The sequence below is a fragment of the Mustela putorius genome, unplaced genomic scaffold (assembly GCF_011764305.1).
Source record: "Mustela putorius furo isolate JIRA1106 unplaced genomic scaffold, ASM1176430v1.1 tig00000992_pilon_pilon_pilon, whole genome shotgun sequence".
NCBI classification, from domain to species: Eukaryota; Metazoa; Chordata; class Mammalia; order Carnivora; family Mustelidae; genus Mustela; species Mustela putorius.
The window spans coordinates 518,209-590,297 of record NW_025421526.1 but is presented as its reverse complement, the minus strand read 5'-3'; the positions used below and the strand labels follow the sequence as shown (position 1 = coordinate 590,297).

Below are 72,089 nucleotides of genomic sequence, written 5' to 3'. Positions count from 1 at the left end.
AAGACAGCTATATTTATTAAAATGATATTTAATTTATGCATAAACTTAAGGCGAATTCACATGAAACATTGCCAGTAATATCTGAGAATCCATTTGCAGCTTCACATAATTCTTCAAATAACTCAATTCAGCAGTGTGGACAGTGGTATGAACCATTTTGGTTGTTTCCAGCTCTTCCTCTATTTCATGATTTCATGGAACTCTTGTGGCTTTCCTGAGCTTTGCATTTATAGTCCTCCAATAGTTTTATTAGCTTCTAATTTCCTATTTCTAATTTCCTTCTAATAGTTTTATTAGCTTCTAATTTCCCTTCCTGTTTGAAACACTTGGAGAGGTTTTCATTTTTCTTATCAAATCATAATGACTACAGACTACAATATATTTATTGACAAAACCTCCAGATAGTATTTTAGTAAAAGTATTTATTTTTGTTCATCTTAAAATTCTTCATCTACAGATGAAGTTTCTGATGTTAAATGTATAAACTGTAATACTATATGATCATATTCCATATGTTCAGAAAATATTTGAATGAGAATAAGAATTACTGCAATTTAAACGTTGCTCACTACGATTCTAGTTGCTTACTGTTTCTAGTTACTAGTTGCTTAGTATGATTCTAGAAAGCACAAACCTGCCCAGAATTGAGACTATCCATTAGTACACATTTTGTATACATAATAAAGTAATTGATTTTGAGTTTCAGGTATAAATGATTCAGAAACAAGGTTTTAAATCCACAAAATAATAGTACTGTGCCAACAAAAATACATTTATTTGAGTACTTAAAAAAAAACAACAACTATGGTTTACTGGAATGCTTCCATCCAGGAGTAATGTGGTCACTTGTTTCATGAAGGTGGAATATGTATTTTTTTTAATCCTCCTGAATGTTTATTAACTAAGAAGAGGTTAGAGAAATAATATCTTTTGTTTGTTCATTATCCGTCTTTGTTCCTCAAATCCTCATCTCTCACGCCCAGGTCACCAGTCGTTTTTAATAAGATTAAATCAGTCTGCCAAAGGGGCACATGCACACGAATGTTTATAGCAGCAATGTCCACAATAGCCAGACTGTGGAGAAAACCTAGATGTCCATCAACAGATGGATGGATAAGTAAGAAGTGGTACACACACACACACACACACACACGTGCACACACACACACACACACACGGAATACTATGCAGCCTTCAAAAAGGGAAATCTTGCCATTTGCAGTGACATGGGTGGAGCTAGAGGGCATTATGCTGAGCGAAATAGGTCAGTCAGAGAAAGACAATTATCATATGATTTCCCTGATCTGAGGAATCTGAGAAGTGGGGCAGGGTTCATGGAGGGAAGGGAGTGAAAAATGAAACAAGATGGGACAGGGGAGGGAGACAAACTATGAGACTCTTAACCGTAGGAAACAAACTGAGGGCTGCGTTGGGGGAGGAATAGGGCATCTGGGTGATGGACATTGGGGAGCCTATGTGCTATGGTGAGTGCTGTGAATTGTGTGAGACTGACAGACCTGTACCCCTGAAACAAATAATACATTATATGTTAATTTTAAAAAGACTAATTAAGAAAAAAAGACTAAATCAGTTTGGGTGATAATTATGGTTTGTTTGGTTTTTTCCTCCAGCTAAATTTTAAGAACTATGACCCCTTTACTATTAAGTAGAAAATTACTGAAAGAACAGTTTTAAGGTGTTTATCATATCATTTTTAAAAATTCTATTTAAAACTATTTGGGCTCTTAATTCATAAATTTGTGTAAGAAATAAAACTGTAAGAAAATGATAACTTGAAAACAGTATCTTAAGGGAATTTAGTAGAAAATGTTGCTTCACTAAAGAAATTGTTAAACAGATTATACAGGGAAATTTTCCTCTATAGTTTTTCACAAAATAATAGAGATATTTATCAAGTGGTTCTGATAAATGAATATTATTTGAGGCACTGTATTATATTTTGTTAGTTTAGGAAAAAGGTATACATTGTGGGAGATATGCTTTGTAATAATACATGGTTCACTATAAAAAATGAATCATGAATCTCTTCGGTAGGCATTACTCAATGATGGTTTCTTTTTGAATCGTAGGCATACGGTATTTGCAACATTTTCAACCTTTTTCCTTTACATATATGCCTATATAATTTTGTTTTCTGTAGTTAAATTTCTGCTGGAAAGCCACATAATCACACGGTCCCTCACATCACATTTAACTTCCATTTGAAAACTTAGGCAATTCTGCTCCTGTGAATCAACACACACATAACAGTTTTGTCAAAAAAGATTTAAAATTATGAGTGGAGAGCTGATAAGGCTTTTTCTTTAGGCTAACTTGGTGCATAGTATATCCAGGGTTAGAAAAATGACCTTAATGAAAACTGACATAATGGGAGAAGGATCTCAATTCCCCACTCTACACAACTCAGCTGAGGGTGCTCCCAGTCAATCCAGTACTAGAGTTGGGTTGTTTTAACACTGGACAAAGGATAGGTTCATGGGAACAACCACCGCAGAGTTTCTTCTCTTTCACCTTACCCAGAAATCCTGCAAATTTTGACACAGACACTGATCTACAATGTAGCGAAACAGCACTGAGATGAAGAATGAGCATTGAGTATTTGGGGCTGGGAGTTGGAGAACCTGGAAGCCAGGAAGCCACTGGCTTGTGCCGTGAATGAAATGAGGAAAGAGAAGAGAGAAGAAAATCCCAAATGGGAAAGGAAAACCGCAAAGGGACAAAAGACACAGTTCCTATGGCCATATGGAAAGGGATTCATCTCAAATATAATTTAGAATAGGCTCTGTACTTCCTGTTCTTGTAAAATTGGAATATACTGTAGTCATTAGGCTGTGCGTAAGCTATAATGGTGTTAGGAAAATTTAATGCAATACATGCGCTCAATTGAAAACAGAAGTGTCATTTTGACTTTAATTGACGAATAGTAAGATATATTCATCTGCAGTGGAAGATTAGGGTAGACTTAGTTTTTAAGTTGATGTACAAATTCAACCTCTGTCAAATTGGCCAGCGTACCCAACTCTCTTCTGAAGAATTTAATACCACGGTTTCTGAAGTGGTTGAAAGAAAGTCAGCGGTGATGTTTTTCACTTCTGGACCTGAGAGAGTTTATTTCGATCCTACATTTTATTTACTGAAATATCTACTCTCTTTAATATTGATTTCTTTGAAAATGTATTTCCACGGTCTTTGCTCAACTACAAAGTCCTTTAACATAAGAGCCAAATAGCAAGGTGGTACTTTTCTGTTTATACCTTGTTCAACACACATTTATTGGGTATTTTTTATTAAGAATGTATTGGGGTTCTAGAGATGCAAAGAAAAATAATGTACAGTCACAAGTACAGGTGGTTGGATGGCTGGAGGGGAGCGGGCTGATTAGAGGGAACAACTCTTTCGAGCTACCCGGTAAGCACAACGGTAAAAGGAGTGACTGGTCTCTACAAGCACAGCTGAGCAGCACCTAACTGGTTTTGTGGAGTGCGGGAGGAGAGTCAGGAGAGTTTCCTAAGTGCAGTTTGATTCTTAAGAAAGGAATGAATAAGCCAAGTTAAAAGGGGTATTCTAGGCAAAGGAAGAACTGGAGTAAAGTGAAGGCATTGGAAAACACCACAGTGTGTCTGTGAGGGAACTGTAAGCTGTGCAGCGCCATTCGTAGACAAGTACTAAGAGGGAGAAAATGGAGATAAAGTAGGTCCTAGAGCTAGGTGGGGGCTCTACCTTGCAGAACTTCACACACAAGGTTAGAGATACTGATCTTTATTCTGTAACCGGATAATGTTTTAAGCAGGGTCATGACATGCTCAGATTTGTGCGTGAGGCAGGTCATTCTAAGAACTGTGTGGAGGACGGAACTTGCCGGAAACTTTCCAGCAGGAGAGGTCAGCAGGGGGGCTGCAGAGCCATCCACGAGAGAGAGAATTCAATCCCCGACTCAGAAATGCTAGAGACGGAGAATCGCAGGTGAGTCAGGAGTCCCGCGGCTCCGGATGACGGAGAACCCAACCCAGAAGGTCCCAAGCCAAAGTGGAGTGAGAAGTCCGGTGTAGAGCAGACTGATCAGGGACACGCGTGACATCACCGTCCTGCATCGTCCTGGCTGCGTATCCCCGCCGTGCTCCCCCAGCTTGGCCCTCTTCTCGGGCACTTGGTTTCGCTCACACAGTGACAAAGCAGCGATGACCACGTAGTGACAAAGCAGCGATGACCACGTAGTGACAAAGCAGCGGTGACCACGTAGTGACAAAGCAGCGATGACCACGTAGTGACAAAGCAGCGGTGACCACGTAGTGACAAAGCAGCGGTGACCACGTAGTGACAAAGCAGCGGTGACCACGTAGTGACAAAGCAGCGGTGACCACGTAGTGACAAAGCAGCGGTGACCACACAGTGACAAAGCAGCGGTGACCACACAGTGACAAAGCAGCGGTGACCACGTAGTGACAAAGCAGCGGTGACCACGTAGTGACAAAGCAGCGGTGACCACGTAGTGACAACGCAGCGGTGACCACGTAGTGACAAAGCAGCGGTGACCACGTAGTGACAAAGCAGCGGTGACCACACAGTGACAAAGCAGCGGTGACCACGTAGTGACAAAGCAGCGGTGACCACACAGTGACAAAGCAGCGGTGACCACACAGTGACAAAGCAGCGGTGACCACGTAGTGACAAAGCAGCGATGACCACGTAGTGACAACGCAGCGGTGACCACGTAGTGACAAAGCAGCGGTGACCACGTAGTGACAACGCAGCGGTGACCACGTAGTGACAAAGCAGCGGTGACCACGTAGTGACAACGCAGCGGTGACCACGTAGTGACAACGCAGCGGTGACCACGTAGTGACAACGCAGCGGTGACCACGTAGTGACAACGCAGCGGTGACCACACAGTGACAAAGCAGCGGTGACCACGTAGTGACAACGCAGCAGTGACCACACAGTGACAACGCAGCAGTGACCACGTAGTGACAACGCAGCGGTGACCACGTAGTGACAACGCAGCGGTGACCACACAGTGACAAAGCAGCGGTGACCACACAGTGACAACGCAGCGGTGACCACGTAGTGACAACGCAGCGGTGACCACGTAGTGACAACGCAGCGGTGACCACACAGTGACAACGCAGCGGTGACCACACAGTGACAACGCAGCGGTGACCACACAGTGACAAAGCAGCGGTGACCACTGCATTCTCATGGCCTCGTCATTTCAAGCCTCGATGAAACAAGACCTTCCTTTGAACATCTAAATTTCACAAGATCTTGAGATTTTCTTTGGTTATATCAGCAAAAATCACACCTGCGACCCCAGCAACTCACAGCAGCTGTTGATGGACAGCGGACGCGGGAGAGGACAGCAGGACCCACGTTTTCGGGCCCAGGAGGAGGACTTGTGCAGGACGCGGTTACGGGGGCCTGAAGCGCTCGGTCCTGTCCCCCTCCGGTAAGGCATCTCGGAGAAGAGCCTACGAACTTGGGTGGCCCGGGGTCCGGTCTTCTCGACAGACAGAAGCGTTCTCGGTACGATCGATCGTTTTTCTTGGTGAAACGTGTGTCCATCAATGAAAAGTCAAGGTCGAAAATGCAAGTCTGAACCGTGGAGACCCGACTGCAGCTCGGGTCCGGAAGTCGACAAGGTACAGGCGATGACCGGAGTCGCCCTAGTCGCCCGCGAAGAGCGCGTCGGGCCGGGCGCGGTGCGGAAGACGGAGCACCGGACACAGTGGCTCCTCCGGCCTCTCCGCGCTTCCTCTCGTTTCTCTCCGCATCCACCGCAAACAGCCCACCGATTCGCTGCGGAACACTGAGAATATCGCGTAAGTTCAGACGATTTTTCAATCCAACGTCCAGAATCCGAGTCCCAGCTACCCCGAGCTCTCCGCGTCCCTTCCGCCCACTGCCTGCAGGACTTGTCAGGTCCCTTGGTCAACAGACGACGCGGCCGACGCGGCGCTGTGCTCGCCGACCAGGAGGACACCGGCCCCGGCGCTGAGCGCTGCGACCGCTGCCCTGGCCTCGCCGACTTTCGCTCCCGTCAGCGGCGGTACGCGGCCGGCCTGCGGGTCTCTGACGTGGCCCCACGCGGTCTTCTGCTCGCGCGGGTCGCGCTCACGGGGCGCGGACGCGCGTCATCACGTCGCTGCGGACGGCACAAGTCGGGAGACCCGGGTCGCGGACCCCGCCCGCGGCTCGCACAGTGTCTGATCGCGGGACTCCGTGTTTCCTCCGTAAAACGACCGCGCGTCGGGGACGTCGCGTGTCTGCGGGCGGACGGGCCGCCGCGGGGTCGGGACTCAACGACGTCCTCGCAGACGTCCCACGTCAGCGCCGGACGTCCCACGTCAGCGCCCGACGTCCTACGTCAGCGCCCGACGTCCCACGTCAGCGCCCGTCGTCCTACGTCAGCGCCCGACGTCCTACGTCCTCGCCCGACGTCCCACGTCAGCGCCCGACGTCCGACGTCTTCGGCCGACGTCATGGTCGGTGGAGCTCGACCGACGCCGACAGGGGCGGAACCCGGGACTGCCGAGAACCGCCGACGCCTCCGACTTTCCTACGTCATCGCAGTCGCGTGTTCGGACGTTCGCGGATTCTCGGTTCCCGGTTCGGAGACGGACTCGCAGCTCCGGCGCGGGTCGGATTGATGGATCGGACGCAGCGGGGGCGGGCGCGGGCGCGGGCGCGGGCGGGACCCGGAGATCCTGACCTGAGCCCGGCAGACGCGGAGCCCCGGAGCCCCGCGCCCGGCGGTCGCTCGTGGGACGCGCCCCGCGGCCGCGCTGTCCTCGTCGCAGGCCGGGCGGCTCCGGGCGGTCCGCGCTCCCGGCTCCGAGGCGACCGCGGCGGCTCCGAGGCGACGGCGGCTCCGCGCGGCGTCCGTCCCGTCGGGGCTCCGCCCGCGCCCGCGCCCCGCCCCCCGCGGCCGTCCCGGGGCCGGAGGCTGCAGCGGCCCGAGCCCGAGCCCGGCTCCCCGATGCGTCTCCGCGCGGCCGCCCCCGGTCAGGACACGCGTCCCTCGCGGTTCCGGCCGTCGCGTGGGCGCGTCGGGGCCGCTGAGCTCGGAGCCGCGACAGCGACCCGCGACCCACCGACACGGGGAACGAAACAACAGAATCATCTTCCCTCCGTGATTTCAGGAGATTTTCGCAGCGTTTGAACGTGTCCAGCGCGGAGCGCGGCGCGTCCGGAGGAGCCCAGACGGCGCGGGGCGCGGGGAGCTCCCTTCCCGGACCGCCGGGGCCGGAGCCGGGGCCGGGCGGCATCTCTGCGGGCTCCTCGGCAGCGCGGCGACCCGCTGCACCTCCTTCCCGCTGACAAGTGACCGCGGACCCGCAGACGGTGCCTCCGGAGCTTCCCCCGCAGTCGCACCCGACGGCTCTTTCCCACCGACGAAGATCTGAGCTGCTGCGCGACCGGCTCGTGTGCTCGCTCGGGTTCGCTGTCTCTTCGCCAAATAAATAAATAAAATCCTAAAAACATACATCATTAATCCACACTCTGCCCACCTATTCACTCTAATTTCAGGACAGTTGGTTTTGTTTTCCCCTAAATGCCAGTCACACGAGTAATTTTTCAGTCCGAGAACCATGTTCCTTTCCTCGGTCCCTCATGGAGCACTGCACCTCTCGTCGACCCACTGCTCGGGCCTGTTGATCGCAGGGGACACTCGAAAATTAGGTCCAGCACAACGCGTACTTGACCCCTCAGGGCATTCTAGTCCCTCTTTTATATAATGCACACAGTTTCCTCATCTCCCATAGCATTTATTTATTGATTGATTGATTGATTATTTATTTATTTATTTATTTTTAGGATTTTATTTATTTATTTGACAGACAGAGATCACAAGCAGGCAGAGAGAGGGGGAAGCAAGTGCCCCGCTGAGCAGAGAGCCGGATGCGGGGCTCTATCCCAGGACCCCGAGATCATGACCAGAGCCGAAGGCAGAGGCTTAAACCACTGAGCCACCCTGCGCCCCCCCATAGCATTTAATAGAATCATTTACACATTTTTTAAAGGTACTATCTGTAATGGAACTAGAGCGTATCATGCTTAGCGAAATAAGTCAAGCAGAGAAAGACAACTATCCTATGATCTCCCTGATATGAGGAAGTGGTGATGCAACATGGGGGCTTGAGTGGGTAGAAGAAGAATAAATGAAACAAGATGGGATTGGGAGGGAGACAAACCATAAGTGACTCTTAATCTCACAAAACAAACTGAGGGTTGCTGGGGGAGGGGGAGGGAGAGGGTGGTGGGGTCATGGACATCAGGATGTGCTGTGCTGAGTGCTGTGAAGTGTGGAAACCTGGCGATTCACAGACCTGTACCCCCGGGCTAATAACACATTATAGGTCAATCAAACATGAAAACTTCAGGAAAGGTCCGATCTGCGAGCCTTCTTCGCTGTTCCTGCTGCGCGAAGCATGTTTTCTAGCTCCATGTGTGAGTCTCCGCGTCTCTGCGGCGTGTCAAGGCCTCCATTCTTCAACGTCTCTTCAATTGCCAGAATAATCTTGCTAATAAGCAAATATTGAAGCTTTTCTCATTCTACAAGCCATTTAAAATCTCCCTGAGGCCCAGATCTTGTACGAAGGAAGTATGACGACCGGTGTAAAATGAGATTGTTCTGGGCCAACCCTGCTGTGAATAATTACAGCGAAGTTTACAACTTTATCCCATGTAAGATGTACTATCGTTTTGGGGAATTAAACACATTCTCATTTATTGTGAACACCAATTTATTTACATTAATTCTATCATCTTATTAGATATTTAGTGTATAAAAGGTTTTTTGTGTAGTTTCTTTCGCTCTAGTCAATTGGAAGTATTTTTGCTTTTCTACTTGAATAGTTCAGGAAAATTGCACTTCAAGTTCTCCTGGTGGCTACGTTCACTTACTCTTAATCACACCCACTTAATCTTATGTTTTCTATCAAGATCTACCATTAATTCGTCTCCAATTTCTCATTAAATAAGACAAGTGTCTTCTTGGGTCTTTAAATCCCCCTTCCACTCACACCCACACACACTCAATCGTGTATATCACTCCCATGTGGAAACTTCTAGGATTTTAGGTTTTTTTCTTGCTTTGCTTTGATATTCTGCATCAGTGGTAAGTGAGACTTAGGGACAGATTTTATAGTTTATTGTGTTGTTGCTGTTGTTTACCTGTATTCCAAGAATACTCAGTCTTTAATTCATTTTTCATTTTATTGGGGTGTACACTGATATAACTATGTCAAATAATACCTAAGAATGAGTAAACTTTGGAAATATATCTATTTTCACTTTCACCTGAATGCTAATGTTTTCCTCAGTACATGAAAGTTGGTCCAACACAGTATACCCCTTAGTATTGAGGATACTGTTTCATGGTCTTCTAACAACCAATCTTACTGATAAGACAGCATTTGCCAGCCTGATTTTTCAGTTTTTGCAGGTAACCTGATTTTCCTTTCTGAGAACTATAGGAATTTCTCTTTTTACTCAGTGTGGCCTTTTAATTCACCCACTGGCTCAAGACTCTGCTCAATACCCTTTTCCCAGGACTAATGCCTCTTAATTTGTCCTTAGTTCTGGGAAATTTTTTGTTTGTTTGTGTTTTGTTTTTTATGTTTGTTTCCTCTCTACTATTTTTTTTTCTGTTCTTCCCTTTGAAAGTCCTAATAGACACATGTTGAAACTTCTAAAGATTTCTTCCACTTGACGTTTATGCCACACTGACAACTTTGTTTTTTTTTTCAACTTTTTCTAGGAGACGCCTACAGTTCAGTTTTTCAGTGAACGATTCTCTCAACAGCTGTAGCAATTATTTTTAATCCCTACTTGAACCCTCATATTAATGATTTTTTTTCTTTCTAAGACCTCCACATGATTCTCTATTCTTATTTTATAGATGTGTTATTTAGTTTAATATCATTTTATGTTCCTGCTATTAAATGAGTTGTCTTGGGAATTAGTCCCTGGGTGCTCTCTGCCACTACATTCTTCAAACATTTGGTGCAAATGACTTGTTCAACATTATTTTAAGACTGTGTTCCCCTCCCTGTGAATACTGGTTTTGTTTACAAGAACATGCTCCTAGCGAAATGTTGATGACAAGTTAGATATTCTGTTAGAAAACCGAGACAATAGTATATGTTCTGGTTTGGGAAATCTCTTTTCCGTCTGGACACTAATAATCTGGAACACTCCAACCCAAATCTCCAACTCCCAGCCGTAGCCTATGAGTAATCAACTCAACATAAGGGTTGGGGACTGGGTGTGGGGAAGGGGGATCCAACCTGGGCTCTCCGTATAAATGTGTGTGGCTCAATGTCCTTGTGCTAGGACCATCCTCGTTCTTCTACCATTATTGTTCCTTATACATGTCTGAACTGCTCTTAGGTCACAGAAATCCTCCTAAGTAGACATCAAGTTTATTAATTTAAGGCTACAATTTCCGTCATCAATCCATATCTGTCTTCAAACGGCATCAACATTTGTGGTCCAGAGTACTTCCAACGTCATCAGAGATTTATTCTTCAGGAAATACATATCTTTTTCTTTTTAAATCAAGCGATTTGGGATAGGCAGAAAGGTCCACAATCTCATTTAGTTTTGTGCTGTTATTAGCCATCTCTTTGAAATGGAGAAAACTGATCCACATAATAAAGTTTTTTACTCAAGGTCACATAGTAAAACAGTTGCCTAGACAGAATAGAATATGAGCCGTCTGGCTCTAGTCCACCTTCTGTCCCTTAATATATGACTGCTTTTGGATAGATTTTTCACTCCACTCTTTCCCTGAAGGATTAATAGCCAAGTCTTTGGTTAAATGTCAAGTGAGTAGATACAGAAATAACCAATTTTGTGCTTTATTAGAACTTCCTTTATAATAAAAAGTTATTGAAAGAAAAAGTTACCATCAAATGTTTCTAGAGTCCTAGGACATTTTGACAAAACTTCAGTGCTACATAATAAAATCACTAAGATTCAAGGTGAATCCGTTCTTGTCAGTAAATATCTTTAACAATATCCACTTGTTAATTTTAATGGAAGAGCAGAAACTCATTATGTTATCAGTTGGACATTTTAATTATAGTCTGCAAGATGCTTCATAAGGGGCTTAACATGATATTCACTCTTTTCAACAAACTGACAGTCTTCATCCTCAGAATTCCTTAGCAAGAATAGCCATTGTTAAATGCCAAACACAAAATTACCCTAAATCACACATTCTTATTCATTTTAACTTTGCCATTGTGATTTTCCCTTCAGAAGTGGAATAAACAGAATTAAATCATTAATAACGAGAGTAAACCACCAAAGAACCTACACATAAGAAATATAATTTTGTTACCAAGTACTTAGTTTAATGAGATTTCATTAAAAAGGTGTTATAAAATATCCATTTATTCAAAAATACCTTTCTTAGTGCTGAATCCAACAATTTAGTCTGTTATCTCCTAGTGCATGTTCTTTAGGGACTTAGTCCATAAACTTTATTCTACTGTGGAACGCATGTTACATGTGTGGTATCTCTTTCCTTTTTATCGTGTTATGTCAGTCACCATACAGTACCTCATGAGCTTTTGATATAGTGTTTTGTGATTCATTGTTTGTGTCTAACACCCAGTGCTCCATGCAATACGTCATACATGCTCAATATAATGAGAATAATGATAGCAATAGTAGCTAACATTTACTGAAATTCTGCTAAGTGCCAGGCATTGCAGTAGGGGTTTTCTTATGTATTATTTCAATTAATCATCATGACAAGGGGAAGGTCATTTGTTTTCCATATTTTTAGATGTAGAAACTACAATTTCAGGTGTTAGATAACTTTCCCAAAGTCAAAGAATCTGGAAGTAGGAGAACTGAGATTTGAGTAGCTACTGGCTTATGAATAAAATTTTCCAGTTTTTCAACTTACTGCTAAACTAAGATTGCTTTATTTATTTTTCTTCACCAAAGGAAGCAACTAAGTAACAGTAATCATCCTAGTGTTCACATAGTAAATTAATGCATCGCACCACCTGTTGGGCACCTGAAAAAAACAAACATGTCCCCAGTGCTGACCTATTAGAAATTATGAAACTAGACCAGGTATGGTTTGTCGGGACTTTTATAGCACTGATTCATTCAAGAGTTAAGTATGAGAACAAAACAGACGTAGCTCTGTAAAAATTGTTTCTAATATACTGAGTCAAGTTTTCAAGGCCTGTACTAATTAATTTTATTTGTCAACTTAGCCAAGGGCCAAGCTGTGCTCAGATATTTGGTCAAACATAATTCTGGGTGTGTCTGTGTATTTTCAAATGAAACAAACATTTGAGTCAGCAGACTGACCCACTAGCCAATTGTCCTCCCTAATGTGGTTGTCCTGTCCAATCAGCTGAAGGCCTGAATAGAATGAAATGTGTGACCTTCCTCTTGATAAGAGGAAATTCCTCCTACCTGACTGCCTGGAACTGGGACATGGGGTTCCCTGGTCTTTAACTCATACTGAAAGATCACTTCTTCTTGGAGCCTCAAGCCTATTGACTTTTACATTTTAACTACACTCCCACAGTCCTGGGTCTCAGTTTGCCAGTTTCACACCTGAGCCACTTCTTAATAATGAATCTCTGTATGCATGTGTGTATGTGTATGGTGTGTGTGTGTGTGTGAGCAAGTGTGTGCGGGCATGTGTGTACCCTATGGGTTCTGTTTCCTTGCGGACCTCTACCTAATACAAAGCCACTTTCATTTATAACTCCACATTTCTCCAAAACAGGAATATATCTTAACTAAGGTTAAAAAGCAAGGTTCTGGAATATCTTTTTTAAAAAATAGCCATGATTAATCTTCTGTAATGACTGAGCTAGACAACGAGGGTGGGTATATCTTTCAGAATTGCCTTGGCAGCATAAACAGAGCAAAGACCCAGGAACAAGCAGCACAGGTTGTCGCCCCCCACATGCTATGTAATTAAGACACAAGTTCCTTCCAGTGTGACTTTATTTTTGAAGTAAATTAACTCAGTGTAATGCCCTCCAAGACTACCTCATCCCTAAAGGTCTATGCATGATCAGCCATGTGTTTAAACTCAACCTGCCTACTTCGGCCCTCCCTGAACAATCTCCCAGTCACTTCTCGACACCCTCCCCAGCCCACACCACCCTTGTCCTCTCGGGAGACTACAGCAAAGTTCTAAACCCTTGACCCTTGGAGCTGGTCTGTGGATACAGCATCAGCATCACATAGGAAGGCTTAAAACAACCTTTTAGGCTTCAGATGGCGCGATTCCTGTCCTGGGTCCAGGTCCGCAAACTGAAACTTAAAAAACTTTTGTGTAATGTAAATGCACCATGTGACCTGAAATCCAGAGTACCCAGTCAGCCAACCCCCAGTGCTAAGCCCGCTCCAGATTCTATACTTGATTCCTTTTTCGTTCTCACCCCAGACAAGGTTGCCTATGTGGCCCGCACCAATCAGCTATTTTCTATTTTTCTCTTCCTTGTTTTTATTTTTTATCCTATACAATCTTTCTGTCTTTCCCTGCATTTTGCACTATTAAATAATGTTTGTATCAATTAAGTTGTCTTATTTAATCATTTTTTAAGAGAACGGATCAGAAATGCAGAATCTTGGGCCCCACTCCAGATCTATTGAACAGAACCTGGATTATAACAAAATCTGTAAATATTTGCATAGACATGAATATTTGAAAAGAATTGTTCTAGTTCTACTCAAAGCTACTACGCTTGAACGGACGGAGTAAAAAGATTTATTTACCTTAACCAATATTTGTATTTTTATATTTTATGAAGAACTTTTAGACCATGTACTCTAACAACAACTCCAGTTTTGTATCCTGGCCTTGCCACGTTTAGCTGCAGGACTTTGGTGGTTGTCCGTTACCTTTCTGAGACTTTGGTTCCTCATCTGTTAAGCAGGAATAATAATAGGACCTCGATGATAGAATTGATTTACTTTAAAGTGGTTAATATGTGTTAACGTTAGAAGAGTGTCTAATTGATGGGAGTGTTAGGTATCAGCTATTATTTCACAGACATTCTTCATCTCACAGAACTGCACTCCTTTGGTATCAAACTTGTAAGAAGATATCTCCAAATAATTAACATTCCAATAATTTTCAGTGTCTCTCTTTTTTTGGACTTTGCTTCTCTGCCTTGTTTTTTGTTTTGTTTTGTTTTGTTTCCTCTTTTTGTCCTTTTCTTACTCCTAACTCCGTCTCCGCGTCTCTTCATTCTGCAAAGCTGAGTGTGTCTTTGGACCTTCTTACCTTTTGCCCACAAACACCCATCATGGTGCAAGCCTCCGAGATACGTCGTAAGAGCGATAGAAACAGTTGGCTCTGATCCGCAGTCCTGCTGTAAACCAAAGCAAGAAGTATGAGGGCTGTGGCATCCCAAAAGAAAAAAGAAAAACAAAACAAAACGACAACAACAACAAAAACTTGTGAATTAAAATTATTATTCTTTTTAGAATACACCCTCTTCACTGAAGAGCCTTTGAGGAGAGAGCAGAGCAAAACCAGTGATGACCCAGGCTTTGGAGCTGGAAATTAGTTGTGCAAAGTCTGTCTTTACAAACCGTTACTAACCGGGCGGCCAAGAACAAGCCGTCTAATCTCTTTTGAGTATTAGTTTCCACATCTGTAGCTTTTACAAGGTTATTGTAACGATTCCAGAGGAGGCTGCGTTTAAAGTGCTCAGCACAATTTCTGAAACAGAAAATTCTTTGACATATTAGCTCTCCTGGTCACCATCTTTATTAGAATAGTATTAATCAACGAGGCAGCTAGAGATAACTCTCAGAAGTACAAAACCCAATAAACAACATTAACTCATCTTAAAACTACTTGGATTTCTTCTTGTCTTTTCCTCCTAAATTCTGGTCCTCTCCTGAATCTTTAGGCGTAAGATGGAATTGGAACACATGAGAGTTTTTCACATTTTTTTTTCTTTTTTGTTTCTCTCTCCTGTTATGTGTAACTTTCTCCTCCACTGCAACAATTCTTTCTTTTGCTTTAATTTGCTTTTCCTTCTTCCCACCGCATCAGTGCTTTTAGGGTTTTTGTTGTTGTTGTTGTTGTTGTTGTTTTTGTATTTCTAGAAAACTTGAGTGAAATTTTTCACACATTTTTTCTCTAGGAAAAAAAGCTAAAATAATTTTAAAGGGGCTCTGGGTTATGTAATAATTTTTTGAGTTCCCCTTTGTACGTGGTATCGTTGCAAAGTGGAAATGTTGATATTTTAGTAATCTTTTAAATATTTACCAGATAACTCATCTCCAGTTAAATGTGTCATTTATCACACCAATAGCTGAGAAGTTTCCACTGGCTCTTGAATCATGTTAGAATCAATTCTCTATTTTAATGCTTTTGTGATTTAAATTTTGTTTTACACTTTCTGTCTGATGACATAATGTAGGAAAGGTGAAAAAACAAGTTTTTGAGCACATTCAGTAGTCTCTCCAAAAAATAACTTTATTCTGTAGTCATACATTTTGTTTTTTTTAAAGTACTCATATTCTGCTATAATTATTCTCAGTTGTGTTTAAGAAAATCCGGTTTTATTCCTATGTAGATCTAATTACGTTTTTTCAAAGCCTAGGATGAACTTTTGATCTAGAGTTTAAATAAATAATGGGTAGGAAGCATCTATTTTAATACACAATTATCTCCTTTTAGCCTTTCTGTTTGCATTTGGATAACTACAGTGAATATAAAACAGTGATATTTCTTGTTACTATAAAAATAAATTAGAATATGAGTTAAATTTTTATTTAAAATGTTATTCCAATTCCATTCATCCTTTATGAGAAAAAGAGTGCTATTTCCCCAATTTATTTTTTGTTGCTAAAGTTCTTCCTTAAGTAATGAAATGATTCTATGTATTTTTAGAATAATTAGAAAAGAATTCAATGGGGGAGAAATTTAATTTTGCTGTTTGTCAGTTTGCTTTTCAGTGACCTCTTCTGGCATTTCTCAACCGAAATCGAGTGGCTGGTGGACTGAATGAGCCAGTGCCTTGTTCATAAAGCCATAATTTCATATTTAATATATTATATGATAATTTATTTAACATGTTATTAATAATAGCATTTAAAATAAAATCAGAATTTTTCTGTTTAAAAATTTGTTAATCACAATTACCTGATAGCTTCTCTGTTTCCACTACTCCCCCTAGGATACAACACTTTTCAGGTAACCCTGTTTCATAATCAAGCAGAAACCTTCTGCCAAAAGTCTTGGTTATTTTTCTTTCTCCTATCTTTCTGAAGCAAAATGTCATGGTAAGTTTCGAGGACCCAACTTAGCAACACTTCCCGTAAATAAAGGAAATGGTGTCTCATCCCAAGTGCATCAGACTCCTCTGAAGGCAGTGGAAAATCTGCAGAGGAAATCTTTTGAAACATGCTCGTCAGCAGCCTCGGGTGGAGCCCTGGAAAAGGCCTTACCTTTCTGTATCGATTTCTCAGTTGAGGAACTTAAGATCGAAGGTCAGCTGGAATATTATAAAACGTTGCCCATAGAAACACACTTAGGTCTTGTGTTTATCACTACTTTTATGCCAGCCTTATGTGCCCATGCACTACTCACACAAAGGGGCAGCAACAGATAAAACTTACATTAAAAACAAAGCGTATCTTAGCAGTGAGGTTACATGGATTATTCTTGTGTAAACTATTTAAGTGACTCATTGCTTTATTTAGAGCCAAATCTTCCAAAGAAGTAATTATCTATTTTTTCTATTATTAATGTGATTGAATCAACATAGTCTTGACTAACTAAAGATCTGAGATGAAATAGGCCTTTTGGTTGTCTATTGCTTTGTTATGATTTCAAATCTACTTGCTCACAGCTTAAGAGAAGTTGCTTTGATCTAAGAGTGTGTTCACTCACATTGCAGAGGTCACGTCAGAATAATGTCATCTTAGTTACTATGCTACTGAGTGCTTCTCCATACGAACATATGGAGAAGTGAAGTAATGGGTACTTTAGACACCAAGGATCTGTGAGGACTTAACCGAGGGTGTTCTTTCTGGACTAGGTTACTTATCTAAATCACTCCCCAAAGGCCTTGGGACATCAGCTCCTGCCCTGGAAAGGCTGTTCCTTGCTGGTAGCAGTGAAAACCATGCAGCAACCCCATGAAGGACATCACCCTGCCCACCAGCACCAGCACCTCTGTTCCAGTAGCATCGTTCTCTAGCACCAGTGTCAGCTCTTGGTTGGCTCAGCTACTCTTCTGAGAACCAGGTTGTACAAAGGTACACCTCAACTAAATTTGGACTTTGTTTTACCTCTTTTTTGCCCCAAAAAATAAGTGTAATTGATCTATCATTGGTTTAGGGTATGTTATTTCTTTGTTGGCTCATTAGGAGATATTACTCTGTATGCTTTTGGCCTGTGATTATAAGTTATAATTTTAATTATACAATTTAAATTATAATTCCACAGTGAACTTGTGTTAAATAGATTATTGGCAAAGACAATCTCAGCCTCTGAGCATAATTTATGTGAACAAAACACCTTCAAAATTTGATTCTATTTATGACACTTGCCTATGGAATACTGCACATAAATATGGACTACCAGGAACCTGAAGTTCGCAGAGGATTTAGCTAAAAAAGAGAAATTTCTGGGGCACCTGGGTAGTTCAGTCAGTTAAAGTTCTGACTCTTGATTTTGGCTCAGGTCAGGATCTCAGGGTCCTCGGACCAGGCTCTGGGCTCAGTGGTGAGTCTGCTTGAGATTCCCTCTCCCTCTCCCTCTGCCTTTCCTCCATGCTTTCTCTCTCTCTCTCTCTCTCGAATAAATAAATCTTACAAAACAAAGAAAAATTTATTCCATCAAATTGGAAAAAGGGAATTGTCTAACCTCCAAGCAAATACATGTTTTTCTTTTATCTATAAATAAAAAAAATATGTTTCTTCTTTGTCTCACAGCAATCTATAACCTAGCAGATAAAAACAATGTTAATGTAGCTTTCTTTTTTTTAATTTATTTTTTATTTTCAGCATAGCAGTATTCATTATTTTTTCACCACACCCAGTGCTCCATGCAATCCGTGCCCTCTCTAATACCCACCACCTGGTACCCCGACCTCCCACCCCCTGCCCCTTCAAACCCCTCAGATTAATTTTCAGAGTCCATAGTCTCTCATGGTTCACCTCCCCTTCAATTTCCCCCAACTCCCTTCTCCTCTCTAACTCCCCATGTCCTCCATGCTATTTGTTATGCTCCACAAATAAGTGAAACCATTTGACTCTCTCTGCTTGACTGATTTCACTCAGCATCATCTTTTCCAGTCCTGTCCATGTTGCTACAAAAGTTGGGTATTCATCCTTTCTGATGGAGGCATCATACTCCATAGTGTATATGGACCACATCTTCCTTATCCATTCGTCTGTTGAAGGGCATCTTGGTTCTTTCCACAGTTTGGAGACCATGACCATTGCTGCTATAAACATTGGGGTACAGATGGCCCTTCTTTTCACTAATCTGTATCTTTGGGGTAAATACCCAGGAGTGCAATTGCAGGGTCATAGGGAAGCTCGATTTTTAATTTCTTGAGGAATCTCCACACTGTTCTCCAAAGAGGTTGAACCAACTTGCATTCCCACCAACAGTGTTAATGTAGCTTTCATAGGTTGTTCTTTGAAAATCTCTACTATAATAGCTCAAGTCAACACAGTCTACATATTGTTTATAACAACACCTGAAGAGGTTCATTTACTCAGAATATGTAAAAACAACAGGATTTGTTGAGATCATAGTCCAGCCAATGGGAAAAGATTTGTCCACAAATATGTGTAGTTTAAAAGCTACAATAATGTCCTAAAGTATATAATGATAACTCACGACTTAACATTCGATTCTCCCTCCTCACCCTACCTCCCCTAGCACAGCATTTGGTACAACATCACCCCTTCCTTTACTTGGATTCTCCTGCTCAGTGTTTCCTTGATTTTCCTCCTCCTCAATCTCTTTCACTGATTTTTCTTCCTCTCTCTAACCTGTAAGCAGAGAAGGGCTTTAGTAAGTAAGTAAGGTACTTATCCTCTAACCTCTTCTATTTACACTAACTTCCTGGGCAATCTTTTTCATTCATTTGGATTTAAATACCATCTATGCTCTGGTGATTCTCATGTGTGTCTCTATGGTCCAGATCTTGCCTCTGAACTTGACTTCTGTATTCAGACGTCCACTTCACATTTTCACTTGGCTATTTAGTGAGCATAACAAACTCAACTAGTCCAAAATTAAAATCCTGAGCTGTCCTTACAAATTTCTCTTCTACCATCTTTTCCATTTGAAATACGGCACCTCCATCTTCCAGTGGCTTACGGCAAAGGTATTGAGAGTAATTTTTGACTTCTCCCTTTCCCTTATACTTACATTCAGTCCATCAGCACATCCTGTCTGTTTTAGCTTCAGAATAGATCTAGAATCCAAATACTTTTCACCACATCTCTGACCTGGATCATTTTAATAGTTTTATAATAGTCTTCATAAATTAAATTTTGCTCTTTACTGCTAACCCAGTTCAAACATACCAGATAATGTTACTTCCTACTCAAATCCTCTAGTGGTTTCTAAACTTTTTTCTAAACTTTTCCGTCTGACTTACCCTAAATTTTATTTCCCAGGGTCATTATCATAGGGCCACATCTTTCAAATGTTTCCATGCTTTAAATGGTGCTCATGATATCTAGGAGTTTTCTTTTATGAAATGAATCATTAGACTTTGCCTAAGACTAGAGGTTGATACCAGGTCTCTTCTGATAAACTAAGTTCCTTCTACTATTTTGTATAAATATTATTTGTGATGGTGTGGGATTTGAGGTAGGACATGTTTTTGAATCCTTACATGGCCAAGGTGTAATGAATTCCTAAATTTGTTGTGAAATCCTGTAGCCTGTTGAGTATGGAAAAGTAGGGATAAGAGGAGGCAAATGAAGAATCCATAGACAAACATATACTGAAACCACTAAATATTTAGTAGACCAGAGGATTTGTATCTGAGACATCTTTTGTCTAGTAAGAAACAGCTATGTTTACTAGACAAGATGGAGAAGGACATCGTCTCTGTGCTCTGAAGGTACACTTCTCAGTGTTGGACCAGAAATCAAATTGGTGTTGGTGCTCATGACCAGCAAAATCAGTGGTTATTTGTGAAGCAAAACTGAGAAGAGACGTCAAAGTATGATCTAGATTTACTGGCAATTCTCAATCCAGAGGTGGAAAATTTTGCCATATAGCCAAGGTATCATACAAATTGGAGGACATTACAGAATGTTCAAATTAGCTCAAGAATATCTGAATGTCTACCTCCATCCATTGCAGTTCATGAGGCTACAGGCTCTAGAGTTCTAAGGGTGCCGTCATTTGTACCACCATATTAGAAGGAGAAAGAATTAAGAAATGTCATGTTCACTCTGAATTAAGTTTGAAGTGGGAGAAGATGAAGTTCAGCAGGAGAAGGTGAGAAGTTAATAAAGAAATGCTCAGTGCAATTTGATACCAACACATTATTTAGCCTTTGGCTCTGAGGGCAAGCAGATACCCGTAGTAAGAATGCAGGGCATAACGGAAAGTTACTGTGTAGACAATTACTTTTGTTTCTGATACTACCAAGCCTTCCATAGCCAGTATAAACATTTTAGATTCTAGGTATCTAGGTACTTTGTGGATTTGAGTAGCTTTCCCATTTGGTTGTAAGATAGTACTTGCCACAGAAAGTAGAGGTGGAGTTTAACACATCAATTTAAATTTGGATATGTGGATTTCACTGGGTTTTTTGGTTTTTTTTTTCCCCTGAAACCAGGACTAATAGGATATACAAATACTGTGTGATGGACCATAACAACTACTTGAAGTATATGCCCCATATTTATTTCTGGGAATTATTTTGTGAGTTGTAAGACACATCAAGCTTAAAGTGTTCCTAATCAGCCTCAACTGGTCTATTTGATCGTAGACACTCAAAAATATCTTCAGGATGCAAGAATAACTAGGTGGATGTTTGAATTCAAGTCTATGAGGAGGATAATCTAGGAGGAAGACGGAGGTAGTCAATAAAACAAATGAGTTAAGTGGTGTGCTGGAGGTAATTCCAAAGTAGCACAGTGTCACCAACGATGGAGCCTTATTCTTTGTGAGAAAGTTTTCATGGGAGTAGAGAAGAATGGTGATGCTTAAATTATTAGTCAACCCTGGTCACAAATGTCTTAGCTTTATTTGCCATTACCCTTAAAAATCATTACTTCATTTTGTTTCATGTGAGCATGCCTAAGACCTTTGCTGTTTTTTTCACTTATTGCTTCATATTTTAAAACATCAAACATTCCTGATTATAACTGCTTTTCTGATTCACTGAAAGTTGTTCTTGACTACCATTAAAATCCATAATACTCAAAATTATTTTTTTTGAGAGATTAAGTTGCCTTAATATAATGGATTTATTTCCACATTTACATTTCTAATAATGTTTCTAACTTCTATGACTGACTTCTAAGTTTAAGATGTAAGTTAGCAGATGATAGAAGTTGGGAGACTGCTGCAGAGTAGGAGGACCTGAGACTCACCTTGCCCATGATTACAACTAGATAACTATCAAATCATCCTAAATGCCCCAGGCACTGACGTGAAGACTGTCAGAACAAACTCCGCAAGTAAAGGTGGAGAAGAGCTACATCGAAAAAGAAAGTGCAGAGATGTAGTTTGAGAAAGAAACAGATCATGGCTGCTTGAGCAGAGGGGAGCTGTGGAAAAGAGTGAGAGACAGACAGGCACACAGGGGATTGCACAGGGAAAGCAAATCCCCATAACAATTGGCTCAGAAAGTGAGAGGGGCCAAATTTCACGAGTTCTTGCAACTCGGGAGGGCTTAAACTATAGAGTTTTAAAGGTCAGTGGGTTTGGCTCTGGGAGAGCTTTAGAGGACATCAGCGCTGCTCTTGGGGAGAAGGCAGACAGACAACCCGTGCACATACATTGTGAAAACAGAGATCTGAAGAGAGCCTGGGGAACGGGGAACACAGTGGAGAGGTTATTCACTCATCCTGGAGTATGTCCCAGATATTCCCAGAGAGCACAAGCACAGGACCACACATGGGAATCAGTGCAGGACCATATTCACTACCCAACTTGCTTACTCTACGACTTGCCCCCCACCAACCCAGTGAAACTGCCCCCTTCCCAAGTCATGCCTGCCTAGTCCTGGCATGGTGGGACCCTTCCTCCAGAGGACACGCCCTATCCCTCATGACACTTTGTCTCCATACACAACAGTTTTGTAGAGACTTGTTTCCTTTTGTGGTGGTACCAGGTCTCACTTCGCAAATAGACCAGAGCATACCTAGTTAAAACATACTACATTCAGGCCAGGGACCAGACACTGCCCACAACAGGCAAAGAAAGCCTCATAGATGACTAGCCTGAAGGATAAAGTGACTAAGACAAAACAGCAGAGCACACACAACACACACTGGAAATACTTCCAGAATTTCTGGGCCCTGAGGAACAGAGAAACACTACACAGCAGGGCACTTCAAGACCTCTTCTTCATAAGGACATTATCTTCAAGAACAAGAGATATAGCTGACATTCCTAACACAGAGAAACAGGCACAGAGACTTAGACAAATGAGAAGACACAGAGACTTTATCAAATGAAAGAACAGAACAAGTCTGAGGCCAGTTGCCTAAGTGAAGCAGATATAAGCCTGATACAGAATTTAAAGTAATGATCATAAGGATACTCACTGGAATTGAGAACGAGTAGAAGACAGGAGTGAGACCCTCAACAGAGAGAAAAGGAATAATATAGCAGAGATAAAGTGTTCAATAAATGAAATGAGAAACATGTTTCACAGAATGAACAGGATGGAAGAAGCAGAGGAATGAATTAGTGAGCTAAAAGACAGAGAAATGGAAAGTAATCAAGTTGAACAAAAGAGAGAAAAAAGAATTATGTAAAACAAGAATATACTTAGGCAATTCCATGACTCCATCAAATATAATAATGTCTGTGTTACAGAAGTCCCAAAGGAAGAGGGAAAAGGGGGGCAGAAAAAAATTTTGAAGAAATAATAGTTTAAAACTTCCCTAACCTGGGGAAGGAAATAGATATACAGATCGAGAACACATAAAGAACTCCCATCAAAATGAACAAAAGTAGGTCCACACAAAAACATATTATAATTAAATTAGCAAAATCTAGTGATAAAGAAAAGATTTTTAAAAGCAGTAGGAAAAAAGAAGACAGTAATTTACAGGGGATAAGCCATATGGTTAGCCGATGTTTCACCAGAAACTTTGCAAACCAGCAAGGCTATCATTCAGAATAGAAGGAGAGATAGAGAGTTTCTCAGAAAAACAAAAACTAAAGGACTTCATGACCACTAAACCAGTCCTGCAACAAATATTAAGGAGGAATCTTTGAGTGGAAAAGAGAAACCAAAAGTAAAAATATAAAGGTAGGAAACAAAAAGCCAGTAAAAATGAATATTTATGAAAAAAAAATCAGTGACAGAACTTACAACATAAAAATATATAAAATATAACAAATACTTAAATGACCCCTAACTTAATATAGACTGTCATATACAGAAGAGGTTATATACAAACCTAATGGCAACCATATATCAAAGACTAATAAATATACAAAGAACAAAGACAAGGAGACCCAAATTAAAAAAAAATAAAGAAAATTTAATTACCATTAGATAAAATCAGCAAAACATGAGAAAGACTGGAATGGATTAAAGAAAATCTTCAGAAACAACAAAATAATAAAATGATGGTAAACACATATTAATAATTACTTTGGTTATAAATGCACTAAATGCCCCAATCAAAAGACGTAAGGTGACAGAATGGACAAAATAGCAGGACCTGGGGCACCTGGGTGGCTCAGTGAGTTAAGTCTCTGCCTTTGACTCAGGTCATGATCTCAGGGTCCTGGGATTGAGCCCTGCATCAGGTGCTCTGCTCAGTGGGGAGCCTGCTTCCCCCCCCCCCTCTACCTACTGCTCTGCCTACTTGTGTTTTCTCTCTCTGTCAAATAAATAAGTAGAATCTTAAAAAAAAAAAAAAAGGCAGGACCTATCTATATGCTGCCTTCAAGACACTCATTTTAGACCTAAAGCTACCTGCAGATTGAAAATGAGGGGATGGGGAAATAATCTATCACGGAAATGGATGTCAAGAGAAAGCCAGACTAGCAATTCTTATTTCAGACAAAATAGATTTTAAAACAAAGACTGTAACAAGAAAGAAAGAGGGACACTATATACTTATAAAGGGGACAATTCAACATGAAGATAAAACACTTGTAAATATTTATGTACCCAGAATGGGAGCACCCAAATACATAAAACAGTATTTTTTTTTAGGAATTAACTGAAAATAATACAATAAATGTAGGGGACTTTAACATTCCACTTACATCAATGGATAGACCATCTAAACAAAAAATCAACAAGGAAACAATGGCTCTGAAGGACACACTGGACCAGATGGATTTATAAGATATATTCAGAACATTCCATCCTAAAACAGCAGAATACACATTCTTTTCAAGAGCACATGAACATTATCCAGTGTAGATCACATATTAGCCTATAAAACAAGCCTCAACAAGTTCAAGAAGATTGAAGTCATATCATGTACCTTTTCTGATCACAACGCTATGAAACTAGAAATTAACCAAAAGAAAAAATCTTGGAAGACCACAAAAACATGGAAGTTAAATAACATGTTACTGAAAAATGAATGAGTCAACCAGCAAAAAAGAAGAAATAATGCATGGAAATAAATGAACATGAAAATACAATAGTCCAAAATCACTAGGTTATAACAAAAGCTGTTCTAAGAGGGAGGTTTATAGCAATACACAGGCCAACTTCAAGAAGCAAGAAAAATCTCATCAACCTAACTTTACACCTAAGGGAGCTAGAAAAAGAACAGCAAACAAAACCCAACACCAGGAGAAGGAAGGACATAATAAAAATTAGATCAGAAATAAATTATATAGAAACTAAAAACAATAGAACAGATCAATAAAACCAGGACCTCGTTCTTTGAAAAAAATCAATAAAATTGATAAACCTCTAGCCAAACTTTTCAAGAAAAAAAGAGAAAATGACAGAAATAAATAAAATCACAAATAAGAGAGGAAAAAATAACAACCAACATCACAGATATACAAATAATTATAAAAGATCATGAAAAACTACATACCAGCAAACTGGACATCCTAAAAGAAAAGGATAAATTTCTAGAAACACACAAACTACTAAACTGAAATGAGAAAAATATAAAATTTAAACAGGCTAGTAACCAACAAAGAAACTGAATCACTAATCACCCCCCCCCCCGCCCTCCAAAAAGAAACCTCTCAACAAACAAAAGTCCAGGACCACATGGCTTCACAGGCAAATTCTACCCAGCATTTAAAGAAGAGTTAATACCTATTCTTCTTAAAGTAGTCTAAAAAAAAGGGAAAAGAAAATTTCCAAATTCATTCTATAAGGCCAGCATTATCCTGGTGCCAAAACCAGATAAAGACACCACTTAAAAAGAGAACCACAGGACAGTATACCTGATAGACATGGATGCAACAAAATAATGAACCAAACAATACATTAAAAAAATCATTCACCATGCTCAGTGGGATTTATTCCTGGGTTACAAGAGTGGTTCAATATTTGCAATGTGATATATCACATCACTAAGACAAAGGATAAGGTCCACCTGATTGTTTCAAAAGAGAAAGCATTTAAAGAAGTGTAATACCAATTCATGATAAAAACCTTCAACAATGTAGTTTTAGAGGGAACATATCTCAATATTAGAAAAAAAAAAAAGTCATATATGAAACACCCATAGCTAACATCATACTTAATGGGGAAAAGCAAGACAAGGATGTCTACTCCCAGCACTTTTACTCAGCACAGTACTGGAAGTCCAAGCTACAAAAATAAATAAGAGGCATCCAAATCAATAAAGAAGAAGTAGAATTTTCACTATTTTCAGATGACATGCTACTATATATAGAATGCACTAAAGACACCACTCCAAAACTGCTAGAACTGATTTCAGTAAAGTTGCAGGACACAAAATGAATGTACATAAATCTGCTGCATTTCTACACAACCAGTAATGATGCTGTAGAAAGAAATTAAGAAAATAATCCCATTTATAATTGCACCAAAAATAATAAGATAACCTGGGAATAAACCTAACCAAAGAAGTGAAAGAATTATATTCTGAAAACTACATAAAACTGATGAAAGAAACTGAAAATGACACATAGAAATGGAAAGCTTGCAGAATGCAAGAACAATTTCTGTTAAAATGTCTATACTACACAAAGCAATCTGCACATTTAATGCAATCCCTATTGAAATACTAACATCATTTTTCACAGAACTAGAACAAACTATTATAAAACTTGTATGGAACCACAAAAGACCGAGGATAACCAAAGCCATCTTGAAAAAGAAAAGCAAAACTGGAGGCATCATGAGTCTGAATTTCAAGTTATATTACAGATCAGATCTATAATAATCAAACAGAATGGTACTGGCACAAAAACAGACACAAAGATCAATGGAACAGAACACAAGCCCAGATATAAACCTACAACTGCACTAAAACTAAGTGTCAATCGATCTTCAACAAAGCAGGAAAACATTATCCATGTGGAAAGGACAGTCTCTTCAATGACTGGTGTTGGGAAAGCTGGAGAGCAACTTGCAAAAGAAAAAATCTGAACCACTGTCTTCCACAATATGCAAATATAAATTGAAAATGGATGAAAGACATAAATGTGAGACCTGAAACCCTAAAGAATCCTAGAAAAAATACAAGCAGTAACCTCTTTGACAATAGCTGTAGCAACTTTTTTCTCGATATGTCTCCTGAGGCGAGGAAAACAAAAGCAAACGATAAACTACTGGGACTCCGTCAGAATAAAATGCTTCTGCACGAGGAAGCAAGCAACAAAACTAAAAGGCCGCCAATGGAATGGGAGAAGATATTTGCAAATGACATATTCTTCTAGCATCATAGTAGCCAAATCCTAGTAACTCTTCTGTTTTCATGGTTCGTGTTGGGTACTATTTTGATATATCCCCCAAAGGATATGTTATATATACACTGTTCTCCACGACTGGATTTAAGAAGTTCTGATCATCCTGATTTGATTTAGGGAATACTCAAATCTAAGATGACTTCTTAGACTAAGATATCAGTAGTTGAGCTGGTTAATCTCAGTTACTATCTACTGATTTATATTAGTTTAAAGCTTAACGGGTACCTTCTTCTTGACATTATACCCAAATTCAAAGACATTGCCTTAGTATATTATTTGATATATTGACCACAACATTCAGAGTTGAGATGGCATTCAGCTATCTATACAGAAAATAATTCACTCATTCAGTGATACTCCAGAGTTTCTCAAACTGCTATCAGATGCTCTATACTCTTCAAGACTCTAGGGATAGTGCTGGACAAGACAGCCAAATATTGACTTTCATGGATATGATCTATTTTGGGGGGGCAGATATTACACAAATAAATAATATATAATAATATATAATTTGTATAATATAATGTCAGATAATTATATAGAGTGATGCATTATCATGATAAACAGAATACAAAACTCTATTGCATGAAAATGGCATTTCACTTTTATGGTCGTTCTCCTAAAGACTCATAACCATAATCTAACTATAAGAAAAACACCAGACAAACCCAAATTGAGAGATATTCTACAAAATTCTTGACCAGCATTCCTCAAAACTGTCAAGATCATCAAAAACAAAGGAATTCACAGTCTAGAGGATCCTAACTCTGCCAGGTGACTGCCCCAGTTTTATAAGAATAAATATACTACTTAAATAGGACTTTAGCTGATACATTAATCCTTTTTCATAGATGCTGCAATGCTGGACACCCCCCCCCAAAAAAAGAACTGAATCAATTATTTTTACATATTTTAAAGGCAGTGTTTAATAATCAACCAAATACTTCTAACATTTAAGTTCCCTGAATCAGCACATTTCAAGCAGTAAACACAACATCTGCAACTATTGCTTAATCCCCAACGAACACTCTCTTTAAATCAATTAAACTCATGACATTTGAATGTTCATTTCCTTCTAATACACTAACATATGAAAAAATAATGTTTCTGATTAGCAGGGCAATCAAATAACTCTGAAAATAAATCTTCTAGAGAAGTTTTATTTTTTTAATTTATTTTTTATACTTTTTAAAAAAAAATATCTTATTTATTTATTTGACAGACAGCAGGCTTTAACCCACTGAGCCACCCAGGCACCCCTCCTAGAGAAGTTTTAAAAACATATTTCTCAAGTTTAAAAACATATTCCTAAGGGATTTTCCACCGTTTCCCTGGGACGGTGGACAGAAAGGAGAACACGTAGTAAAGGACACTCGACCTGCAGTAGGAGAGAAGCCGGACCCGCCGTGGGAAGAGCAAGGACAGGAATCCGGTCGAAGGAAGGACAAACTTAAAGATGCGCAGGCTTAACTTATGTCGATTCCCTTTCAAGGGACCCTTTATTTATGTCCCAGACATGGAGCTCTACGTCCGGAAGGGTTTTGTCTTACTTGTATTGCAGTCACACTCATGAAGCAGAAAAGAGGCAGATCTCGGGATTACAGGGTTGTGGGGCACACGGAGGTCATGGAGTCCAATCTTCACACTCTGTAAATGAGACAGGGGAGGACTGGAGCCCAGATCATTTCACCCTCCCATAAACAATGTTCAAAATGGATCTACATGATTCAGTTATAAAATTATCACTTTCAGTTATTTAAAAAGCACTAGCTTAAAAAAATTGTAGCATGTTTTCACAATCAGTTTAATTTCCCCAAATGGGCGTGTTACCACTGTGTGACCCCTACTGAACGTAGCCATTTATAAGAGGATTAAACAATCCCATGTTTTTATTCACTGGTAGATTCTAAAAAAAAAAAAAAAAAGAGTAAGTAAGGGTCACCTGAAGTTAGAATCTGGTCAAGAGTGAAAGCAGAAATAAGCAGATCATTACAACATGAAACCCAAATAAAGGTTAAACTAACACATAAACAGAAGCTAAAGTATTTATAAATAAATCAGACTTTCTCATGTGAAATAGCATTTATTACACAATGAAAGATTATTACTGAGAAATTTTCTTCTAAGTAATTGGAAAAGCAAAGAATTCTACTTGCTGTGCCTGGAGGAGAAATGCTCTTAAATTATGTATCATAAACAAGTAATAACAAAGAGGAAATACTTTGTAGAAATTACAGTAACACTGGAGGAGTCTCTGATCCCAGGGCACTTCCTACCATTGTCATGATTTATAGTTAACTCCTCAACAGATCAAGGCTGCTCAAATGTTATGATGAGACACACATCTTTCTGAACACAGTTACTAAGTTATTGTTTTCTCAGGCACATTTTTCAAATAAACTACATTCACAATGATTTTTCTCCCTAATAAAGATTTACCTGAAAAGCTGAAAAAGAAGGACCTTTAATACATGTTTTAAATTATGTTAGGGTGATGTACACAGTATATTTGTTTAATTTTTTTATAGCACTGGGTCTTGGAGGGACAATAATTTGGTTCAGAAAAATGTGATTCAATAATTAAGACTAATGGGTGAATTATAAGCATTATCTAACTGATAAAATCCTATAAAGAATATTAATCAATGTGCAAATGATTTTTAGAGGAATGTGTTTTTGAATCCGTTGTCTCTACTTCCTCTTAACCCTTCCCTTGACTCCTGTTTGACTTACAGCCTCGTTAATCTATCATATTTTAAAATGAATTAAAAACTGTAGTCTCTTCTGTTCCCAAACTAATAGCATTTACTGTTACTTTTCCTTAACCTTACTATGAAATCTTTTTTCATCTTTAAGAATGTCATTTTCCTCCCAAACATCCTTGATGTTGTTCCTCAGAGAATTGTAGTCGTTGCCTTGCTCAGTGCGGTGTCAGCTCCACTCCACTCCAATGTGCCTCACATGTGGTCTGTGTTCGGGGCGCCAGCCTAGATTTTCTACTCCATTTGGCTTCATATTGTAATGTGGAAAATTTAGGATAACATATATATATTTTCATATAATGTTAGTCAAGATGAATGAGTTTGTGGAAAAGTTTTTACTCTCCATGTTGATCAAATGCATCAAATAAACGCTGTATACTGCACGCACGTGTTTTGTCTACAAGATTGGCCTTGGTTTTGGAAAAGACCAAGGCCAATCTTGTAGACAAAACACGCACTATTTCTCCTAGAGGTCATCGAAGATTTGGATCAGAAGGTGACTTAAGAGTCTTTCCAACAATAAGCAGCACCTTGTAGAAGAAGTTCCCACAGATACTGATAGAGTATTAGGTTTCCAAAAAATCATAAACTTGAACAGATATATATGGGATGTTCACCATGTTTGAGTGCTGCCATATTACTTAAAAAACTTGTCTAGTGGATCTGATTAAAACAGCAGGGGGAGTAACTTGAGTCATTTAAGGTTTTCTTTTCTTTCTTTCTTTCTTTTTTTTTTTTTTAACACATTACTATTTATGGGGCACCTGGGTGGCTCAGTGGGTTAAAGCCTCTGCCTTCGGCTCTGGTCATGATTCCAGGGTCCTGGGATCGAGCCCCACATCAGGCTCTCTGCTCAGCGGGGAGCCTGCTTCCCTTCCTCTCTCTGCCCGCCTCTCTGCCGACTTGTGATCTTTGACTGTCAAATAAATAAATAAAATCTTTAAAAAAATAAAAATAAAAAAATAAACATATTACTATTTAGCTGACTTGACATAAACAGAATCACTTCAGAGTCTGTAGGTGGTCACTATGGTGCTCCATATGTTTTTTTAATGTATTGCTTAAAGAGGCTACTAGTTTTACCCACAATGATTCTTTAGGCAATTTCTATCTGAAGCATTTTTAACCTCTGAATGTTCTTTATATTTACTTTCTACTTACAGCAATTCAACAGTTCTAAATACTCAATATGGAGCCCGTAAAATAAATGTGACTCCATTACATATGTTCTGACTTACGAGATTTCATAATTCAGTCTCATAAATCAGGAAACATGAACAAGAAGCTATGAATCATGGCAAATTTAAAAAGCTGCATATGAATTAGGAAACAGAATCTCAAAATAATACTGTAAATAAAATCCAAATCACAAAACCCACAGTCCCGCTTACTAATAAAGAAACAAAGTATATGATTCTGTTTTGAAGTTCACTGAATAAATTAATAAAGAGTCAGCTTAGCACTTGTCTAGGAAAATCAAATCTAACTTTTTAGTTTGTTGTTTGAATCTCAGTTTTCAAATTATTATACCTCTCTCTTATGTCCCACTTTAGAGGTTAGCTTTTCAACTTTTTATTTTAAAACACTTTGAAATTTATAAAAACATTGCTATAGTCCAAAGAATTCCCATTACTGTCACAAAGTACCCATGTCACTGACATTTAAAATCTTTTTAAGTTCCATCCATGTTGTCGCAAATGGCAAGATTTCATTTCTTTTGATGGCTGCATAGTATTCCATTGTGTATATACACCACGTCTTCTTGATCCATTCATCTGTGGATGGAACTAGAGCGTATCATGCTTAGCGAAATAAGTCAAGCGGAGAAAGACAACTATCCTATGATCTCCCTGATATGAGGAAGTGGTGATGCAACATGGGGGCTTAAGTGGGTACGAGAAGAATAAATGAAACAAGATGGGATTGGGAGGGAGACAAACCATAAGTGACTCTTAATCTCACAAAACAAACTGAGGGTTGCTGGGGGGAGGGGGTTTGGGAGAAGGGGGTGGGATTATGGACATTGGGGAGGGTGTGTGCTTTGGTGAGTGCTGTGAAGTGTGTAAACCTGGTGATTCACAGACCTGTACCCCTGGGGATAAAAATATATGTTTATAAAAAATAAAAAAATAATAAAAAAATCTTTTTAAGTATTTATGTTTCTTTCTCTCTCTTTCTATGTAATTTATATATAACATATACATTTTTCTAAACTACTAGGGTATAAGCTGCAGGTACTTTATTACTGCCAAAGATTTCAATATGTATTTCCTAAAAGACAAAGATACTTCCTTACATAATCAGAGTACATCAAAATCAGGAAACTGAAACTGATACAGTACATCATCAATCTGCAACCCTAACCCTAACCCTAACTCTATAGCTAACACCAAACAACCAACCAACCAACCAACCAGTAAGTAAATAGCATCTATAGTCAGAGACCCAGTGCAGGATACCATGTTGCATTTAATTGTCATGTCTCCTTATGTTCCTTCAATCTGGTACAATTTCTCTGCATTCCCTATGTTTTGTAACCTTGTTGTTTTTTAAGTGTATGGGTCACTTATTTTCTAGAACTTTGGGTTTGCTGGATGTTTACTCATAACTAGATTCATTTTGACCAGAATACTCCCAGAAGCGTTGCTATGTTCTTCACAAGAATATATTACAATGTAACATTACATTACTAGTGACATCAGCTTTGGTCACTTAAGGTGGTAACTGCTAGGTTTCTCCACTATAACATTACATTTTTCTTCGTATTTAATAAGCATTTTGTGGACAAATACTCCCAGATAATGTAAATGAATGTTCTTCTCTTTTCAGGCGTATTTTAAATATAGACTATATTCTCAGTATTCACCCACGAGTTCTGGGATACATTCAGGAGTTTTGTGTGAAAAGATTACTTATAGTAATTTCTGTTTTGTTTTCCCATCACCATTTATTGAAGAGACTTTTGTTTTCCTGTTGTGTATTCTTGGTACCCTTGTCATAGACTAGTTGACTGTATGTGCATGTTTATTTCTGGGCCCTGTTTTCTGTTCCATTGGGCTCTGTGTCTCTTTTTATGCCAGTATCATAGCACTTTGATTACTATAGCTTTGTAATATAGTGTGAAATCAAGACGTGTCACACCTCCCACTTTGGTTTTCTTCCTTAAGATTGTTTTGGCTATTGAGGTCTTTTGTAGTTTCATATAAATTTCAGGATTGCTCTATTTCTATGAAAAATGCTTTCATAATTTTGAAAAAGATTGCATTAAATCTGTAAACTACTTTGGGCAGTATGGAAATTTTCACAATTATAATTATTCTGACCTAAGAATACAATGTATCTTTCATCTATATCTTTGTCAATTATAGTTTTCAGTCATAAATGCATTTCTTCTTTCATGCATTGTTTTCCAACCTCTTCCTTATCAGTAGCTGTCTGATTCCTCAGTTCTTATAATTGCTGTTTCCCTTGAATCTTTCCAATACTGAGATACTGAATTTTTGGGTTATTACTTACACTGTTACTCTTGTTTTCTGTTCACAACCAATGAAATTCAGCAACTTCACCACTACATTATGCCTTACGTTATACATGTTCCACCTGCTATCTGCAGTGAGGTCCTCAGTAACAGCTGACCAACTGGTGATCCAGCTACAAAATCCCCATTTATTTTCTGTTTCAACACTATTCTTGATACCATCTGCCATAGCTCAGCTTTTTAGAAAATAAACTCTTGAGAAAAATATGTTTGGAAGTGGTTTATTGGGAAGTATTCTCAGGAACCCCCCTAAGAAACGAGGAAAGGGGAATTGGGTAAGGGAGACACTGAATTAATTGCAATCCACTTACAACAGAGAACTTGGCTAAACCCAAGAAAGCACTGAAGCTACAGTGGCTATTTGGAGAAGTCCCAAATTGAAAAAAATGTGGCCAAGCCTTCATAGCCTATTAGATGTAGACTACCTCTGTGAAGATAGTTTTTGTGTCTTTGACGAAGAGTGATGTCCCAGGAGCATTCAGATATTACTATTATCAAACAATACTTCTCACAGCTGGGAAAAAAAATGAGTGCCTCAGTGCTGAAGCAGAGAACCTGGTGGTGCACCACAGTATCCATATTAACATTCCCTTTGTGGAGTGCCCACATCTTACAAAAACATCACAGTTTTTTTTTTTTTTTATTTTTTTTATTATTTTTTTAATTTTTTATTTTTTATAAACATATATGTGCTCATTTGGTTTGCTTCTAGTATTTTTCATTTGTAAACCATGCTGCTAAAATAGTCTTGCACATGTCTTATGGTGTACTTATGAAAAGATGCTTCCAGCGATGAGTTTAAAAGATAATTTCACAAAGTGCTCAACTGTTTTGAAATTAGTTGGACAAATTTTGACTCTCAACAGCAATTTTGATCCATACACTCTCCAACATTTGATTTTGTTCAACTTCATGAATTTTCCCCATCTAGAGGTCATTAAATGATATCTCCATGTATCTTAGCTTACTTTTTTTTTTTTTGTAAATCAGTTTTCGGTATAAATGAATTAAATTAGAATTGTGGCACTCCTAATAAAGATAGTTTTTTAAAATGATAATACATTTTAAAAACTAATTTAAGTGAGCGTGTGTTACAACTAGCTGAGCTACACCCAGCTGACAGCCCTGAGAACCGAAGTGGAAGAGTATTTGTTTTTTTCAAACCATCATGAACTCTTCAAGAATATATTATCTAAATTTCTAATGTTTTCTTTATAATTACCTCAGCATGGGTTCCCATATGCCTATTTCATTGGGGATAATACTCTGGGTACTTTGAAAATGTATTTGGTATTAGGTTCGTTAATCTCTATTAGTGATTATCAACACTGATCTTGAAACTGGTATTAAAGAGGCAGAGGTTTTATTCTTTTCTTTTTTAAAAAACTAATTTCCCTCATTAAACTCTATTCTTATATATAGGAGGAAACTCTGTAACTATTTGGGAAATGGAATTGCTTTAGTGCAGTGTTTGTGAATACCTCGCAAAATTCCTTTGCGTCCATTCATTCAACTAATATGTATTGAACTTTTTTCATTTCATGTGCTCTGTGAATTGGATCACAAGACAGGTGCCTCTTCTACAAACAATAAGTGTATAAAAGAATGAAACTTATTCATACCTTCTTTTACCCAAACAAGGTTCTAGAGAGTAAGACTATGCAATGTAGACAAGTCTCATATTCTATTAACCAATAAACAATCATATTTGGTATACACATATAGCAACCATTAATTGACCATAAAGATCACATACTCTTCCTAAGCTATTTCTTTCTTTTTTTTTTTTTTTTTAAGATTTTATTTATTTATTTATTTATTTTCCAGGGGAGAGAGAGAGAGAGATCACAAGTAGACAGAGAGGCAGGCAGAGGCAGAGAGAGAAGCAGGCTCCCCGCTGAGCAGAGAGCCCAATGTGTGGCTCGATCCCAGGACGCTGGGATCATGACCTGAGCTGGAGGCAGTGGCTTAACCCACTGAGCCACCCAGGCGTCCCTTCCTAAGCTATTTCTAACAACTAAAACTGTGTATGACACACTCAGCTCATCGCATTACTCACTCGAATCCACCTCCTAACAGCTCTACCCTCAAACGTATGATCTGCAGACACGTATTGTGTTGCTCTTACACAACTCACCTGTATTTGCATGACTATTGTCTCCTTCCCTCCTCCATCCATTAGCCTCCCTTTCCCAACTGGCTCTTCACCCAGGAGAAACCCTATTATTTATATTCCCTTTACCTTCCAAATAGAATATTTTCTTTTTTGTTTTTTAATTAAATTTAATTTTTTTCTAAAATTCATTGTTTATGCACCACACCCAGTGCTCTTTGTGATATGCACCTTCCACAATATCCACCACCAGGCTTACTGCACCCTCTACACTCTCCCCCTCCCAAACCCTCAGTTTGTTTCTCAGAGTCCACAGTCTCTCATGGTTCATTTCCCCTCCAGTTTCCCCCAACTCCCTTCTCCTCTCCATCTCCCTATGTCCTCCATGCTATTTGTTATGCTCCACAAGTAAGTGAAACCATATGATCATTGACTCTCTCTGCTTGACTTATTTCACTCAGCATAATCTCTTCCAGTCCCGTCCATGTTGCTACAAAAGTTGGGTATTCATCCTTTCTGATGGAGGCATAATACTCCATTGTATATATGGACCACATCTTCCTTATCCATTCATCTATTGAAGGACATCTTGGTTCTTTCCACAGTTTGGCAACTGTGGTCATTGCTGCTATGAACATTGGGGTACAGTTGGCCCTTCTTTTCACGACATCTGTATCTTTGGGGTAAATACCCAGGAGTGCAATTGCAGGGTCATAGGGAAGTTCTATTTTTAATTTCTTAAGGAATCTCCACACTGTTTTCCAAAGTGGCTGCACCAACCTGCATTCCCACCAACAGTGAAAGAGGGTTCCCCTTTCCCCACAACTTCAACACACGTTGTTTACTGTCTTGTTCACTTTGGCCTAACTGGTGTAAGGTGGTATTTCAATGTGGTTTTGATTTGAATCTCCCTGATGGTTAATGATGATGAACATTTTTTCATGTGTCTGATAGCCATTTGTATGTTTCCTTTAGAGAAGTGTCTATTCATGTCTTCTGCCCATTTTTTGACATGATTATCTGTTTTGTGTGTGTTGAGTTTGAAGAGTTCTTTATAGATCTTGGATATCAGCCTTTTGTCTGTACTGTCATTTGCGAATATCTCCTCCCATTCCGTGGGTTGCCTCTTCGTTTGGTTGACTGTTTCCTTTGCTATGCAGAAGCTTTTGATTTTGATGAAATCTCAAATGTTTATTTTCGCTTTCATTTCCTTTGCCTTTGGAGACATATCTTGAAAGAAGTTGCTGTGGCTGATATCGAAGAGATTACTGCCTATGTTCTCCTCTAGGATTCTGATAGATTCCTGGCTCACTTTGAGGTCTTTTATCCATTTTGAGTTTATCTTTGTGTACAGTGTAAGATAATGGTCGAGTTTCATTCTTCTATACACAGCTGTCCAATTTTCTCAGCACCATTTATTGAAGATACTGTCTTTTTTCCACTAGGTATTTTTTCCTGCTTTGCCAAAGATTATTTAACCATAGAGTTGAGGGTCCAGATCTGTGCTCTCTACTCTGTTCCACTGGTCTATGTGTCTGTTTTTATGCCAGTACCATGTTGTCTTGACGATCACTGCTTTGTAGAAATGCTTGAAATCAGGCAGTGTGATGCCCCCAATTTTGTTTTTCTTTTTCAATATTTCCTTAGCAATTTGGTGTCTCTTCTGGTTCCACACAAATTTTAGGATTCTTTGCTTTGAAAAATACTGGTGGAATTTTGATTGGGATGGCATTGAAAGTATAGATTGCTCTACGCAGTATAGACATTTTAACAATGCTTGTTCTTCCGATCCAAGAGCATGGGATGATCTTCCATCTTTTTGTGTCTTCTTCAGTTTCTTTCATGAGTGTTCTGTAGTTCCTCAAGTACAGATCCTTGACCTCTTTGGTTAGGTTTATTCCCAGGTATCTTATGGTTCTTGGTGCTGTAGTAAATGGAATCGATTCTCTGATTTATCTTTCTATTTCTTCATTGTTAGTGTATAAGAAATCCACTGATTTGTACATTGATTTTGTATCCTGTCACATGACTGAATTGCTGTATGAGTTCTACTAGTTTGGGGGTGGAGTCTTTTGGGTTTTCCATGCAAAGTATCAGGTCATCTGCAAAGAGAGAGAGTTTGACTTTGTCTTTGCCAATTGGAATACATTTTATTTATTTTTTCTCTCTCTCTTTTTTTATTTCATATCTTTTTGTTGTCTGATTGCTGTTGCTGGGACTTCTAGTACTATGTTGAACAGTGGCAAGAGTGGACATCCTTGCCATATTCCTGATCTCAAAGGGAAGGCTGTATGCTTTTCCCCATTAAGGATGATATTTGCTGTGGGTTTTTCATAAAATGGATTTTAGGAAGCTGAGGAATGTTCCCTCTATCCCTTTACTTCGCATCATTTTAATCAGGAACAGATGCTGTATTTTTCCAAATAGAACACTTTCAATCGAACTTGCTAATTTAACTTCTTGCCTATCTTTGAGTCTCTTTGAGTTTCATTTTCCCTTATGCTTTCTTGCCAAGTTTATGTTTTGCTCCCTTATTTCTCTCTACCTCAATTTCCCAGTGCCCTTCTACATTGAGACTTCTATGGCTACTAATTTTAACATAATCATGATATGTCCATTTTTAGTAACCTTGCAATACCTCAACACTGTCCATTGGTTCTTACATTCTACCTCCTACAAACATTTCTGGACATGCAAATTTCAATGCTGGAATCCATTTCATTCTTAGCAGGCACCTTCTTACAATATAAAAGATATAGAGTCCCATGATATGTAATATATGAATCCTTCCTTTACCAAACATAGTAATACATCTATTTAAAATTTAAATTTGTTGTGACTTCTTTACTGTGTATATTTATTTGTCAGCTGTTATGGACATAGAGAAAGCATTTACTTCCATATTTTTCATAATAGAATATTCATTCTCAAGGGAATTTCTTCCTCATAGTGTTCATTTTAAGTTATAATGCAATAAAATTATATTCTGTTGCCTCTGAAATAATTTTCAGCAGTTAATATATATGTACAGTTATTAGATTTATCAAATAAGAATATAACATACATGGTTAAATTTCAGTTTCAGATAAACATCAGCAAATCATTATTTAGTATAAGTAGGTCCTATGCAATACTTGGAACATAATTATACTAAAAATTATTCATCATCTGAATATTCACATTTATATTTATCTTTAATTCACATTACCTGGGGATCCTGTAACATACTTGACATCATAACTCTTTCAACACTTAAAAAAAAGCATAATTTATTTGTATCTCTTGATAATTTAACAAATAAAGGACAATCTCTACCTAACTAATCATCACCAACTTCAAACAACTTTAAACTTAAATATGCTCCTGATCATACCAGTTGTTTAACAGATTAGCACAATAATAGAAAACACTAATTCCAAGGAAATAGAGAGTATACGAAATATTGAGAAAGTATGTTCATTCTCAATAAGGATCTTCCTGATGAGTGCGGCTTTAAATGGATTTTGTCATCTTTGACTTACAGTCATATTTGTCTTCTTTTGTGTTATTAGGTTTATGGAAAACTTTCATCACATTACTCTGGGCTAGTATTTGTTTTCTACATTGAACATTTCAGTAATTCCATTCCATCAAAAGAAGTCTAATTAGTCTTATTTCATGCTCTCTGGAAATAAACAATCACATCAATGTTTTAGATTTATTTATTTTTCAAATTTACATTGAATAATCAGGACAGATAATGTAGTAACTAACCTTTAGCCTTTCCTGGGTCAAGGATACATTTTATAAGCTGATGAAAACTAAAAAGACTTTTTTCCCTGAAAAATGCATGTGTACCCAACACTTTTACACAACAACTTTTATTAGAATTTCAAGGGATTTATAGTCCCCTCAAGATCAGCGATGGGCCTCAGCTAAGAACCTATAAAGTACTAGGTTAATGTAAATAGGAATGCACTTAACGTTAAAAGTGACTTACACCTACTGTTTTACAATATGTTGAAATTCTACTTTCACCTGATTTTTTAAGCAATAAATGATCCCAAATATAAAGTAGCTCACATATTAACACACATATATAGCTCACATGTACACATTTCTTTTGTTATTTTGTATTTTCTCAATTTAACCCACCTCACTTTATAGATATATCTCATAAGAAAGATGAGAGAATAGATATACCATTTTGTACTTTAATAATTATTAATATAAGCATATTTTACCTAAATAGGAAGAATACGTTTTCTGAAAGCTGGACTAACCGCTTATTCATGGACACATTCCATGCCCTTAATTAGCATTGGCAAAAATCACCTTAACTACTTTAGGGAAGTAGTTGTCAGCCCAAGTTTTGCTCTCCATAACTTACAGAATGATATGGATGTTTAAATTGAGTCATATGGCTTCTTTATAATAATGCTAGAAACAATAATGCTAGAAAATAGCACAAAGAACTAGTATTATTGGTGTAATTTCATCTCATTTTAAAATGCATTTATATTGCCTTAATTTTTTTAAATTTCAATTTTGGTTGAAATTTTTAAAATGAGCTCAAATTCAAATTAGTCAAATTCAAGTATCAATAAATGGAGTGGTGGTTGCAAGCGGCTGGGGGAAAGGAATCGGGAAGTCACTAATCAACAGCATATTTTCACCAAAGCAAGATGAATGAGGCCTAGAGTCCATTCTAACTGTGATCCACAGTATGTATTGTACAGTTAGAAGTTTGGTGACAGTAGATTTTACCACAAAAAATAGAATTTTAAGAGAATACAAAAAATGTTTTTTCTCATTTCAATGATTTAAATACAAATTATTTTGTTCTTTGATGTCAATATGCTTACTTTTACTTTTTTGTCTTTCAAAGGTAAGAACAAAGCTCATTTGGTCTCTGTAGAGTGATAGAACTAAAAGTGCACTTTCATCAAATAACCTAGAAAATCTATTATACATTCTGTAAACAGGCAACTATTTTCTGTTTCTGGAATATTGACATGAGGAAATAAAAGATGAAGAAGTAGGAACCTGAAAATGACCAACCCTATGAAGCAGAAAGTACCTTCAGGTCGCTCCTATTTTTTAAGACTTTTTTTTTTTTTTTTTTTTTTGCCTTTTGTAGCTAAAACTACCATGTTACATAGTGTTCATACTGCCCGCAAATGTGATTCACAGATGGCAAAAGCTGTAAGTGCCCCAAGATGTTGTCTGTTCCACTGCTCAGGCACACAGACGTTCATCATTATGGTCTACAGGCTGTGGGTGGTCTAGAAATCTGTCCATTGTGCATAAGATAGTCCCTGTGTCTGGGGCCAGCACTGTCATGAGCCTGTGACCCAGGAAATGCTCAAACCAGAAGTTTTATATTTTTCAAGGTAAATTTACCTTTTCACAGTAAATTTCAAGGACTGCACAGGAAGATGTTAGTGAAGTGTTGTGTTCTACAAACCACACAGACACTCTGGGACTGGGACAGTCTCTCAGTCAAAAGTCATTCACAATGTTTATAGCAGCAATGTCCACAATAGCCAAACTATGGAAAGAACCTAGATGTCCATCAACAGATGAATGGATCAAGAAGATGTGGTATATATACACAATGGAATACTATGCAGCCATCAAAAGAAATGAAATCTTGCCATTTGCAACAACATGGATGGAACTAGAGCGTATCATGCTTAGCGAAATAAGTCAAGCAGAGAAAGACAACTATCATATGATCTCCCTGATATGAGGAAGTGGTGATGCAACATGGAGGCTTAAGTGGGTAGAAGAATAAATGAAACAAGATGGGATTGGGAGGGAGACAAACCATAAGTGACTCTTAATCTCACAAAACAAACTGAGGGTTGCCGGGGGGAGGGGGTTTGGGAGAAGGGGGTGGGATTATGGACATTGGGGAGGGTATGTGATTTGGTGAGTGCTGTGAAGTGTGTAAACCTGGTGATTCACAGACCTGTACCCCTGGGGATAAAAATATATGTTTATAAAAATAAAAAAATTAAAAAAAAAAAAAAAAAAAAAAAAAAAAAAAAAAAAAAGAAAAAAAAAAGTCATTCACAGATGATTTTCACTTTGTGCATTTCATTCATATGCACATTCTAGATTTTCTACTTTTAAGGGAATGTTTTAATGATATTTGAACATGATATTTGAAATGATATTTCACATTTAATGTACAGAATAAAATGTGGAAAACTTCAAGTCACTTTATTTAATATAATGTATGTTTTCTGCCATGTAAAACTGCCTGTAGTTTTATGCAAAGTCTTCATCACTCCCCATTAAACTTCCGTTATAATACACAATACCCAGTGAGTCTGACATACTTGGAAAGCAAAACATCAATGACCTCCCAGTGAACTTGTTAAGAAAATCATGTTGTGAGTCAGTGTGAAAGTTGATGACTAGATATGTATTTGCTGTGGTGAATGAAGAGGAAAAAGTATTTAAATTGGAAAACTTAATTTTTTAGTATAATGGGTCTAATTTTATTTTAAATTGGGTAAAATTGTTCTTCTATAAGATTGAAAAGACTGACATTTTAAATATGATATTATATAGAATTCTATATGCTATATTAAAATATAATATTTTAAAATATATTAAATTAATTAATTAAAATATATTAAAATAAAGTTAAAAACATCTAGTCTATATACATGCTTTAACAGAGTGAAAGTTAAAATTATCTATTTATGTTTAAACCAGGGTTTAAAGGTAATTTATAGAACTGTGTAGATTCTGTGCTCTACTTGTTGGTAATTCAGGAAAATACAACTCTAGTTCACATTTCTATTACAGTCAGAATAAATCCAATTAAAATAAATTTTTTCAAAGTATATTATAAAAGCAGTCAAAGATAAATATCCCAAAATCTCTTATTTACAACTTTAAGAACCAGATCTCTAGACTGTAAATTTTTGATAATTTGTATCCACATGACTTTACATATGTGTGCTTTGCATTGTCTTTTATAAAATCAGTCACTGTAATCTAGGTATTTGCCTTGTATAATGCCAGTGTAAGTGGGAAAATGTCCATCGATCACACAACATATAGAAGCGGGTGAGTAAGGTAATGACAAAGAAAAAGGGAATTCTTCACAGATAAAAGCAACTCCATGGGATATGGGATGACTGTCTTTTACTCCTTTCCTTTCATTATACAGTTTGCCTGTGGAGAATGGCTACCATTCCTAAAGACGTAGAACCATAAATCACAAGAAATAGGAAATGAACCTTCACATCACTAAAACAATACAGTTATAATAATAATTTTTTAAGAATGAATGATCCAGCAATTTTTTTTATTTTTTATTTTTTTAAGGTCATGAACACTGGAAACATTAACAGGTATTTCTGCAGAATTTCCAGTTAAGATTCCAGCTGGCAGCTTTGAAAAGTGATCCAGTTTGTCTTTTTACAGCGACTGACTCTGATACTCAAAGGACACTTTTTAGGAAGGCCGCTGTAGGATTTCTGTGCTTACACGGAAAGCACAGTCAGGGGTCCTGCACCGCGTGCTCCGGTCACGGCTTCCTTGCAGAGTTTCCTTCCCACTGGATGAAAACAGGTAAGCTGGTATCCCTACAGGTACTATAAATTCAATATATTGGAACATATTTAAATTGAATAAACTACTTTTTCCTCAAACATGTTGACCTTTCAGACACACAAACCAGAAACTGGGTAGTAATATTTGAGTTTATAATTATAAAGAAATGACTGTCCTGGGGCCCCTGGGAGGCTCAGCGGGTTAAGTGTCTGACTCTCGACTTTGGCTCAGGTCGTGAGATCAAGCCCTGCCCTGGGCTCTATGTTGAGCATGAAGCCTGCCTAAGATTCTCTGTCTCCCTCCCGCTCCCTGGGCCCCTCCCCCATCTCTTTCTCTGAAAGAAGCAAGGAAGAAAGGAAATAAAAGAAAGAAAGAAAAAGAAATGACTGTCCTGTATTAATTCACCAAAAACGAAGGCTGCATCTGGAGCATGAAATACGGCCATTTCCACCTGTCCCGCCCCCTAGGGATTCCTTAATTCTGTCAATCACTTCTGTACCTAACAAACTGTAGTAGAAATGCCCTAGACTAGGAGATGAGATTTGTATTTCAATCCAAGGATTTCCATTCCATAGCTATGTACTTTGGCAAACTACTGAACCTTCTCAGATTTTAATTTTCTTGCCTACATACTAGAGAAACAATATTAATTGTGGAAGACAAACTAGAAATGGTTATAAACCACAGAGCCTGACAACATTGTAGGTGCTCACTCGACTGTTGGCCCACTCTGGCGCCCGGATGTGGCCTCTGGTCATCAGGGCAACCCAGAAGTTTATGCTGCAAGTGGGATCTACAAGCATAATCAGAGGGTTACTTGCCAGTCTCAGACGAGAGTAAGATGTGATCTGACTATAGACAGGATATTCGTTTCATAATCTAATTTTGGGAGTTCTTGGGGGAAGCTTTCCTTTACTAGCTGGAGTTATAAGTAAGGTACACTTATGCTTTCTGGGGCTGAAAATACGTTGCGTGATGAAATCGTAGATTAATCACAACTGATTTTTCAAGTTCCTGACATGAGTCTGACAGATATGTAGCTTCAGTTTTTATTATTTTTATACTGAAGAAAATTTTTATGTGGGCCACTATCCTACTATAAAAAAACAACAATTACCTTGGTGTTTTCCTGACTTCTTTTTGCCAAGTTTGGTTTGAAATAGCTAAAGTTTTCTAATAGTGTACAAGGGTCAAAGACACAGCTTTCATGAAGAAAATATTGCTGTAACTTGAGCAGAGGTTACAGAAGCTTTTTATGATGACTGCAGATGCCCTGGCCACATACCCAACCCCAACAACCGTGCTTTACAAACTAAATCTAATGAGAACTTTTGACGATTGATTTAGTCCAGAACTGGTCCTTTATTTAAAAAATTTCACTGGTATCTTTTCTTTCTCTCTATCTCTTTAAATATAACAAGGATTTCTGGAGTTACACTAGATATTTTTCTTTCTTTCTTTCTTTCTTTTTAAGATGTGTTTATTTATTTGACAGACAGAGATCACAGTAGACAGAGAGGCAGGCAGAGAGAGAGGAGGAAGCAGGCTCCCGCTGAGCAGAGAGCCCGATGCGGGACTCGATCCCAGGACCCTGAGATCATGACCTGAGCCGAAGGCAGAGGCTTAACCCACTGAGCCACTCAGGTGCCCCGACACTAGACATTTTTCAAGCAAAACTTTAGCTACTATGAAAAGTAAATCACCTCCTCTTTCTCTCTGCCTGCCTCTCTGCCTACATGTAATATCTCTCTGTCAAATAAATAAATAAAATCTTTGGGGCGCCTGGGTGGCTCAGTGGGTTAAGCCGCTGCCTTCGGCTCAGGTCATGATCTCAGGTTCCTGGGATCGAGTCCCGCATCGGGCTCTCTGCTCAGCAGGGAGCCTGCTTCCCTTCCTCTCTATCTGACTGCCTCTGTCTACTTGTGTTCTCTGTCTGTCAAATAAATAAATAAAATCTTTAAAAAAAAAAAAAAAAAAAAAAAAAAAAAAAAAAAAGAAAAGTAAATCATATGAAAAGATACGGAGATCATGATTTGAAAAATCGCATAAAATTTTTATCTGGTTTGGAGTTTCCCTGGAAGAAACTTCTGAGGGATATTTGACCAAGATGAGCAGTTTTGTTTACTTTGAACATGTGAAATGATTTTATCCTGACAGGGTATATGGGTTCACATAAAGAAAAATACAAGGAAAACAAAGAGATACGTAATAGATGCTCAAGATCAAAGGTGAGTTGCTGTCTGGGTCAGCAGCGTACTCGGAGCTCCTCGAGAGGCAACAGCTGGTGTAGAGATGTAAGCATGGAAGTGAGAAAGGTTTTTGCTTTTTTTCCTAGTTTCATAAGCATCTGAAAAGACAATATTTTTTCTTCAACTTTTATCTACATTTTTAAATTTTTTGAAAACAAAAAGTTTTCCTTTGTTTGCTTTGTTACCTAGGGAGACGGGTGAAGGAGAGGAGATATGAACCAAATAAGGGTGATGGAGAAAGGAAAATGTCAGAAAATGTCAGAAACCTAAAAATGATGACCAAACAAAACCAAAGTTCAAGGGGAAGGTCAGATTATTACCCAGAGGATGTAGGAGCACAGAGACCTGGATGGAATTAGATCATATCAAGTACTGAATTTTCATTCCTTTTCTGTCTACTGATAAATTAAGATGTAGAGATTTTATGCTGGGATTACCTAAAATGTACATTATTAGTAAGTATATTTGACTGTTAAAACTGACAGTAGTCTTAGCAATAACTGACAATGGGAAGTCTAGGGTATGACTAGAAAGGAGTGATATAGTTTATGACTATTCTGAGCCTGTCAGTTTGCATACAACCCTTTGTGAGGACATTATTTACATTTTAAAAACAAGAAAGCTGTTTTTAAAAAATACAAAAATAGCATTAGACCAGAGGGCATTTGAGAGGCAATATAAACCTAGTAATAAATAGATCATTTTGAAGTAAGGTAGACCTATGACATAACCCTGATTCTGTCCATCACTACCTGTGCAATGCTGGATGATGGACCTACCCTCTCCAAAACCATTCCGTCCTCTGCATAAAAGGTATAGTGAGTTGTAAGGATTGTGTGAGGCAGTATTAGTATAGTGTTCACAAACAGTTATTGCTCCATGAATCACTGTTGTTTTTACTATTACTGTTGTTGTTCCTAGGTCTGATTCCAGCATTCTCTCCCCCACTCTGGCATTTATTCATATGTAGTTCCTGAAGTTATATTTTGATTCTGTGTTCCTATACTATACCCCTTTACCACAAAATAAATTTGCCTTCTGAAGAAACGGTAAGTGGAAGTCTCCTTGATCACTGTTCAGAGGTAAATCTCACTGCCCTGGTCTACAGATATGAAAGGAAAAAAAATATAACACCCTTATTTCAACTGACGGCCCATGGTAACTTCCAGAGTTGGTACAGGTAAAATTATGAGAAACAGTATTTTGTAAACTTTTCTCTTTTGTCTGAATAAGAACTGAATAGGAACCAAGAATTTGCTTAGGTTTTACCATGATAAAAATAGTAACAAATACTTAAGAAAAAAAAAAAAAAGAAAAGCCTGCCTTCCAAAATTTCCAATCCAGAACATGAAATACACACACACACACACACACGCACACACACACAGAAAGAAAGCATTGCAACAGCCCACAAATCATTTTATCAAATGCAAGATAAAATTTCATTTGAACATCATAATTTTATAAATTGAATTGTTGTTCCCAGGTAATGCTCCATACTACCACTGTTATTTTGATAGGAATAAAATAGAGTCCAATGAACCAAAAAGGCATGCATAACATTGAACTTTGGAGTCAGACAAACCTGAACTCAGATCTCAGAACTACCACTAACTGGTGAGTTAAGCAAGTTACTCGTCCTTCCCAAAGACTTATTTTCACCTGTAATTATCTTAACTTCACAGGGCTGTTAAGGAAATCATATAGATTCACAAAACACTTCAGGCACTTGAGAAACAATGTAAGGACAGAATGAATCCCTGACATAATCATTGTGACTCTAGCTCAACTATTTATTTTGGAATACCACACACTTAGCCCTCTACTGAACTGAAGATTTCTTCGAATCTGGCCCCTCCAATCACCCAGACTTCAATAAGGGATTTTATGTGCACTGCCTTCATGTGGGAGTAGGAAAAACAAAGATTTAAAGCATTTACATTTAAATTGACTTTTTTATTGTTGGAAGAATACATTTGTAAGGTTTTTATCAATGTCTATTTAATTTTCTTATTTTTTTTTTAAGATTTTATTTATTTATTTGACAGAGAGAGATCACAAGTAGGCAGAGAGGCAGGCAGAGAGAGAGGAGGAAGCAGGCTCCCTGCTGAGCAGAGAGCCTGATGCGGGACTTGATCCCAGGACCCTGGGATCATGACCTGAGCCGAAAGCAGAGGCTTTAACCCCCGAGCCCCCAGGCGCCCCTTAATTTTCTTATTCTTAAGAATTATGTCTAGATTATTCATAAAAGTTTCGAGTTATTATGAGTTTTCTCTGTTGCGCACAAATTCTGTGAGAGAAGACATGAGCCTTTTTGACTTTTAGTAAACATAGAATAAAAGTATTATATGCATTGCTGATAACTGAATAAATGCCTATTCTAGTAAAACCAACAACCTTAAGCTAGTTATTGAATATTATCCTAGATCATGTGAACTTGAAAAGCATTTAGGTCAATTTCTATATTTCTGAATATATAGCTGATTATATAAATGCTTCAATTTCTTTAAGCCAATTAAATAGAGCTCTTTACAGATTGATTTGGGCAATACCATCTGTTGGTAGAAAAAAACACACATTTACAACATTCACACATAAATATTCATCAACACAGAGATAGAGGTAAACAGAGATCTTTACCTTCTGTTAAAATTTTAGCCATGAGACAGGCATGATGATGCAAAACTCACTGGGTTATAGAAGAATAACTACTGGATTTAAGTTGTTTTTCTAGCAGATGGATTAAGTTACAGTTACCTCTTCAGATGTCTCGAGGTAATACTTGTGGATAAGACTTAAAATTCACACCTAGTTTCCAAATATTCTTTCACCCTTTTTTCCCCTTCCAGTAAGAATTACGTCCCTGAAGTCTGCATTTCAAAGAGATGGCCCAGATAAAAGTTCTTAGAGAAGGAACGCCTAGGTGACTCAGGCTGTTGAGCGTCAGCTTTCAGCTCAGGGACCTGGGTTCAAGGCCCACATCAGGCTCCTAGCTCAGTGGAGAGCCTGCTTCTCCCTCTGCCTGCTACTTCCCCTGTTTGTACTCCCTCTCTCTATGACAAATAAAATCTTAAAAAAAAAAAAAAGTTCCTAGAGAAGACCAGGTAGAACATTTACATCTCAAAGGCACAGGAAAAGTATAGAAGTTCCTCCAAGAAGAATTTTCTCTTTTCACAAAGCCAGAATTTTTACAATAACTACAAGTCTTTCAAGATAAATATAGGGGGTTTTAGAATCAGTAAAAAAGATAGTGGGTTTTGAGTTGCTTCCAGAGCTGCATTTCTATTCTTGTAAAGACTCAAGTTCTAAGACAAGGACAGTTGTTTTTAAGTCCTCAAAGACCTGGATCATGACCTGAATGACAGCAAGGGGCAAATCCATCCATCCAACTACATTTTCTTTGATTTAGACCGTTGTCTTTGGAATGTTCACTGCCCCCTCCCACCCTGAATTTATTTAACCTAAGGGAGAAGGTATTTTAAGAATTCCTATCAGACTCTGAATACCAACTTCCAATTTGGTCAACTTTTGGCCATAGAGCTACTTTAGAAAAATATTTCAATATCTTGTCAGGTTTTAGCAGGGACAAATGCCAAATATTTCTGGCAGTACCAAACAACCTCAAGGTTGCCTTGGGAGAGGCATCAAAGGCATACAAAAGATATTACCTTTACAACATCCAAAACTGTTCCTAAAGATAGTTAAAAGAAAGACTGGTGGAGGGGGTGGAGGAAAGAAAAAAAAGAGAGAGAGGGAGAGACTGAGATGATTCCTCCAAGACCTAGCAATAGTTTGCGGAACCCCACTGCTACTGCAGTGCCAGCCACACTTCTGCCCAGCCATATCCAGCAGCAAATGGGATGCAATGGACATTCCTGCCTGATGATCTTCTGGGGCTCCCAACCTGATGGCTACCGAACCACGTTCTCAGGACACAAAATAAGGCAATCAATAAGGCAATAGCTGTCTCTGGGAGAGAAAGGACTGACAACCAATGGGTACAGATTTGGAAAGGAAGAGACAATGTGAAGTTTTACCTTCATCTCTGAATTGGACACTACAGACAGAGAGCTGGGAGAGCTGATTCTAGTAGGAATTCTCACTCTTTGCTGGATCCAGCTTTCCCAGGATCCCATCTTCAGACTCTGGAGCAAGTGGAATTTAACATACAAAATACACCTACCAAAATTTGGCAAATTTTTCTATTAATTTCAGTTTATCCTTGGGTATTTAAAGAAATAACTGGCAGTTTCCCTCAGAGTGGCATCAGGCATGCAAGGGACTCACAGGGGCCCTCCTTCGAAGACAGATCTGGGCGCAACTATAAAGCCACTGACTTGGCAGACTTTCGTGTATAGTCTCTAGCCTCTTGCAAGTGGAAAGACAATTCAGATTAGTAGACTGTAAGGACTGAGGCAAAGAAGGATAGAGGTGTGTAATAGGAGACATGTCAGTCTCACAATTTTTTCCTTTAGGTACCTGTTGTGTCCTTCTCATTAACCCTTCACAATGAGACTTGCAATGAAGCTATTTTGGAATCTTGAAGCTTTTTGCAGTCTCTGCCTGCCAATTAAAATAAGTATCCCATTCTGTTTGTTTGATTTGGAAACCCTTACCTTAAAGAGCTCTTCCTAAGTCAATGATCGTGTCTAATTGGAATATTCCCTATAATTACCATTATAATTCTAGGTGGTCTTAGCAAGATTTTTCCACTTTTGTAGATATCTATAGCTTCCAGGATTATAGTTCTCAGACATAAAATAAGCAGGTGTGCTGGAAGGTGGAACATTGAATTGAATGTTCCATTCAATTCTTTGAAATTTGAGGACCCTCTTTCTTCAGGTAAGCCTTGTGTCTCAGAGCTCAATGAACACCTAAGGGAGATGTGCTTCTGAGCTGGACATTTGTGGTACTTTACAGCATATCTTGTTGCACTGAAAGTTTTGAGTTTGGGGGAATACTTAGGATCAATCTAACCTATACCCATAATCAATGTGTCCTACCACGGCAGTCACAGAGTTAGGCGGCCAGCCCTCTGTCAGTATGTCAGTGCTAAACCAGTGCCCACCAGTTTTTCAGCTTTAGCTTCTAAGATTCCCACTAACAGTAGATCTGTTATGCCTTTCAAGAGATTTCTTTATAGTGACAGATACCCTAATGGCTTTTTATAGTTGGACTTGTGCCTACTTAGGTTTTGATGGGACATTGGTCAAAAAAGTCCGAATTTCTTAATTTATTTCCCTAAGTCCCCTAGTCTCAATTATGCTGTGGACTTACCTCAAGGCTTTGTGATTCCCCAACAGCTGCCATCTTGCTTTCTTTTGACTGAAGCATAGGTGTTACTTTCCCTTAAAATAATCCTTCTAGATTCAACCAGACTTACTGGTTCTGGCTGTCTGAGGAACTGTGTGCAGTTCCTCAGAACCTGCAGGACCTCCCAAAGGCATTTACCTTATAGATGAGGCTGGCTACAAACCCAAATGTTGTGGCCCACTAAATCTCACCATGAAACTCTGGTTTTCTCACACCCCAGCTTCATCCTGTGAAAATTCTGGAGTCTCACACTACAATTTCCCATCCAGACATATTAGAAAAAACAAACTTGAAGAGCTCAAAATGCAAAATAAGCAGAGTTTAATCTGTGAATAGCTTACCAGAGATTCTGGAGAGTGCTGAAGAGGCTGTAAACAAAGAGGCTCTGTGGATATCTTCACCTGCTCCTAGGAACCATCTTCAGAATCTTCAGCAGCTGACTTCAGGTCCGATCTCATCACCAAGACTACCAAAAGACAAAACAAAAACAATTTAGTAACAAGTTTAATATTGTTCTTTCAAGGGAAAAATAATATATGGATTGGGGAAGTACAGTGTCTCACAAGCAGTGGATCACTGTTCCCCCAAAGTTGACTTCTATAACATTATAGCATACTGTAATTTTATAAGTTCTGGAACAGATGTTTGGGATGTCTGGGTGGCTCAGTTGGAAAAGAAAGAAAGAACAGATGTTTGAGAGAGAATGGTGTTGTTTACATATTGTTAATAATTTCAAAAACCTGACCTTAAATAACAAGAATGTATAATGTATAATGAATGTATAAACATAGAACATAGATGTGTCAGCCATAATGTATATAATAGGAAGAGTGAGGAGATAAGAGGTGTTCCTTGTTCCGAAATGGTAAGATTTGGATAAGTGAGCAAGAGAGAGAAATCAGAAAGGACACAACTGGAATTTAAACACTAATGAGTCTCTGAGGATGTGCCTAATGACCTGAACTCTAGGCTAAGCTCTGATAGTTAATTGGAACAATAGAAGTGCTTATGCACAGATCTCTTCCACATGTGGTCATAAGAATCCAGAGCAGACAATGGGTTGGGCCTCTGCCTTTGGCTTGGGTCGTGATCTCAGGGTACCTGGGGTCGAGCCCCGCATCAGGCTCCCTGCCCCTCTCTCTCTGCCTGCTGCTCTGCCTGCTTGTGATCTCTGTCTGTCAAATAAATAAATAAAATCTTAAAAATAAAAAAAAGAACCGAGCAGAAAGAATTGTGACCTAGCATCCCAAATTGCTCAAGAGATTACATTTCATAGCAAACCACCACTTACATCCAAATTCCTATATAGTAGAATTTAAAAGCTTAGGTAAATATAAAACTAAAAGGGTTTTCCTTTCAGGGTAGCAAGGAAACCATGCCTATAATATCCTGCTTCTCCCTCCACCCAAGAAGCACGTAGTGGCTGAGAGGATTAATGGGCAGCAGATCTGACGTCAGGGTGAGGAAGACGAAGTGTCCCACAGAGTCATTTGTTAGTTCGTTGCAGAGTCTGAGAAGGAAGAGGAAAACAGAAAGTACAGCTCAGAGGCTAGGAAGAAGAGCTTTTTTTTTTCTTTTTGGCAATTTCATAATTCTAAAGACAAAAATCAGATCCCAGGGTCAACCAAAGACAGAGGAATCTCATTACAGACACAGAGTATTTAGTTTGTATTCCCAAAGGGATATACTCCAGGAGTAAATGTGAGAAATGAACTGGTCCTTACACAGATTCAAGACCAACTCTGAATCAGCTAAAAGTCTAATTGGATTAGCTGCATCAGCTACAATTTACCTACCAGAAGGAAAAGAAAAATCCTCTCTAGAGAAAGATAATGTAATCCAGAAACATAATGTTACATCTAACATTTTTCATATATAGAGTATGACACTCAATAGACAGGAGGAAGCATGGGGAAAAAAGGACAAGAATTAACTGAAAATGAAATGAAAAGAAAATTCAGCTAATAGAAATAGACCCACCAGAGATCCAGATATTTGAATTTGGAGAAAATAATTTTCAAACAACAGAGATTAATATGCACAGATATTAAATGACAATACTGTGGATTTTAGCCAAAACTATGTAAACTAATCAAATAATTTTATAATTCAAAAGTGAAAATAATCAAAATACTTAGGTTTTCTAAAAGATGACACAGTTCTAAAGGGAGAAGCAGTGAATTGGAAGGTGATTAAGAAAAAACATCCAATCTGAAGTACAAAGAGATAAAAGAATGGAAGATAAGAGGAATGTGTAAAGATATAAGAGTCACAGTGAAGGGTCAGTAATGGGTATCTGGAGTCCATAAAACAGAGGAGAAGAATGAGATAGAGGCACTATGTGAATAGAATGTGGTCACAAAAATTTAAAAACAGATGAATCCTCCCACGGCACTACAAACCACAGTAAGTCTCATTCAAATTAAACCAGTTCTTGGAACATAATGGTTAAAACATGTGAAAATCAAATACAAAAATAAATGGGAGCAAAAAGGATGTACAAAAGGGAAAGAATAAAAGACAAAAAAAGATGCCTGGATCGCAGAAAACACAGACAAGTTGGGAAATAAAAGTTAGTAATTCTAACAAATATAGCTTGATTATATCGTCCGCTAAGAGAAAATTAGAAAAAAAATCATCTTATACACTTTATCAAACACATACTTAAAAGAAATGTTACACAGAGAGCAAGAAGGTGGAAGTTCTATCAGGAAAATAAGAAAAAGAATGAAACTGGGACAGCACAACCAGAGAAAGTTTAAACTGGAAATTTTTTGAGTTATACAAATAATAGTTTTCAGCTACCACACCAAAATGTGGGTGCTTTTTTTAGTTACACAGAAACTAAGCCAGTGGTGTAACTTTAATAGAATTTTTAGTAAGAATTAAAGGTAAAAAGAAAAGTAGTAAACACGCATAGGGTAATTAGCATTCAGGCACTAAATTCAGGCTGAATTTGAACAGAAAGACTATTGGCGGCATTTGTTTTAAACATTCAACAAGTATTCCTATTTTATCACTTAATATCTTCCTCATAGGTTTCTTGAGGATCAAATGAATTAATACCTGATATATTATTATTGTTGGAGTACTGTCCCCTGCAATAGTATTTTCTAGAATAAATATTTCACTCCCATTGTCTTACTCTACTGCAATTAAGGATTTTTTAAAAATTATGGTAAGACTATCTTATTGCAATATATGTTATTTTCCATGTTATTTTCCATGTATCATAAAATGTGATGAGAGCTCAATTCAATTCAGTCTGGAAGAGAATACTGAATAAGATGTTTCTTCAAAACAAAATGATTATTAAAATAAGCACTTCAAACCATTAAGGCAGGTATTAGAATCCCCACCTTGCATACGGAGAAATTCAGACAGAGAATTCAGGGGGTTAGTCTAAAATTACACACAAAAAAAAGTAAAGCAGGACCTGGATTAAGTCCAGTGGCCTTTAAGAATAGTCATAAGTAGGAGAGGAGGCAAGATGGCGGAGAAGTAGCAGCTGAGACGACATCAGGTCACAGGAAATCAGCTAGAGAGTTTATCAGACCATTCCGAACACCTACAAGTCCAACAGGAGATGGAAGAGAAGAAGAATAGCAATTCTAGAAACAGAAAATTGACCACTTTCTGAAAGGTAGGACTGGTGGAGAAGTGAATCCAAAGCGACTGGAAGATAGACCGTGGGGGGGGGGGGGCAGCTCCCTGCAAGCGGCGGAGCAACGGAGCACAAAATCAGGACTTTTAAGTCTGCTCCATGGAGGGACATTGCTCCAGGGACTAAACCGGGGTGAAGCCCAAGCACGGTCAGCATGACCCCAGGTCCCACAGGGTCACAGAAGGATCGGGGGCGTCTGAGTGTCGCAGAGCTCGCAGGTATTAGACCAGGGAAGCCGGCTACAGAGACAGAGCCGAGGACTGAGCTCTCAGCTCAGGGTTACCTTAAACCGGTCGCAGCCTAGGTGAGCTCAGAGCATGGCCAGAGGCCAGGGAGATGGGAGTAATTGGGCACTATTCTCTGAGGGCGCACTGAGGAGTGGGGCCCCGAGCTCTCGGCTCCTCCGGGCCAGAGACTGGGAGGCCGCAATCTTCATTCCTGTTCTCTGGAACTCTGCGGAAAGCATTCAGGGGACAAAAGTTCCTGAAAGCAAACCGGAGCAGATTGCTTAATCCGGCCCCTGCTAAGGGCGGTGCAATTCTGCCTGGGGCAAAGGCACTTGAGAATCATTACAACAGGCCCCGCCCCCAGAAGATCAACAAAAAATCCAGCCAAAACCAAGTTCATTTACCAAGGAGAGCAGCGGAATTCCAGAGGAGGAGAAAGCAAAGCAGGGAACTCATGGCTTTCTCCCCATGATTCTTTAGTCTTGCAGTTAATTATTTTTTTAATTTTATTTTCTTTCTGCTTAATTTAATTTTACCCTTTCCTCGTTTAACATTTTTTAACTAGTTTATATTAATAATACCTTTCATAAAAAATAATAATAATCATTTTTGAACCTTCATTCTTATAGTCACATTTTATCCTTCATTGTATCTAACTTTTTTTTTGTTTACACATAGGGTTTTTTTCTTCTAAAAAATTTGGCGTACAACTTCTTCTAATAGATCAAAACATACCCTAAATCTAAATCTTGTTCTATTCTCCAGCCTGAGCAAATTCGCTCCACTTTCTTTTTCTTTATTCTCCCAACCAACTAACTTTATCAACTCCTTTTTTAGAAATTATAAAAAATATTTTTTTTCATCTTTATAGGCATATCCCATCCCTTCATTGTGTTTACTCTTATATAAGTTTTTCATTCTTTAAAGATTTGGGAGGTAGTTTCTTCTAAGAGACCAAAATACTCCCCAAATTAAGTGGGTGACCCTGTTCTAGTCACCAGTCTAATGCATATGTATATATTTTTTCTTTTATATATTTTTTCTTTATTTGTTTTCTTTTTTTATTTTTTTTTTCTGAATTTCTTTTTATCCCCTTTCTCCCCTCCACGATGTGGGGTCTCTTCTGGTTTGGTTAAAGCACATTTTCCTAGGGTCTTTGCCACCCTTTTAGTATTTTATTTGCTCCTTCATATACTCTTATCTGGAAAAAATGACAAGGCAGAAAAACTCACCACAAAAAAAAAAAAAAAGAACAAGAGTCAGTACTGAAGGCTAGGGACCTAATCAATACAGACATTGGTAATATGTCACACCTAGAGTTCAGAATGACGATTCTTAAGGTTCTAGCTGGGCTCGATAAAGGCATGGAAGATATTAGACAAACCCTCTCTGGAGATATAAAACCCCTTTTCTGGAGAAATAAAAGAGCTAAAATCTAACCAAGTTGAAATAAAAAAAGCTATTAATGAGGTTAAATTAAAAATGGAGTTTCTTATTGCTAGGATAAATGAGGCAGAAGAAAGAATTAGTGATATAGAAGACAAAATGACAGAGAATAAAGAAGTTGAGCAAAAGAGGGACAAACAAACACTGGACCACGAGGGGAGAATTCAAGAGATAAGTGACAGCATAAGACGAAACAACATTGGAATAATTGGGATTCCAGAAGAAGAAGAAAGAGAGAGGGGAGCAGAAGGTATATTGGAGAGAATTATTGGATAGAATTTCCCTAATATGGCAAAGGGAACAAGCATCAAAATCCAGGAGGTGCAGAGAACACCCCTCAAAATCAATAAGAATAGGTCCACATCCCGTCACCTAATAGTAACATTTACAAGTCTTAGGGACAAAGAGAAAATCCTGAAAGCAGCCCGAGAAAAGAAGTCTGTAACATACAATGGTAAAGATGTTAGATTGTCAGCAAACTTATCCACAGAGACCTGGCAGGGCAGAAAGAACTGGCATGATATATTTAGAGCACTAAATGAAAAAAACATGCAGCCAAGAATACTATCCAGCTAGGCTATCATTGAAAATAAAGAGATAAAAAGCTTCCAGGACAAACAAAAACTGAAAGAATTTTCAAACACTAAACCAGCTCTACAGGAAATATTGAAAGGGGTCCTCTAAGCAAAGAAAGAGCCTAAAAGTAGTAGATCTGAAAGGAGCAGAGACAATATACATTAACAGTCACCTTACAGACAATACAATGGTATTAAATTCATATCTCTCAATAGTTACCCTGAATGTTAATGGGCTAAATGCCCCAATAAAAAGACACAGGGTATCAGAATGGATAAAAAAAACCAACACCCATCAATATGTTGCCTACAAGAAATTCATTTTAGACTCGAAGACACCTCCAGATTTAAAGTGAGGGAGTGGAAAACAATTTACCATACTAATGGACATCAAAAGAAAGCTGGGGGGGGTGCAATCCTTCCATCAGATAAATTAGATTTTAAGTGAAAGACTATAATAAGAGATGAGGAAGGGCACTATATCATACTCAAAGGGTCTGTTCAACAAGAAGATCTAATAATTTTAAATATATATGCCCCTAATAATAATTTTAATTATATAAAATAATTATATATATTATATTATATATATAATAATTATATATATAACATATATATAACATATATATAATTGTTATATATATAATATATATAATTATTTTATATATATTAAAATTATATTTTAATATATATAAATATTTATTATATATTTTTATATATTATATAAATATATAATTTATATATAATATAAATATATAATTTTTATATATTTATATAAATATAAATAATATATATATTTTATAAATATATATAATTATATATATTATATTATATCTAATAATTTTAAATATATATAACGTGGGAGCAGCCAACTATATAAACCAATTAATAACAAAACCAAAGAAACACACAAATAATAATACAATAATAGTATAGGACTTTAACACTCCCCTCACTGAAATGGACAGATCATCCAAGCAAAAGATCAACAGGGAAATAAAGGCCTTAAATGACACACTGGACCAGATGGACATCACAGATATATTCAGAACATTTCTTCCCAGAGCAACAGAATACACATTCTTCTCTAGAGCACATGGAACATTCTCCAGAATAGATCACATCCTGGGTCATAAATCAGGTCTCAACTGGTAAAAAGATTAGGATCATTCCCTGCATATTTTCAGACCACAATTCTCTGAAGCTAGAACTCAACCACAAGAGGAAATTTGGGAAGAACCCAAATACATGGAGATGAAACAGTATTCTTCTAAAGAATGAATGGGTGAACAAGGAAATTAAGGAAGAATTGAAAAAATTCATTGAAACAAATGATAATGAAAACATAACAGTTCCAAATCTGTGGGACACAGCAAAAGCAGTCCTGAGAGGAAAATATATAGCAGTACAGGCCTTTTTCAAGAAACAAGAAAGGTCTCAAATATACAACCTAACCCTGCACCTAAAGGAGCTGGAGAAAGAACAACAAGAAAGCCTCAACCCAGCAGGAGAAGAGAAATAATAAAGATCAGTGCAGAAATCAATGAAATAGAAACAAAAAGAAAAAAAAAGAACAAATCAACAAAGTAGGAGCTGGTTCTTTGAAAGAATTAATAAGATTGATAAACCCCTGGCCAGACTTATCAAAAAGAAAAAAGAAAGGACCCAAATAAATAAAATCATGAATGAAAGAGGAGAGATCAGAACCAACACCAAAGAAATACAAACAATTATAACATACCATGAGCAACTCTACGCCAACAAATTTGACAATCTGGAAGAAATGGATGCATTCCTAGAGACATATAAACTACCACAACTGAACCCTGAAGAAAGAGAAAACCTGAACAGACCCATAACCAGTAAGGAGATTGAAACAGTCATCAAAAATCTCCAAACAAACAAAAGCCCAGGGCCAGATGGCTTCCCAGGGGAATTCTACCAAACATTTAAAGAAGAATTAATTCCTATTCTCCTGAAACTTTTCCAAAACATAGAAATGGAAGGAAAACTTCCAAACTCATTCTATGAGTCCAGCATCACCTTGATCCCAAAACCAGACAAGGATCCCATAAAAAAGAGAATTACACATCAATATCCTTGATGAGCACAGGTACAAAAATTCTCACCAAAATATTAGACAATAGGATCCAACAGTACATTAAAAGGATTATTCACCATGCTTAAGTGGGATTTATTCCATGGCTGCAAGGGTGGTTCAACATCCGGAAATCAATCAATGTGATACAGTACATTAATAAAAGAAAGAACAAGAATCATATGATACTCTCAATAGATGCTGAAAAAGCATTTGACAAAATACAGCATCCCTTCCTCATCAAAACTTTTCAATGTGTAGGGATAGAGGGCACATACCTCAATATCATCAAAGCCATCTATGAAAAATCCACTGCAAATACCATTCTCAGTGGAGAAAAACTGAGAGCTTTTCCTCTAAGGTCCGGAACTCGGTAGGGATGTCCATTATCACCACTGCTATTCAACATAGTACTAGAGGTCCTAGCCTCAGCAATCAGACAACAAAAAGAAATTAAAGGCATCCAAATTGGCAAAGAAGAAGTCGAACTATCACTCTTTGAAGATGATATGATACTATATGTGGAAAACCTAAAAGACTCCGCTCCAAATCTGCTAGAACTTGTACAGGAATTCAGTAAAGTGTCAGGATATAAAATCAATGCATAGAAATCAGTTGCATTTTTTTCCCAACAAAACAAGACAGAAGAAAGAGAAATTAAGGAGTCAATCCCATTTACAAATGCACCCAAAACTATAAGATACCTAGGAATAAACCTAACCAAAAAGGCTAAGAATCTATACTCAGGAAACTATAAAGTACTCATGAAAGAAATTGAGGAAGACACAAAGAAATGGAAAAATGTTCCATGCTCCTGGATTGGAAGAATAAATATTGTGAAAATGCCTATGCTACCTAAAGCAATCTACACATTTAATGCAATCCCTATCAAAATCCCACCCATTTTTTTCAAAGAAATGTAACAAATAATCCTAAAATTTATATGGAACCAGAAAAGACCTCAAATAGCCAAAGGAATATTGAAAAAGAAAGCCAAAGTTGGTGGCATCACAATTCCGGACTTCAAGCTCTATTACAAAGCTGTCATCATCAAGACAGCATGATACTGGCATGAAAACAGACACACAGATCAATGGAACAGAATAGTGAGCCCAGAAATAGACTCTCAACTCTATGGTTAACTAATCCTTGACAAAGCAGGAAAGAATGTCCAATGGAAAAAAGACAGTCTCTTCAATAAATGGTGTTGGGAAAATTGGACAGCCACATGCAGAAAAATGAAATTGGACCATTTCCTTACACCACACACGAAAATAGACTCAAATGGATGAAGGACCTCAATGTGCGAAAGGAATCCATCAAAATCTTTGAGGAGAACACAGGCAGCAACCTCTTCGACCTCAGCCACAACAACTTCTTCCAAAGGCAAGGGAAACAAGGGCAAAAATGAACTATTGGGATTTCATCAAGATCAAAAGCTTTTGCACAGCAAAGGAAACATTAACAAAACCAAATCATAACTGACAGAATGGGAGAAGATATTTGCAAACGACATATCAGATAAAGGGCTAGTATCCAAAATCTGTAATGAACTTATCAAACTCAACACCCAAAGAACAAATGATCCAATCAAGAAATGGGCAGAGGACATGCACAGACATTTCTGCAAAGAAGACATCCAGATGGCCAACAGACACATGAAAAAGTGCTCCATATCACTCGGCATCAGGGAAATACAAATCAAAACCACAATGAGATATCACCTCACACCAGTCAGAATGGCTAAAATCAACAAGTCAGGAAATGACAGATGCTGGCGAGGATGCGGAGAAAGGGGAGCCCTCCTACACTGTTGGTGGGAATGCAAGCTGGTGCAGCCACTCTGGAAAACAGCATGGAGGTTCCTCAAAATGTTGAAAATAGAGCTACCCTATGACCCAGCAATTGCACTACTGGGTATTTACCCTAAAGATACAAACGTAGTGATCCGAAGGGGCACGTACACCCGAATGTTTATAGCAGCAATGTCCATAATAGCCATACTATGGAAAGAACCTAGATATCCATCAACAGATGAATGGATCAAGAAGAGGTGGTATATATACACAATGGAATACTATGCAGCCATCAAAAGAAATGAAATCTTGCCATTTGCAACGACATGGATGGAACTAGAGGGTATCATGCTGAGTGAAATAAGTCAATCAGAGAAAGACAATTATTATATGATCTCCATGATATGAGGAAGTGGAGATGCAACATGAGGGGGTTGGGGGGTACGAGAAAAGTCAATGAAACAAGATGGGATTGGGAGGGAGACAAACCATAAGTGACTCTTAATCTCACAAAACAAACTGAGAGTTGCTGGGGGGAGGGGGATTGGGAGAGGGTGGTGGGGTTATGGACATTGGGGAGGGCATGTGCTATGGTGAGTGCTGTGAAGTGTGTAAACCTGGAGATTAACAGACCTGTACCCCTGGGGATAAAAATACATTATATGTTTATTAAAAAATAAAAATAAAAATAAAGAATAATCATAAGTAAATAGACAAGTCCTTAACTTAGGGGTGACTTACTCTAAGAAATTTTTATGATATAAGAAGAATGCACCTGCAACTAGTTAATTTTCTATATAAATTCAACTTGAAACCAACAATGTGCTCCAATTCGAGCTCCTGCTTATGAAGAACGTTTCTGACATCCACTGGTGCATTTCACTTGATGGCATTTCACCATAGTCCTTCTCCTACCTTGTGCATCAAGCATTTCTTAAGCTTGCATAATAGTTATTATTATTAATAATTATTAATTATTATTATTATTCAGATAACAAAGTTGGAGGCTCAGAACACATTTATCTGGAACATCACCATTAAAATGAACACAAGAACTTACCCAGAATTGTCCCATTAGATTTTTCTCATTATTCTGTCCTTTTTATTCTTTGGCCTTACTCTTTTTTTTTTTTTTTTAAAGAGTGAATAAGAGCATAAGCATGAGGGAGGGTCAGAGGGAAAGGGAGAGGTCTCCCCCCTGAGCAGGAGCCAGATGCAGGACAAAATTTCAGGACCCTGGAATCATGACCTGAGCCAAAGGTAGACCCCTAACCGACTGAGACACCTGGGTGCCGCAGGTTGCCTTACTCGTCTAATGAATCAGGCCCTTTTCAGTCTCCATTTTCCCACATCTACTCCATATCCCATTTCCAGACTGATATTCCCAAATTACCTGACTCCCCATCATCTGGCCTATAGAAGAGGGTCTCCTCCGCCTTCTGATATGTACTCCCCAAACTGCACTTCTATCCAAAACTCCAAAGTGCTCTAACATTTTAGCTCTAGCTGCTTGGTTCTAAAAGGGATCTTACACAAATATTATACTTTTTGCTTCTGCTTGAGTTATTCATTCTGTCTTGAGTGTTCTACTCAATCATATTTTCCCACTAAAAAAGAGAAGATTTTACAGTATTAACATTTTCATCAGTGATCAGTTAGAGAGACATGTCTGTGTAGAAACGCTGGGAAGGGTATGTGCTATGTGCTACATACGTAGGGTATATCACTGTGAATTGTGTAAGACTGATGATTCACAGACCCATACCCCTGAAACAAATAATACGTTATATGTCAATTTAAAAAAAAAAGGGTAAAAGGGGGTTTGTTACAGTGTACTAACTGGCTTACTGCTGAAGGAACAGGCTCTAGGTTGATACTCAAACCAGCACAATTGAAACAGACCATCAAATGTCGTTTTGGTGTGAAGGCCACTGGCTCCAGACCCTGCCAGAAGGACCTGCCAAAATCAGGGGATAGCTACTACCCAGTGTCACCACCACGTGTGCAGGCTCAGCACCACACTGAGACAGCTAGACTAACCAAGTTGATTCCGTGTGCTCTGTTTCCCAAACAAACCCACCCCTGGGGCTAGTGGCAGGATCCTAGGATCTCTGGCAACCCTAATTGTTTCATGATGAACTTGGCAGCAGAAGCAGTATAATCAGGCCTTCATTTTAGTTGTCTTCCACATCTTGCCTGCAAGGATGTCATTGGTCAGAGGTAAATTGTATGGGACCCGACTCACAAAGGCTTATGAGAAATGGAGTTTACATTTCCAGCTTCTTTGTTACAGGAAGCACATTCGTGAAAGACTGAACTCGATGTTGAGTATTAAGCAACTTCTGCTGCAATTTTCTCTCCATGGCGCCCATAACACACACCAGGAACGTGCTTCCAGAGACTGCTCCTTCGCCAAGCACCTGCATTCTTTAGTTTCTACATTTGCTTATGTTCCTTCTAAGCATGTGTGTATTCATCTACTGGATTCCAATTCTTTGAGGACAGGACACTGTATCCTTGGTGGCTTACAGAATGTAAACATTGCTTCACTATGAGACTTTGTATACCCACAAAAGAGCTATTTAATGAAGATATGTTGAATGAATGGATATGAACATATTTAGGACCTTGGAAGCAAAGAATAGGTCCCTTCAGCAAGATAAATGATCATGATTTTTAGAAGGGAAAATTGTACCCAAGACTTTGACAACTCAGATGGAAAAATAATAGATTAAGGATTATAGAACAACTAAGAATAAAGAAAATTCACACATAGAAAACAGGTTTATCTATACAAAATTATTCTAGAATTAATCCTTTATGTTAAAAATTATGTCTGAAAAAAATTACTTCTGATTTTTGCTTTATTCAACAATAAGAAAAAATATGATATTAAAAAGAATCCTTTTATGGGATTTTAAGAATTAATAAAGAATTAAAATAGATTTACAAGATGAATACGTTCTGGAAAATAACTTACAGCATGGTGGCCACAGTTAATTTTATTGTATTATATTGACATTTGCTAAGAGAACAGACCTTAAGTGCTCTCACCATGCCAAAATAAAGTAATGAGAACCATGGAAGGTGGTGGATATGTTAATTAACTTGAGTGTGGTAATCATTTCACAACGTATGTGTGTATATCAAGCCATCACATTGTACATCTTAAATATACACAATTTTTGTCAATTTTATCTCAATAAACCTGGGGGAAAATTGGAAGGTATAAATTAATACCTGATGTGATTGAGGATCCTGTGATGGTTTCCAAAGGGAAGAAGATGCAGCTACCCTCATTACATTTACCACCTGAAAAAGCACAGAGACAACTTTGGTGGTGTTGCACAGAAAGTAGGTGGTGTAATTTGCTGCACAGAGTATCACTGATTAGCAGAGTGTGGTATTTTGATTTGTAGGTGCAAAGAGTGTAATTTAAATATGCTTTTAATATGAACTCTAGAATATCGTGTAAGACACTCTGGTTGTCATGGACACCATTATTTACTTTTCTTTATAAACAACCCAGCCCAGTGATTCTTCTGTGATTTACAGACCACCTCTCAGATTACTCATTCTCTAATCTGAACTCTTAGGAATATAAAATTTTCAAATGCTGTAGTTGTTATATTTTCAGCAATAAACAGCTGGAGAGTGCGAAAGACTTCTGAGTTGAACTTTTTTCTTAATCCAGCCTGCTAATATATAATTTTGGATAACTTTTTTAAAAACTCCATGAGGGCACCTTGTGAAAATGTGTAATGATAATTACACAAAATACTATTTTACTTCTGAAAACATCTCAAAGATTCTTCTCACTGATTTAATGTAGCACTGCATTGTTCTTTGCCTGTTATTAAAGAGACACTTTTGGTTATTACTCATTCAATTGTTTTGTTTTTTTTTTAAAGATTTTATTTATTTATTTTACAGAGAGATCACAAGTAGACAGAGAGGCAGGCAGAGAGAGAGGAGGAAGCAGGCTCCCTGCTGAGCAGAGAGCCCGATGCGGGACTCGATCCCAGGACCCAGAGATCATGACCTGAGCTGAAGGCAGCAGCTTAACCCACTGAGCCACCCAGGCGCCCTACTCATTCAATTGTTAATTGAAGTGGAAAATCTTCAAATTAACAGCTGCTATGTATTAACTTACTCGTGTAATCTTTTTTCATCATAGTCCTTATTGTGATTCTCGTAGCCATGACTCATGTTGCTGGCTTTTATTCATGCACGTCTGTGGCGCAATTTACTATTAGTCACCAATGCTTTTCTTCCTTTGTTCTATAAGAACCAACTCATAATCAGCTAAACAGAAAGAAGACATTCCTTAGCCTGTCTGGTATGGCATGTGATTAACTTCTGACTAGCAGGACGCAAAAGGAAATGGTGTGGGCTCCATCAAGTCACACTCCTAAGAGAAGGGCCCTTTTCCTCTGACTGGAATATGGTCCTGCTGGTGAGGCATCATGACCACAGCAGTGAAGGCGACACTTCGTGCTGCTGGGCCCATGTGTTGGAGCTGACTGTTAAATTTTCAGGTATTTTCCAAGTGGTTACGCCACTGATAGCTTAAAGTCAGCAAATATAACCAGCGAGTACCACCATAACCAGCAGGTACCACAAACCAGGGAGACTCCTTCCCCAGGGAACCAGTGCACTGCACGCCTCTCACAAAACGCAAGGGGCCAGGAGAGCAAGGAGACAGAAGCATCGGAGAACCTCGTGCAATCATGGGCCCAGATCTGGACCCCGTACGCCCACACTCTCACATGAGTGAGAAATAAATTCTAAATTGTTTAAGCTACTGCTACCAGCGTGTTTGTCACAGATGCTGAACATACCACATAACCAAAAGGACAACGATGCCACTAATTATAGAAAAACGCTGCCGTCCTGAGTGCTCACACAGTCTGTCAAAGCTGCACATGCTTCACACTTGAAAATCAGTCTTATATGTAAATCACTGATCAATAAATACATAATTTCAAATATTTAATATCTGAAAACTTAAAATAAAAGACTATATTAAGTATATATAGGTCTTTCACAAAAGCCAAAAGCGTGTGGGAAGAAACAGTTGCAAATACATTTCCCATTGAGGTTGATATCATTGATGTGATTTAGCAAGAAAAGTCCTCACAGAAGGAAACACAAGGGGCTTGTGCGATCCTTCTCCACTCCACAAAGATGGGACCGGATCTGCTACAATGAAAGAAAAATTTCACCAGCACCACATTTACAAGAAGAGTGCTTCCATGAGCCTTTCACAAGAGTGACTGATCATTTGTTTTCAAAATCAACCAATATTTTAAATAAATTTTATGCAAATGATGCATTCTAAGAAACTCATCTAAAAATGTAGCTTTCCAGAAGTCTAATTGATAGAAATATACAACTCAACATGAAATACACATATGTATTATTTTATAATGCCTCCATTCTTAACAAAACCTGGATTTTCTAATTCAATAACCTATTTTTCCCCAAATGACTTAAATGAAATCTTTATCAAAATAGGATCTGTGTTTTGAGACTAAAATACTATTAATCTTGTGCCTTAGATAATTTCAGAAGTGGAGTGACAGTGCATCTGACACACTTATCCATCAGAGTACGTGTTTAAAATTGCATAAATATTTTACATCAACATGAAAGTGTTTCATTTTTATCCACCTAGAAAATGTTGAATTTTATTTAAAATGTAACTTTATAAACTTTAGTTAACTAAAGTAGATTTTATGAAAAAATCAGTTTACTGGACTAAATAAGTTTATTCATAATATTCCTTTTTGTTTGTTTGAGGTAACCAACAGTGAGATTGGTGCAAATGTTGGTTTGGTTCTGGTTTGCCCTGGAGAACTTTGCTTTATAAATTATAATGGGCTTCCTAGGTAGTCTCAACAAGATCACAGTGCAGTTAATTCTTCTAAAACCAAAGATAAAAATAACCTGTCAAACAAACAAAAACTTTGTCATTTACTTCTAAGAGCCACACTTTCCCGAATGTAGCTTTCACTTAGGAATAAGAAAGCAGTTTAGACACTGTAATGCAGTGAAGGGCCTGTTGAGATGGAATTACAGTTATTCTCTGAAAAGTTTCTTGTCAGCATTATGAAAAGACTGGCAAATATTATCCAATTATCCTATATCATTGCTGAAAGGTCCATGGCACTTAGGGCTCTAAGTATAGGGCATTTTCAGCCTCCAGGAAGCGTCAGAGCCTGGGGAGTGTGAAGCGGTGCTTGTGCGAAGGTGTGCCTGGAATTGGTGTTAGAGCATGATCTCAGGAAAAAGGGTGCTGGTGGCTGGTAGCCGAAACAGGAATAAGATGTTGGTCACAACTGCAGGGCTCACTGGCCCAAGAAGTTAGTATATTGGAGATAACAGAAGCCAGGGTTCCTACTGTCAGAAAAGAGTTCCAAAAATGAAAAGGAAAAACAAAACAAAACAAAAAACTAGCATGAGTCCTGGGATGTTGAATCAGTATTAGTGTTGGCATAGAATTCGTACTGATGTGAATTCACAGTGTTGGGTGGATGATAGATAGGGAGACACAACTAAACGTGTGTGTGTGTGTGTGTGTGTGTGTGTGTTAGTCTCTTGTCTGTAACATGTGTTTGAATATACACATTTGTACACAGACTTACAAACGCACATATGGAACTTATAAAAATATATAAATTATCTCCTTGAGGTGTCCTTTTAGAGGGCTTGAGGAGCAGCAATATCCCAACAGTCACAAGCTCACTTGACATCTAATCTCGATTTTTAAATATTTTTTTCTAAAAAAAGAGAAAACCCAAACACAAGGGAATGTTTTTCAAATGGTGAATTCCAGGTTTGAGACTGAGATGGCACAAGTGAGCCTTTACTTCAGGTGACAGTAGGACAGTGCTCAAAAGAAGACGGGGTCATGCCAAAGGGTGCAGAAACCGTGTGAGGGGGCTCGACCGGTCAGATCCAAGAACGCTTGAATACCAAAGTTAACAGTGGCACTCAAAGGTCATACACTTCATTAAATAAAAGATAAATCCATGACTCCCTACTTTAATTAATTTAATTAAATTTAATTAAAGTGAAAAAATAAAACATTATTATTATTATTATTGTTTTTTTAACAAAACAGTGTCAATCAATAAATGCAGAAGGAATGGAAGATTTAAAAATCATCAGGAACAAGCGTCATAATTAACTTGGCTAGGAAGCGTCAGTGGACACTAAAACAGGAAAACGTTATCAGGAATGGAGGCTTATATGTTCTCAAAGCCCCTCCCATATAAAGTAGTTATAAATTACAAAGGGAAAAAAATACAGGGGAAACCTGAGAAATACCAGTTTAATCAAGTGATGAAATCAGTTAACGAACCAAATCAGAACTGTGTCCCGCCTGAGCAGAAAAAGAAGAAACCCTCACGTGTGGGATACTCCTGACAAAAATACACGCCCTGAGTATATAAGGAGAAACTATCCGCTAAGCCGAAGTGCAGAACATTCTACCAAACAAATGGCTTGAATTTTCAAAAACTACATGGTCATGAAGTCAAGGAAACACTAAAGAACGGTGCTAGATTTAAGGTGACTGGAGAGACACACCCACTATGGAAACATGAAACCCTTTAACAGATGGTTTCACTGCAAGGGACATTATTAGGTCATCTGGTGAACGTTTAATTGAGTCTGAGCATTTGATGGTAATAATGTGTCAGTGTACTCTTACTTGTTTCCTGATTTTGATGGTTGGATTGTGGTTATGTAGGAAAATGTATTTTTTTCATAGAAATTACATACCAAATATTCCTGGGTAATAGATCATTGTGTTGGAATATTACTCTCAAAGAGATCAGGAAAAAAAATATTTTATACCATCCATGTAACTTTTCTGTAAGTTTGATATCAGTTTAAGATAAATATAAACTATATTTGAACTCATAAATTCTTGAGTTATAAAAATTAAATAAAAATCTGGAAAATCTGTGGCTAAACTGCTGCCAAAATATTCCACAAAGAAAGTTTGTTTCTAGTAACTTCAAATATATATATATTTTTAAATCAAGCCTTCATTTTTTTGTGACAAAATTATGGCTAATACGTGCAGAACAAAGATCTCACATTAGAAGCCCGAATTGTGGTTATTCGTGGTGGTAAGAGAAGGCAAAATTGGCTGAAAGGTGGCAAAAGGGTACTTCTCAAATTTGCTACAATCTCCCTCAAAATCCCAACAGCCTTTTCGTGGAACTGGAAAGACCAATACTCAAGTTCTTATGGAATTACAAGGGGTCCGAAAAAAGGCAAAACAATCTAGATTAAGAAAAACAAAGTTGGAGGATTGTATTTCCTCACTTCAAAACTTTCTCCAAAGCTAAGGTAATTAGAACAGTATGGCACTGGCACAGGGGAGACATACAAATGGGTGTAATAGAGTAGAGAGACCAGGAATAAACTCTCACATCAAATCAATTGAATTTTACAAGGGTGAGGTGGCCGTTTAAATGGGGGAAAAGACAGTCTTTTCTATAAATCATCCTGGGAAAACTGCATATGCACATGCAAAGAATGAAGCTGGATCTTTACTTTACACTAAGTGTAAAAATTAACTCAAGATGCACCAAAGACCTAATTTTAGGAGCTAAAATTTTCTTAGAAGAGAACCTTGTGAAAAATCTTCATGACACCGGGTTTGGTAAGGATGGCATGGACATGACACCCAAAAGCACGTCATAAAAGAAAACACGCATAAACTATTTCATAAAAATTAAGAACCTGTGTGCATCAGGAATATTATCAAAGAAGTGAAAAAAAAAAAACCTACAAGAAAAGTATTTGGAAATCTTATGCCTAATAAGTGATTAAGATCCAGAATATATAAAGAACTCCCCAAATTCGGCAACAACAACAACAACCAAACAGCCCAATTTAAAAATGGGCAAGGGGCTGAAATAGACATTTTTGCAAAGAAAATAAACAAATGGCCAATAATCACATGAAAAGATACTCAACATCGTTACTCATTAGGGAAATGCAAATCAACATCACAATGAAATATCACCTAACACTTGCTAAGATGACTAAAAACGAATAGAATATAACACGTATTAGCAAGGATGTGGAGAAACTGAAAGTCTCCAACTTTTCTGGTGGGAATGTAAAACGGTGTAGCTTCCACGGAAAACAGTTTGGTGGTTTTCTGAAGGGTCATTCATAGAACGTCCAGATGAACCACCAATTCCATTTTTAGGTATATCTCCAAAAGAACTGAGAACAGGGATTAGAAAAGATATTTATATGCCAATGTTCATGCGTTATTCACAACAGCCAAAAGATGAGAAAAGTCCAAGTGTCTATCATGGGATAAATGGGTAAATAAAGCGGATAAATAAAATGTGGTACATATGTATAATGGAATATTATTTAGCTATAACATGTTAAACTGTAGACTGTATTATATACCATGACATGAATGGATCACCTAACATTATGCTTAATGAAATACGCCAGACACAGAAGAACAAACATTTTATGATTCCTAACTTATGAGGTACCTAGAATTCGTAAGACAGAAGGTAGAAGTTTCCATGGACTAGGAGGATGGAAAAGGCAAGTTATTATTTAATGTGGTATTCTCCGTGTGTGCGTGTGTGTGCGCGTGTGTGTGTGCTTGCGTGTGCATGTGTGTGTGTGTCCAAGCTCCCCTTTTATGAAGGGGACCCCTTTTATTAGGGGCCCACCCTACTCCAATAAGACTTCATCTTAACTAATCATGTTGGCAAAGACCCTATTTTCAAGTAAGGTCACATTCTGAGGGATTAGGGGTGAGAACGTCAACATACCAATTATGGAAGGGCAAAATTCAACTCATAAGAATTAGCTTTCCTTGAATTAATTTATTTATAAAGACAAGCTTATTAACAGATTTTTCTTGGTAACACTGATAGTGCTGAAGTCAGTAAAAATACAAGGACACCTGGTGTTTGGGCCGTATCTTCAAATGACACCATACACTTTTCTAGAAGTTTAGTTCTGAGCTTCATTTTCAATGTATTATAAAGTTTATATTTCCTCACTCTTAAGTAAATTGCCAAAAATTACTGCATTGTCCAGATTTACTGTATTAGTTAATGATAAAACAAATATTTGAAAGTTATTTTTGTGTGTGCTATAGTTTTTGTTTTTATTTACTGGAAGTTTCTTTATAAAAAGCCATGATATAGGTATCTTTCTTTTTCAGGAATGGCAGGATTACATGAATGTTTTCATATATCCTCTGACAGTTCCCTACCTACCCCTCACCCTGCGTAGGGCCGACATTCCAAGTGACGGGATCCACTTCACAGTGGCCGACAGCCTTTTCTGCAGTGTTGTAAAAAGAGAACTTCCAACACCACTGGAAATCATTCTAGCACACGTGCTAAATACGTTACTCAGTAATAAGACTCTTTAAATTTTTCATCCCTGAAAACAAATCTAACAGTTACAAAGGCAACATATGGTACTCAGGACAAGTATGAAATCCTCGCTGATGCTAAGACATACTGGTCAAAATCATTAGTCACCCACACAGACTGTGATTCGATTCTCTGAATCCTCTTCACAGAACACTTACTTTTTGATTAGAGAGATCAGATTTTTGTTACAGAGAATACTAATAGCCGTCTGTTGAAATAAGTAAGTGTATGGCCATCCCATGACAATACAACAGCCCCTAGAGTAATCTTGTATCTCAAATACATCAAAGGTTGGCTTTGGAGAGGACCAGCCCATGGTTAGAAAACTAGCCATGAAACAACGGAACATTCTTTCTTCTAACCTCTATCAGAAACTACCATTCCCAAGTACAGAGTGTCCTTTCCACTCGTCCCAGAATGACACAGCCAGGGGTTATACATCCCCAAGCCTGGCAGCACATTAATAAGCAAAATCTACCACTCGCACTTCATAAGAGAAATAGTTTATAACAGGACCAACAGGGTAGAAAGCCACCAACTTTGTTTGGGAAAGGTGAGGCAGGGAACGTGCTCTCCGGGCCCCAGATAACTTTTGCATGTCTAGTCCAGAAACCATTAGTATTTGAAGCCAAGAATTATTTCCAGGAAGTCACAATAAAAAAGGATTTGCCATGAAGTGTACAAAAGTAATAAAACATCATCAAGGATTTGTTAGCCAAATTTTTAATGCAGCTGTGGGAACTGAGGAAATGAGACAGAGCAAGTGTATCCTGATGGGTGATTAGGAGGAAAGGCTCGAAGCACTCGGTTCCAACGGACCGGCTGAGGGTGGTGCTTCCCAGGCAGAGTTTGGACTCTGAAAACCTGAGGACACACGCGTGGGTCCTTACAGAGTGAGGAGAGAGGAGGGCCCAGGGCTTTCCTCTGTATCTCCCGGGAAGCTCACTCTGTGTCCAAGCCAGGAAATTAAGAGAATAAAATTTAGAATGAATACGGCGAAACTCTGAAGAGCTTAGTATTTGTCGTGTGAAACATATTTACTTTGAACATACCCAAACAGGAGGTTGTATCAAGCAGCATAGGCCCAACTAAGGTAAAGGGAAAAGACACGAACTAAAAAGAAAATGCAGCCCTGGACATCCAGGAGCTGACAGCCGGGCCTCGCGACTCTGCTGGTGACCGTGATCTCACAGA

General features: G+C 38.3%; 1 long non-coding RNA gene across 1 annotated transcript; it reads right to left on the bottom strand.

Annotated features, from left to right (window-relative positions):
• Positions 1–42,641: 42,641 nt before the first annotated feature.
• Positions 42,642–63,851, bottom strand: LOC101692287. Its single transcript, XR_006608505.1, has 3 exons — positions 63,694–63,851; positions 50,989–51,113; positions 42,642–43,126 (listed from the first exon to the last, which is right to left on the bottom strand). It is a non-coding gene; the product is annotated as an uncharacterized LOC101692287 (long non-coding RNA).
• Between the last annotated feature and the right edge of the window lie 8,238 nt (positions 63,852–72,089).